This window comes from Lissotriton vulgaris, chromosome 8 (genome assembly GCF_964263255.1).
Source record: "Lissotriton vulgaris chromosome 8, aLisVul1.2, whole genome shotgun sequence".
In the NCBI taxonomy this organism is placed as follows: domain Eukaryota; kingdom Metazoa; phylum Chordata; class Amphibia; order Caudata; family Salamandridae; genus Lissotriton; species Lissotriton vulgaris.
Window position 1 is genome coordinate 1,435,033,929 of NC_141696.1, and position 72,089 is coordinate 1,435,106,017.

Here is a 72,089-nt window from a genome sequence, read left to right on the forward strand (position 1 = left end):
AAAGATTTTACACAGGTCGTAAAAAGGTATCTGCCTGCAGGGCCGGAGGGACATATACAGACAGAAACGCGATAGCTCTCCCCTCCCACAACCCCGAAATTCCAAAATACCTGCCCCTATTATCAGCCCAAGTGTCCTGTATATTGAGTGGGAACAAATTCTTCACCAGGATCCCCACCCCCTCTAGAGGCAGTAGTGAAACCCGCGTGCACCACCAGTTTGTATCCCCCTCTGTGTAGTGCCATACATCTCTTACCCATAAGGTGGGTCTCCTGCAACACTACCACATCCGGGGAGTGCCTCCTAATGAGCTGTCCCACCATAGCTCGTTTGATCTTATCCCCTAAGCCATCCACATTCCAACTGAGTGCAGAAAAACCCAATCCCGGTCTACTGGAAGTCATAATAATAGATCAGCAATTCTGAAGCAGTCAGTGACACCCAATGCAGATAAAAAAAAAACAATAAAAACTAAACACAACTCAAAACAATGCGATTCACCCACCCCACACACCCCCACCCTGCTCCCCTGCATGCAGCTTGTGCTCATCCCCAACTAGCAGTGTGCCTGTCTCCCCCAAACTAGACTACTAGTAACTAAAAGTAGAAAGTAGGAGGAGGACCTTCTAACAGGTCCGCCACCCCTCCCCCCTCCCGACTCGAAACAGCCCCCCCTTTCAATTTCCAACACAGATCAATCCAACAATACTCTGTACTCTGGGGAGTCCATTATCTGCCCTAACAAGCCAACAGCTGCACCAGGAGTATGAAGTCCATTCTTCCTCAGAGAAACAGAGTCACTGTTCATCGTCCCCCGCCTGGGCGCGAGCCTCGGAAACAGGCCCGCCAACTCTATCCAGCCAGTCCGCCGCCACCTCAGGATGTCAAAGAACCAGGCCTTGCCATCGAGTTCCACCCGGAGGCGGGCCAGCAACATCATTGAGTACTTGACACCCTTGTCTCTCATCATCCGTTTGACCGCCATGAAACTCTGCCTCTGCTTTTGTACGGGTTGGGTAAAGTCAGGAAAAAACAAAAGTGAGGCGTTCTCGAAGGCCAACGGGCCCGAAGCCCGAGCCGTCTGCAGGGTAACAACCCTGTCTCTGAAGTTCAAGACCCGCACAATCATTGGACATGGATTTGCCCCCGGTTTCGGTCTTCCCCCAGGGACCCTGTGCGCCCGTTTGACCGTAAAGAAGTTACTAAGGCCCTTGGGCTTGAGGTGATTGAGGATGAGATTCTCCACAAAGAGGTCCGGAGTAGGACCTTCCAATTTTTCCGGTACTCCAAGGATGCGAACGTTGTTCCGCCCTGCACGCCCTTCATAGTCATCAAGTTTCCGGTCCACAAGTGTCCTGGCCGCCTTGAGCTCTCTCACCTCCTGTTGCAAACTCAGTAACATCCTCGACCAGACTAGACGTCTTGACTTCCAGAGACTTAACCTTCTCACTCGTCTTCGTGAGGTCCGCCCTTATAAGTCCCACCTCAATGGAGACCGTGTCCAATTTATTGTCCATCCTACTCAGGGCTGACTGGACCCCGGTGATGGCAACCATGAGATCCTTTAACGTGGGCTGTTCCCCGGTGGGATCACCCTCCTGGCCCCCCACTGGGCCTCTCTTCAACTCGATCGGGGACCCCTTAGGCATAGTGTAACAATCCAGTTTATTAGATTGGACCTGTCTGGCACCTCTTACATCCTTGGTCTGGGGCTTTTTGGGGTCCGCTCTCGCCGCCATCTCGCCCCCTGAAGCCAATTCCCCGCCCAAAATCGCGGTGACTCCGGGCTGTAGCACTCAAGCAAATTGGGGCCCCACAAAACAGTTAGGCAGTCTGTATGTAATTCGGGGTCCACCAAGAGCCCAAAGCACCACCCCGGTCTCACGGCCAAAAGGTCCGACTACAGCACCACCGCCAATCAAGCCGGGACCGGGCGGCTGTAGGTCGCCCCCTTCGTTGCGGTATCCTCCAGGCAATGCCAGTGGGTAGTAGAGCCCGCCAGCAACTGCCGAATTGACACAGGTCGCACGGCCAGGTACCCGATCGGCCACTTCCTGTCACGATCGCCGATGTTGTTGAACTCAAAAGCGGGTCAGGTCATGCTCGAGGTCCCGGCTTCTCCGCCCAGTAGGCCGCAAATTTCTAGATGACGTTTCCTGGTCACCGGACCATGCAAAAAGTCCCAAATTTCGCCACCTGGCACAGCTGCGGTTCCCCCACCGAATGGTAGGGACGGGGCCCAGGATAGTGTACAGGATGGCGAGTCAGGATGGGAAGGTTGGCGGAGCCGGTCCCTAAGCAGCCATCTTGGTCGCTGGCGTGGCTCCTCCCCCCAGACAGCACTCTTTAACTACTTCTTCAACATGGCTATCCATCCTGGGCCACCAATACCTCTCAAGGAGACGAGACTTCGTGAAATTTCTCCCTAAGTGCCCCTTATGAGCGAAATTCACTAGTTTAGGTCTCAACGCATCAGGGGGAGTTATTCTCTCATCATGCATGAGTTGCCCTTGACTAGAGTAAGTTAATTTCTAATGGCCCAGAAGGGAAATAGGTCAGAATCAAGTTTCTTGCTGCTAGGGTAAGTTAATTTCTAATGGCCCAGAAGGGAATTAGGTCAGAATCAAGTTTCTTGCTGTCGGGCCACCCTTTTTCAACAAAATCCATAACAACAGGAAGCTACACATCTTTCAATAAAGCTTGTTCCCACTTTAGCTCTTGAATGGCAGACTCCTTGACCCAGCAAACACCTACAGTATCACAGTCCAAAGCATCACTGCAACAGTCAATGGGGAGTCTCGATAAGCAATCTGCTGCCTTATTGGGAGAGCCAGGGAGATATTGTGCTTGAAAATTGTAAACCTCCAACCCCTCACTCCAGCGCTTAAGTCTAGGGGTAAGTCTTTCATTCTCAGCACACGAGAAAACCTGAACTAAGGGGCAATGGTCAGTGTTTTATTTCCCAGACAATAGCCAAAGCCACCCTTTAGATACATGAATATTGTTGCTCCGGTTCCGTCAATGCTCTTGAGGCCAATGCAATTACGTTTTCCACACCTCCATCAATTTGGGGAATTACCGCCCCCAAGGCCACACAAGCTGGCGTCAGTAGTTAGGAAAGTTTTCCTCTTGGAGTCAAAGTGACTAAGTGTAGGCATCTTACCTATTGCCTGTTAGATGGAATTAAAAGCCGAAACACACTCTGGTGACCAAACAAAGTGTGTTCTTTTCCTTAAAAGGGCCTTGATGGGTTCAACAGTGGAGGCAAAACCTGGAACAAACTTAGAGTAAAACCCGGCACGGCCAAGGAAGGACCTGACCTGCTCTTTATCTGTTGGGGCAGGGGCATCCACAATACTCCTAGCCAGATCCAGTTTTGGTTGGATACCCTCCCCAAAAATAACATGTCCCAAATACGTGACGAAAGTCACACCAATCTTACATTTTAGTCTATTCACAGTCAAACATTTGCCACTCAGTCTTTGTAATGCAGTTCTCAAAACTGTCATGCTCCAAATCATCATTTCCGTAGGCCTAGATGTCGTCCTGGAAGAACATGACGTTGGAAATATCGCCTAGGATCATCTTCATGATGCGTTGAAAACAGGCAGCCGCAGAGACTAACCAGAACGGCATTCTGATAAAATGGAAAGTCCCCAGTGGTGTCACAAAATATGTTAAATGTTTGGACCCTGGATGGAGGGGTCCTTGGTGATAGGCTGAGGACAAGTCTAACACGCTGAAAACTTTAGCACCGTCAAGCATGTTAATTGACTCGGAGATATTTGGCAGGGGTTGGTGGTCTACCCATACCCACTTGTTTAGACACCTCAAGTCCACACACATCCTAATACTTTTCCCTCCATCCTTGGGGGCCAAAACCACTGGGGCCAACCCTTCAGAGGACTCAATTTCCTCAATCACGCCCAGAAATACCAGTCTCTTGAGTTCATTTCTGAGAGGTTCTTCCTTCTGCTCCCCTCGCTGCCCCCGTGTCTCTCTGCCCTTTTTGCCTTCTGTTGCTTAGCTGCCCCTGCATTTCTGTGACCTTTCTGCCTTCTGTGCCACTCGTTTCCCCCCATTTTTTGTGACCTTTTCTGCCTTTTCTTGTGACCTTTCTGCCTCTGTGCCACTCGTTTCCCCCCATTTTTTGTGACCTTTTCTGCCCTTTCTTGTGACCTTTGTGCCCCTGTGCTACTCGTTTCCCCCCTTTTTTTGTCACCTTTTCTGCCCTTTCTTGTGACCTTTCTGCCTTCTGTGCCACTCATTTCCCCCCATTTTTGTGACCTTTCTGCCCTTCTTGTAACCTTTGTGCATCTGTGCCACTCGTTTCCCCCCGTTTTTTGTGACCTTTTCTGCCCTTTCTTGTGACTTTTCTACCTTCTGTGCCACTCGTTTCGCCCCGTTTTTTGTGACCTTTTCTGCCTGTTCTTGTGATCTTTGTGCCTCTGTGCCACTCGTTTCCCCCGCTTTTTGTGACCTTTTCTGCCCTTTCTGGTGACCTTTCTGCCTTCTGTGCCACTTGTTTCCCCCCGTTTTTTGTGAGCATTCTGCCCTTTCTTGTGACCTCTGTGCCTCTGTGCCACTCGTTTCCCCCTGTTTTTTGTGACCTTTTCTGCCCTATCTTGGGACCTTTCAGCCTCTGTGCCACTAGTTTCCCCCCATTTTTTGTGACCTTTCTGCCTTTTCCTGTGACCTTTGTGCCTCTGTGCCACTCGTTTCTCCCCGTTTTTTTGTGACCTTTTCTGCCCTGTCTTGTGACCTTTGAGCCTCTGTGCCACTCGTTTCCCCCTGTTTTTTGTGACCTTTCTGCCCTTTCTTGTGACCTTTAAGCCTCTGTGCCACTAGTTTCCCCCTGTTTCTTGTGACCTTTCTGCCCTTTTTTGTGACCTTTGTGCCTTCTGTGCCACTCATTTCCCCCCGTTTTTTGTGACCTTTCTGCCCTTTCTTGTGACCTTTTGCCTTCTGTGCCACTCATTTCCCCCGTTTTTCTGTGACCTTTTTGCCCTTTTTGTGACCTTTTGCCTTCTGTGCCACTCGTTTCCGCTGTATTCTTCTGACCTTTTTGCATTTTTTGTGACCTTTCTGCCCTCTGTGCCACTCGTTTCCCCCTCAATTGTTGCGCCCTTTTGCCTTCTGTTTCCTTTGTCGCCCCTTAACGACCCCCATTGCTGCGTCCCCTGCAGCTCCGCCCCTCCTTAGTGCCCATTCGCTGCCCCCGCCTCCCGCCTCCCAGCTGCGCCTCACTCCCACCTCCCCATACATGCCGGCTGCTGGCGCGCGGCAAGCCCATCTGCGCCCGTCCACACCCAGCGCCAGAACCCCTGGCCCCCGCACCCGCCATGACGACCACCGCCACTATGACGCCAGCACTCTGCACGCTCTCAACCCCGGACGGACTCACAACTGCTTCAAGGCCGCCCTGAAACGTACGCACGGTCCCTTCACCTGCCGGAACTGCAGCTACACCAGCCACAGAGCAGACGAACCACCTTCCAAGAAAGACCTCAACCACCTCCGATGCATTCTACTGAACACCCGCTCCGCACGCAAACACACCGTCGAGCTCTGGGACCTGCTCAACACAACCTCCCCGGACGTCGCCTTCCTGACAGAGACCTGGTGGAACAACTCCTCCGCACCCAACATCGCCATAGCCATCCCAGACCGCTACAGGATCACCCACAGAGACCGCACCAATGGAGTCAGAGGAGGAATCACCATCGTCCACAAGAACAGCATCAGGGTCTCGACTAGCACTCACGACGCGCTCAGCACAGCCGAACACATGCATTTCCAGATCAACACAGACCCCAACTCCACCCTCAGAGGCACCCTTGTCTACCGACCCTCCGGACCCTGCCCTCAGTTCAGCGACTCCATGTAAATGTAAATGTGCTGGATTTGTAAAGCGCACTGCTGCCCGTAAGCGTCCTGGCGCTGAAGACCACAGGGGAACCCGTCCTGGCTTTCCCTGTGAGATGGTCCCTTCTGGGTATCTCCAAGGTGGAGCCGGGCTTTCCCGGCGTCTGTGGGGGGCCGTTGTAGAGATGATTCAAAAAGGGGGGTGGTGATGGGCAGAGTATCTGAGTTAAACAGAACACTCATACCCAGTCAAGAGATCAGGGCTTGATCCATCACCGTTTTTTAGCTCACTGCATCACCCCAGTTCAGAACCTGGCTATATGCAAATACCAGTCTCTTGAGTTCATTTCTGAGAGGTTCTTCCTTCTGCTCCCCTCGCTGCTCCCGTGTCTCTCTGCCCTTTTTGCCTTCTGTTGCTTAGCTGCCCCTGCATTTCTGTGACCTTTCTGCCTTCTGTGCCACTCGTTTCCCCCCATTTTTTGTGACCTTTTCTGCCTTTTCTTGTGACCTTTCTGCCTCTGTGCCACTCGTTTCCCCCCATTTTTTGTGACCTTTTCTGCCCATTCTTGTGACCTTTGTGCCCCTGTGCTACTCGTTTCCCCCCTTTTTTTGTCACCTTTTCTGCCCTTTCTTGTGACCTTTCTGCCTTCTGTGCCACTCATTTCCCCCCATTTTTGTGACCTTTCTGCCCTTCTTGTAACCTTTGTGCATCTGTGCCACTCGTTTCCCCCCGTTTTTTGTGACCTTTTCCGCCCTTTCTTGTGACTTTTCTACCTTCTGTGCCACTCGTTTCGCCCCGTTTTTTGTGACCTTTTCTGCCTGTTCTTGTGACCTTTGTGCCTCTGTGCCACTCGTTTCCCCCGCTTTTTGTGACCTTTTCTGCCCTTTCTGGTGACCTTTCTGCCTTCTGTGCCACTTGTTTCCCCCCGTTTTTTGTGAGCATTCTGCCCTTTCTTGTGACCTCTGTGCCTCTGTGCCACTCGTTTCCCCCCGTTTTTTGTGACCTTTTCTGCCCTATCTTGGGACCTTTCAGCCTCTGTGCCACTAGTTTCCCCCCATTTTTTGTGACCTTTCTGCCTTTTCCTGTGACCTTTGTGCCTCTGTGCCACTCGTTTCTCCCCGTTTTTTTGTGACCTTTTCTGCCCTGTCTTGTGACCTTTGAGCCTCTGTGCCACTCGTTTCCCCCTGTTTTTTGTGACCTTTCTGCCCTTTCTTGTGACCTTTAAGCCTCTGTGCCACTAGTTTCCCCCTGTTTCTTGTGACCTTTCTGCCCTTTTTTGTGACCTTTGTGCCTTCTGTGCCACTCATTTCCCCCCGTTTTTTGTGACCTTTCTGCCCTTTCTTGTGACCTTTTGCCTTCTGTGCCACTCATTTCCCCCGTTTTTCTGTGACCTTTTTGCCCTTTTTGTGACCTTTTGCCTTCTGTGCCACTCGTTTCCGCTGTATTCTTCTGACCTTTTTGCATTTTTTGGGACCTTTCTGCCCTCTGTGCCACTCGTTTCCCCCTCAATTGTTGCGCCCTTTTGCCTTCTGTTTCCTTTGTCGCCCCTTAACGACCCCCATTGCTGCGTCCCCTGCAGCTCCGCCCCTCCTTAGTGCCCATTCGCTGCCCCCGCCTCCCGCCTCCCAGCTGCGCCTCACTCCCACCTCCCCATACATGCCGGCTGCTGGCGCGCGGCAAGCCCATCTGCGCCCGTCCACACCCAGCGCCAGAACCCCTGGCCCCCGCACCCGCCATGACGACCACCGCCACTATGACGCCAGCACTCTGCACGCTCTCAACCCCGGACGGACTCACAACTGCTTCAAGGCCGCCCTGAAACGTACGCACGGTCCCTTCACCTGCCGGAACTGCAGCTACACCAGCCACAGAGCAGACGAACCACCTTCCAAGAAAGACCTCAACCACCTCCGATGCATTCTACTGAACACCCGCTCCGCACGCAAACACACCGTCGAGCTCTGGGACCTGCTCAACACAACCTCCCCGGACGTCGCCTTCCTGACAGAGACCTGGTGGAACAACTCCTCCGCACCCAACATCGCCATAGCCATCCCAGACCGCTACAGGATCACCCACAGAGACCGCACCAATGGAGTCAGAGGAGGAATCACCATCGTCCACAAGAACAGCATCAGGGTCTCGACTAGCACTCACGACGCGCTCAGCACAGCCGAACACATGCATTTCCAGATCAACACAGACCCCAACTCCACCCTCAGAGGCACCCTTGTCTACCGACCCTCCGGACCCTGCCCTCAGTTCAGCGACTCCATGTAAATGTAAATGTGCTGGATTTGTAAAGCGCACTGCTGCCCGTAAGCGTCCTGGCGCTGAAGACCACAGGGGAACCCGTCCTGGCTTTCCCTGTGAGATGGTCCCTTCTGGGTATCTCCAAGGTGGAGCCGGGCTTTCCCGGCGTCTGTGGGGGGCCGTTGTAGAGATGATTCAAAAAGGGGGGTGGTGATGGGCAGAGTATCTGAGTTAAACAGAACACTCATACCCAGTCAAGAGATCAGGGCTTGATCCATCACCGTTTTTTAGCTCACTGCATCACCCCAGTTCAGAACCTGGCTATATGCAAATTAGTCTGTCCCTGGCCCAGTGCATCATGGGAACAGGGCAGACCAAACTACCAAGCCAATTCTTTACCGGAAAGGAAACAAGCTTCCGGGAACCAGTTTCTGGCATTTCAGCCGTCGTCGGCCCGGCTTGCTTGAATCCTCGTGGTGCAGTGAGCAAGGGACTCATGTCTGAGCATACCCTGCCACTCCTATAGTGGCTAAAACGATTCAAAAAGGGGGGTGGTGATCAGTGCCGGTCCTAGGCCTTCTGAGGCCCCGGGCGAAAGGGAAGATGTGAGGCCCCTCTAATTGCATATTGTGTCGCAAGAAGTGACATCACAGAAAGTGACTCTGCAGGACTTCTGATCTTAGTTATTTGGCATCACTGAAGCAAACTAGTGTGGATATCAGTAACATGATGGACAAAAAGTAGAGGAAATGGAAAACAGGTGAGCAAATATCCATGAGTGTAACACTTGACGGCTCCTTGAATGATTAGTTGGACATTCCCTCCAAATTTCAAAGGAACCAGAGTGCAAGAAAACAGCAACAGTCATGTGTTTGTGCCAGCAGCTGCCCCACCCGCACTTTAAGCGTCAGTGCTTGCAAACCATGATTTGCAAGAACCCAGGATGAAAATAGAACAGTCTCTGACAGTATGCATACACCACACTGACGAATACTCACTCATAAACCCCCTCCCACACTCCACGCAAAACCCTTAGCACCAACATCTGGGCTGTGACAGGGCGAGCTGTGCGTGCCTGAGCAAGGGCGCATGGTGTGTGCCTGTGACAGGGCAAGATGTGACAGGGCGAGCTGTGTGTGCCTGTGACAGAGCGAGCTGTGTATGCCTGTGGCAGGGTGCACTGTGTGTGCCTGCTTAAGGGCGAGCTGTTAGTGCCTGTAACAGGGCGAGCTGTGTGTGCAAAGGTGTTAGTGCCCTTATATGAACCGTGCAAGTTGTTCGCGCAAGTGTTAGTGCCAGAATGTGTGCCATGCCTATGACAGTGAAAGCTGTTGGCACCAAGCTGTTAGTGCCAGAATGTCAGCCTTGCCTGTGACAGCGCAAGCTCTTGGTAGGTGTTATTGTCAGAATATGATCAGTGCAAGACCTTAATGCGAGTGTGTTAGTGCTGAAATGTGAGCAGTGTATCTGTACACATGCATGCACATAAACATGTGTACATACAGCAATGTGATGTGTAGTACCGTAGCGGAGTCCCCACAGAGAATAAAGACTTTTATACAGACACGTCAGCACCCTTTTATTTACATATATAGTGAATAAAGTGGGAAGCCAGAAATCCTGAGCTGAATTATCCCAGATAATCTTGTTTCCTGTGTGTGTCTGTGTGTGTGTGGGTGTGTGAGAGAGGGGGGAGGGGGGGGAGTATAAATCCTCTTCCCACTCTAAAGAAGTGCAGTCATTCAGCCTAAATATTAGGGGCCAGATTTACAAGCCTCTTGTGCTAGGTGGTGGGGTGCGTGCATCAGTGACAGACACGGACTAGTTCCCTTCCCTTCCCTGCCTCTTATTGCCTGCGGCCCTGCGCTTTTCCATTCCATTCAATCTGCGGGCCGCGGCGGGGCCCCCTGAGCGCGAGGCCCTGGGCAGCTGCCCATACCGCCCATGGCTAGGACCGGCCCTGGTGGTGATGGACAGAGTATCTGAGTTATACAGAACACTCATACCCAGTCAAGAGATCAGGGCTTGATCCATCACCGTTTTTTAGCTCACTGCATCACCCCAGTTCAGAACCTGGCTATATGCAAATTAGTCTGTCCCTGGCCCAGTGCATCATGGGAACAGGGCAGACCAAACTACCAAGCCAATTCTTTACCGGAAAGGAAACAAGGTTCCGGGGACCGGTTTATGGCATTTCAGCCGTCGTCGGCCCGGCTTGCTTGAATCCTAGTGGTGCAGTGAGCAAGGGACTCATGTCTGAGCATACCCTGCCACTCCTATAGTGGCTAAAACGGTTCAAAAAGGGGGGTGGTGATGGACAGAGTATCTGAGGTAAACAGAACACTCATACCCAGTCAAGAGATCAGGGCTTGATCCATCACCGTTTTTTAGCTCACTGCATCACCCCAGTTCAGAACCTGGCTATATGCAAATTAGTCTGTCCCTGGCCCAGTGCATCATGGGAACAGGGCAGACCAAACTACCAAGCCAATTCTTTAATGGAAAGGAAACAAGCTTCCGGGGACCGGTTTCTGGCGTTTCAGCCGTCGTCGGCCCGGCTTGCTTGAATCCTAGTGGTGCAGTGAGCAAGGGACTCATGTCTGAGCATACCCTGCCACTCCTATAGTGGCTAAAACGATTCAAAAATGGGGGTGGTGATGGACAGAGTATCTGAGTTAAACAGAACACTCATACCCCGCTAAAAAAACGGTGATGGATCAAGCCCTGATCTGTTGACTGGGTAGGAGTGTTCTGCTTAATTCAGATACTCTGTCCATCACACCCCCTTTTCTGAATCGTTGTAGAGATGAGGCAAGCTTAATGCCCAGAGTTGCCGAGTGTGGTCCCTGGTTAGAGTAGGCACAGAGGCGAGAATTATCGAGTCCATTGACCCTGGTCCACGACCCTGCCGCGTCGGGAATCGAACCCTGGTCCCGGGCCGTTCTCTGCTTCCGGGTCTACCGCCTCTAACCAGTGAGCCACACCACTCCATCGCTGACTTCATCAGCACGCACGCCGTGACCTACACCAACTACATCCTCCTCGGAGACCTGAACTTTCACCTTGAGAACGACAACGACAGCAACTCAACAACCCTGATCGATAACCTCGCCAACTTCGTACTGAGACAACTCGTCACAAAGCCCACCCACTCCGCCGGCCACACGCTCGACCCCGTCTTCACCTCAAGCCCGCACGTCTCCGTCAGCCGCACCACCGAACTCCTCTGGACCGACCACCGCTGCATCCACTTCACCTTCCAGAAACCCTCCACACACCACCGCACCCAACAGATCCCCCACCGCCACTGGAGCAAAATCACCGAAGACCAACTACATGCAAACCTCGCTCTCAGCCCACCCACTGAACTGTCCAACACCGACATCGCTGCCCACAACCTCAGACGCTGGATCGAGGACTGCACCAACACCCTCGCCCGCTGAAGAAACCCCCCCCCCCACAGAGACACCAGCAAGAGGGCCAGCTGGTTCTCCTCAGAACTACCAGATTCCAAGCAAGCCTGCCGGAAACTAGAGAAGAAATGGCACATTGAACAAACTCCGGACAGCCACGCAGCACACAAGGACGCCGTCCGCAACCATCACCACCACAACCTCATCAGGGCTGCCAAGAAGACCTTTTTCAAAGTCCGCCACAACAACAACGCACATGACAGCAAGGGAACTCTTCAACATCGTGAAGGAACTGTCCAACCCCAGCTCCGACACCAACGACATCCCACCGTCACAAGCCCTGTGCGACTCCCTCGCCATCTTCTTCCACCTCAAGCTAGCAGACATCCACGACAGCTTCAACACCCAGACAGCCCCAACAGACAGCAACACAACAGACCCTCCGCACACCATCGACCACGTCCCCTTGCTAGCCTGGACCAGCGTGAGCGTTGATGACACCATTAAGACCAGGGGCTCAATTCACTCTGGCTCTCCGTCAGACCCATTCCCGCACCATGTCTTCAACAAAGCAAGCAGCTCCATCGCACCCCACCTACGCAATGTCATCAATCTCTCCCTTGAGACCACGACCTTCCCAGAGAGCTGGAAACGAAACACGCCGAGATCAACACCCTACTCAAAGAACCCAAGGCAGACCCAAGAGACCTCAAGAACTTCCGAACCATCTCTCTGCTCCCCTTCCCGGCCAAGTTCATCGAGAAAATTGTTAACAGACAGCTAACCCGATACCTCGAAGAGAACAGAATCCTGGACCCTTCCCAGTCAGGGTTCCGCAGCAATCACAGCACCGAGACCGCCCTCATTGCCGCCACCGATGACATCAGGACCCTGCTAGACAACGGGGAGACTGCAGCACTCATCCTCCTAGACCTCTCCGCCTCCTTCGACACCGTCTGCCACTGCACACCACGCGCACGCCTCCACGCCGCAGGGATCCGTGACAAGGCTCTGGAATGGACCTCCTCCTTCCTCTCCGGCAGAACCCAGAGCGTCCGCCTGCCCTGCTTTGTTCCGAAGCCTCCAAGCTCATCTTGGGGCGTACCCCAAGGATCCTCCCTCAGCCCGACACTGTTCAACATTTACATGGCCCCGATTGCACATGTCACCCGACAGCACAACCTCAACATAATCTCCTACGCCGATGACACTCAACTGATCCTCTCCCTCACCAAGGACCCCATCACAGCCAAAGCCAACCTCCATGAAGGAATGAAGGCCGTCGCCAACTGGATGAAGATCAGCTGCCTGAAGCTGAACTAGGACAAGAGGGAGGTCCTCATCCTCGGCTCCAACCCTTCAGCCTGGGACAACTCCTGGTGGCCAACGGCACTGGGGGCAGCCACGACCCCCACCGACCACGCACGCAACCTGGGAATCATCCTCGACTTAACGCTCTCAATGACCAAGCAAGTCAATGCCATCTCCTCCTCCTGCTTCAACAACCTCCGCATGCTCCGCAAGATCTACAGATGGATCCCGACAGATACAAGAAAGACAGTCACCCAGGCCCTTGTCAGCATCAGACTTGACTACGGAATCACCCTCTACGCCGGAGCCCTAACCAAGCTCATCAATTGACTACAATGCATCCAAAACGCCTCGGCCCGACTGATCCTCGATGTACCACGACAGGCCACATCACCCCCTACCTGAGAAACCTGCACTGGCTCCCCGTCAACAAGAGGATAACCTTCAAGCTCTTCATCCACGCACACAAGGCACTCCACAAGACCGGCCCAGCCTACCTCAACTGACGGCTCTCCTTCTACACCCCCAACTGCCAGCTACGCTCCGCTGACCTCTCACTCGCCACCGTCCCGCGCATCCGAAGAACAACCCCCCTCGCCGCCAAGACATGGAACACCCTCCCACTGAGCCTACGACAGACCCACGACCTGCTGCCCTTCAGGAGGACACTAAAGTCCTGGCTGTTCGATCAGTAGCGACCCCCACCTCCCCCCCAGCGCCTTGAGACCCTTGCGGGTATGTAGTGCACCTACCAAATGACTGATTAATTGATTGATGTGTGGGTCATTTTTTTCTTTGTTCGTTTAACTGGGCCCCACCCCCAAGATTCCTGGAAGTGAGGGACGGTAAAATAAAAAAAAACGCCATCTGACCACCAACTTTAAATACGGCAGACTAGTGGATGGCTTATCTCTGAGGGGCCATACTCCCTCAGGCCATCAGAGAAAGGTGTAAACTGATGGAGTAAATGTTACTCCGCCTGCTTAAATCTTGAGGCCTGCAAGCTCAAAATCAAGAATGTGGACCAAGAGTTTTTTGTGCAGGGTACTCCATTGCTGCTACCATGAAGTACGATATTTGCCAAATTCAACATTAGGGCCTATGTCCACCTTGTGAAATCACTGCTTACCTGCTTTTTGTTTATGGCCCCAGTATTCATTACCGTGCAAGGAATTTTTTTTGTCAATAATTCTTTTTTTTTTCCAACTTGCTATAATTATACCTCAGTGCTAATTTCCTCTATTTCTTTGAAGCCCTTTGGGCTCTCAAAGTCTGACTTGCCTTGATGATGACCATCTAAGGTAACAATTGTTTTGCTAGCTACACATTACATGTAATGTAATGTAATAAGTTCTTATATAGCGCAAACTGCCACCCTGCCGGTATCATGGCGCTTAGACTAAAAAAAACAACCAGCATGCAGGCAGACCAAGGTATCCGGAAGAAGAGGGATCAGTCCTTGAGAAAGAGCCAAGTTTTCAGACTCTTTCTGAACTCAATCAGAGAATGGATTTGTCTGATACTCTGAGGTAGCTCATTCCAAAGATGGGCAGCAGCCACACTAAAGGCCCTCCCCCCATCCTAGAATGCTTGAATCTAGGATTCGCATCAAACTTGCACTAGAGGAGCGGAGCTGCCTCTTGGGATGGTATCAGGTGAATTTTTCCTGCAATGGGACTGGGCCCAAGTCGTGTACCGCTCTGTAAACCATACAGAGCGCTTTAAAGTGGATCATTTCCTTGATAGGTAACCAATGGCGATCTCTCAGAGGCAGGGTAGTGGACGATCTGCGTTGCCTATTTAGCACCAATTTTGCTGCTGCAGACTGGACTCTCTGCAACCCCTGAAAGATGTACTGTGGTGCTCCCAGATACAGGGAGTTGCAATATTCCAGCCTGCTTAGCACTATGCTTCTCACTACGAGGTAGCGCGAGTCCTATGGTAGTAGTGGGAGTATCTGGCGCAGCATGCGCAACAAGGAGAAGCACACATTGGCGGTCTTATTTGCCTGAGACTCCATTTGGAGATTAGTATCCATCAGGAACCCCAAATTGTGCACCGTGCTGACAGGGACCAGAGGTATGTGCTTAGACATCTTAACAGAAGAGCAATACACCACCTCGGTTTTCCCTCCATTAAACTGTAAAGAGTTTGTCCCGAACGAGCTAGCAGTCTGACGCATACACTCCTGGAACGTGTCCATGGATACTGCGTGTTTCCCTTCCAGGGAAAACGCTAGTTGAGTATCGTCAGCTTAGTTGACCAGGTCGACTCTGAAAGATTTAATAATGGGGAAAAAGGGCTGCAGGTAGATATTGAAAAGATAGTTCCTATCTGTGGCATTCAGAAATGCAAGCTTGGGGGCGTGGCTAAGCAGCCTTGAGAAATGGCCGCAGCTTAAACGGGCTCTTCCCGACCCGCGGCGTAAGATTGTTTCGCAGCCTGCAGACCCGGAACAAAAACCTCCCCACGGTGCCTGGCGAGGCAGCTGCCACCTCCGTGAAGGCTCCGGTGTTGTGTCCGGGGACGGCGATCCCCACTACGTTGATGTTTTGGTGGCCGGCTACAGGGACGCACGGACCACGTAAAATGGCGGCCCTGAAGCGCTAGTCGAAGCGCTGCACTGCTCGGCCTCTGGCGGCCTCCGGGCGGTCCCCCCTTCCACCGGGTACCACGCGGATAGGGGCTCGGCCCCCGACAGTGCAAAAGAGGCGACGTGGAAGGAACGGAGGGGCGGCGTTCTGGTCGCCATCGCCGGTTGCAGCGGTGGTGCCGGCCCCATAACGGGGCAAAAATTTAAGCGCCGACTTTGCGGCCTACCTGCGGCCGACGCGAGACTGGCAGCGCGGCACCACTACGGTGTCGGCAGAAGTGAGGAGCGACACAGGGTGCATTAGCCCGCAGCAGCCTGCATTGAATGCGGTGGAGCCCCTGCCGATTGGGGCCCTGGGTAAGCCTCTGGGGGTGTCCTGTCCTGGCCCAGATAGCGCTTGAGGCGGGGACACCTCTGCGGTGCCCAAGACATACTGCGATGCCGGGGGGCCTCCGAGGACCTGCTGTGCGCCGGTTTGGATCTTTGCGCCACCCGTCCGTCCCCCCAACCCCCCCCCCCCCGCACGGCTGCCGGGGCCCGCCTTGCCGGAGCGCGCCCGGCTGGGTCGCTTGGACATTGAGTACTTCATCCCCCCTAAGCAGATGGTGCATTACTGTTGGCCTTGTCCCGTCTTTAAAGGATCTGGTGGGACAGAGCATACACCGGATATTCCTGATTTGGACACTGATAACAGAGCGTTGACGCAATTGTTTCACCACGTATCGACGGCTGGCCTTCAGCTGAGGGGGTGCCAATGGCGTCGGGAGGCAGAAGCTCCAAGACTAACGCTCAGGCGAGACTGTCCAAATTTGCATGGCAGCAGGGCGGTGAAAAAGTCGACTCGGTAAGAACGGACAAAGATGGCACAAAAGGATCGTCTCCCCAGCCTAAGGAACCCACGCTCCATGATGTCCTGGCAGCCATCGGGGAGATGCGCACGTCCATGGATTCTGTGACGACGGAAGTTTCATTACTTCGTGCCTGTTAGACCTGTCAGCCCTTTGGGTGGTCCCTCCTATTTATTTATTTATTTTCGTCCCCTTTTTGCCCCTCAATTGTCTTCATTTTTATGTCCACTGGAACTTTTTGGTGTTGTCTTGAGGGTTAGGTGCTCCTTGACCCTATAGTTCCTCATAGGCCTAGAAATCCCTCCTTTTCTGAGGGCAAGTTTAGTCACACAAAATGGTGGCCAGTAACTGCCATAACTGACACTTCAGGAAAAGGGGTCCATAGGATAACATAGGGGGACTCTAGAACCTTCCAGCTGGTTCTAGTGACCTAAGGCAAGCCTATATAAGGCCAGGGACAGGGCAGCCATGTTGTAGTGTCCAGCGAGCTGTTGTGATATCTGGTCATGAAAAGAGTGAGGCGATCTTGTGGGGAGGAAGGCGCCCTGAGAAAGGGGAGATTGACTTCTGAGCCGGCGGCCTCTTCAAGTGACGTGCCCCCTACTCTTCGACCAAGCCCTGTCGTGTGTGGGGACTGATTCTTACACCTGACGCTGTGAAAGCGTTCCTCGTCTAACCCCTAAATGCGGTGGAAAGTTATCCTAAGTGGCATCACTAAGTAGGAGAGTTAGCGATTGAGGAGCCACTCACCAGTGAAGTCCCTGTGAAGCTGTGGATAAGTTCCACGCGGTGGCGTGGCCAGCGGCTGTGGGAGCGTGTGCCTGCCGCCTGTGAAGCCCATCGCATTTGTGAGGGGACGTCTAGCGGGCATAGCGCAGCTGACGCGAGATATCTCCTCCAGCTGTCTCTTCTGTGTCGGAAGGAGAGAAGGAGAGCAGACGGAGGCCAGCTGGGGGCGGAGTCCTGGAATCCGGCCGAGTCGACGAGGGATGTTCCCCGGAGGAAGTAGACGGAAGCCGGCTGTGGGCGGAGACCTGCCACTCTCGAGTCGACGAGGGAAGAACCCCGGAGGAGCTGGCTGTTGCGCTGACGCACAGTGAGGACAACGCGGTATCAGCGCGGCGAGCCTGCGCCTCAGGAACCAAGCGGGGGCAGACCTCTGTCATCGGAGCCTTCCCCGGTTCGGGGAACAGCACGGGCCCAGTTGCGGGGCAATCGAACAGGACCTCTCATTTAAAGTAAGGAGGGTCATCGGTGGGGCGGGACAAGGAAGCCATATCCACAACTCGGCCCTCACCGATTGACTCGCATCATCCTCAGTGCCAAGCGGCTGTATGTTTAACTCCTCCTGAGTGCCGCTAAGCTGAGGGAGATTCTCCCGAGAGAGTGAGGGAACCTGTATCTTTCACCGAAACTGTCCCACGCAGGGAATTAGGGCTACTTAAGGAACCTGTAAGGTGGTGAGCAGAGTGGGGAAAAAGGAATTCAGGTACCTGCCCTTAACCACGGTGGGAAGGGGAGTTCAGAGTGTCCCCGAGCTGTTCATTCCCAAAAAGAGTACCCCATAGGCTTTACTTGATTGTGGGACAAGACAGAGTATCCTTTACTGTACAATCCAAGGAAGAATCTGTCAGGGTTTCATTGAAGGGAATGAGACTGTTGCTATTATGAGCCTCATGCATTAGATGATTTCTCTGCTTGTGGTAATGCAGATATTCCTGTTGTTCTAAGTTAAGTTGCTGAAGAGAAAGCGGGGTTTAATTGACAAAGGTGGTATCCTGCTCAGAATAACAACCCTGAGATTCTAAAAGTAAGGAAATTATGTATATGTACTGTTGAGCTGATTCCCTTTTATCCATTCTACAAAGTGTAATTATTTGACTGTCTATGTATTGGAACACTACATGCTAAAGATCAGAGAACTTATTTTTATAAAGCAGCTCATATTTTTCCTAAGACTGGTGTAGTGTCTTTCTTTTCTAGTGGATGGGCGCTGTGTTACTGAAGGGTGTGACGCAAACTTTACACATGTACCTTTGGGATAGGCCTTCCTACTCTGTGCCAAGCTACCCTATGTAGACGGGTAACCCCGAGGTCCAACATAATTGGTGTCCAGCGGTGGGATGAGAACTGTGCTTGTGTCCACTCTATAGTAACCTAGTGTACTCCACAAGCCTACACCTGGAGTTTTCTCCTTGCGGACTCCCTAATTATATTTTTGTTTTTCCAAATTTACTTCTGGTGGTGGGTGGAGGAAGCTTCTAGTTACCCTCTGAATTAATTCCTTCCAGGTGGTTGTTCCAAACTCTCTTGGCAAAAATGGAATTCGCACTGGAGGAGTTAGAAACTTATACTGTGGCTCAACTCCGAGAGTTTTGTCAAAATATGGGAGTGTTCTTCAAGCGTGGTGCTAAGAAGGGGGAATTTCAAACCAGCTTGAGGGCGTGGGTGGCAGCGCACCCCAATGGGAAGGAGGAGGAGGAGGCCGACGGGGACACTGTCATCGGGGTAGATGTGTTGTACCAATCTGAGATGGAGAACTTATTGACAGGTCCCAGAACACTCTCAAGAGAGGGCAGCAGTGTCTCCGCGAGTAGCTTGACTGAAGCCGAACTAGCAGATAGGAGGGAGGACAGACAGTTGAGATGGGAGTTGGCGAAATTGGAGAAGGCAAGAGAGGAGAGTCTCAGAGAATTAGACTTTAAGGCCCTGCAAGTAGGGACTTCCAATTCTCAGAATGGTAGCAGCGAACCAAAGGATGTGACCAGGGAACCCAGACCCTATTTACCAAAGGAGGTAGTTGCCAGCTACAGTGCCGGGGATGACATCGCCAAGTGGCTGGCTGCCTATGAGGTCTCCTTAAGAGCCCATGGGATACTGGAGAAACACTGGGGGGGGTGGCTTGTATAAATACATGCCTCCTACAGGTAGGGATACACTCTTGGCCCTGGAGCAGGGAGAGCAGACCCACTACCCCACCATGAAAGTGGCGCTGATCAAAAAGTTTGGACTGACCCCAGAGAAGTATCGGCAGAAGTTCAGGGGTAGTCACAAACTAGGCACACAGAAGTGGGTGGATTTCTTGGACTACGCAAAGAAGGCATTGGAGGGTTGGGTGCAAGGCAGCGAGATGGGGGACTATGAGGGGTTGTATGACCTATACTCCAGGAGCACCTACTCGAGAAATGTTTTCCCGAGCTGCGTCAACACCTGGTGGACAGCAAGCTGACCAACCCCCGGAAGCTTGCAGAGGAGGCGGACATCTGGGCAAGTACCCGGGTGTCCTCAAAGGGGACTGGAGGGGATTCCCAAAGGGCCGGACAGGGCGCCCCCCAGAAGAAAGAGGGGGGAGATAAAAAGCGGGAGTTCTCCAAAGGCCCCCAAAACAGTTTCCAGGAAAAGGGAACAGGATTCATCCCTAAGGCTAACCCGCCCAGAAACCCTCGTCCTGGCCAAAGTCAGCAGCCAAGGGTTGTCCACTGCTTTGAGTGTGGTGGTATTGGACATTATAAGGGAGATGTCAAGTGCCCAAAGAGACCACCTCCTCCCACTGGAGGAAAAGCCCCGGGAGTAGCTAGTGTAGTGCTCGGGGAGGAGTTGCCCTTAGATAAGGGGGGTGAGTGGGCGGGTGTCACCTTAGTGTCCCTGGGAGACCGAGAGATGGTTCCTAAGATCCAGGTGCCCTCAAATACCACAAAGTATGGGCAATGGGTCACCATCAATGGCCAAAGAGGGGAGGCTCTAAGAGACACAGGAGCCAGTATGACTATGGTAAGGCGTCAACTGGTGTCTCCAGAGCAGGTGATTCCACATGTACTCCACCCCGCCGCGATGGCTGACGGCAGATTGGGCCACTACCCTGTGGCCGAGGTTCCCTTTGAGTGGGAAGGGATTGCAGGTTCACTTCGAGTTGCCGTAAGCCCTGCCGTGCCAGTCGATTGTCTGTTGGGAAATGACATGGAGCACAATGCTTGGAAGGAGGTGGAATACCGGACTCATTCGGAGATGCTGGGTACACCTGACTGGGCCTGTGCTAGCACAAGGTTCGCGACTACCCGGAGGGGGAGTTCGCCTGGGCTGGAGCCTGGAACAATGGCCCAGCCCGCTGCCAAAAAGGGAAAGAACCGAGGACAGGAGAAGCCTGCTTCGGCTTCCACGCCCCATGAGACAGAACGGCCACCCGCGGTGGTGGACCAGGAGTCCGTGGAGGGGGAAGTAGTCTCCCTGGAGGACTTACCTATCCCTGCTGAGTGGCATGTGGAAGGTCTACTAGGGAGGAGTTTTGTAAGGGCCAGAAGGAGTGCCCTACCCTTGAGGGACTGAGGCGACAGGCCGAAGCCCAGGCAGCTGGGAACGTTGCTGGGAACTACCATATTTACTGGGAGGACGGACTCCTCTACAGTGAACCTAAGGCACCTTTGCCCGGTTCATCACGGGCCTTGGTAGTCCCTCAACGTCATCGAGCCTTTCTTTTGGAACTGGCTCATGAAATTCCCTTGGCAGGACACTTAGGACAGGACAAGACCTTTTACTGTCCTCGGATGAAAGTGGCATCCGACACATACTGTCGGACGTGCGTATCCTGCCAAGCCAGTGGGAAGACAGGGGTGAAGCTAAAAGCTCCCCTGGAACCACTTCCTGTCGTTAGCACCCCCTTTGAAAGGGTGGGCATCGACATTGTGGGGCCATTGGATCCACCAACTACAGCTGGTCACAGGTTTATCCTGGTTCTGGTGGATCACGCCATGCGGTACCCAGAGGCAATTCCTCTGAGGACTGTCACTGCACCTGTAGTGGCTAGGGCCCTGATGGGGATCTTCACCTGAGTGGGTTTCCCCAAGGAGGTTGTGTCCGACAGGGGGACCAACTTCATGTCAGCATATATGCGGGCTATGTAGAAGGAGTGTGGAGTTACCTACCGGTTCACTACTCCTTATCACCCACAGACCAATGGTCTAGTGGAAAGGTTCAACAAGACCTTGAAAGGCATGATAAGAAGTCTGCGTGAGAGCCTGGGGAGGAAATGGGACTTCCTCCTCCCCTGTTTGTTGTTTTCCTACAGCGAAGTGCCACAGAAGGGAGTGGGCTTCAGCCCCTTGGAGCTTCTGTATGGGCACTCTGTGCATGGACCTCTCAGCCTGGTGAAGGACGGATGGGAAAAGTCTCCCAGAAAGCTTCCCCAGGACGTGGTGAGCTACATGCTGGCCTTCTGGAGCCAAATGGCTAAGTTATGGAAGCAAGCTTCAGACAACTTGGAAGCCAGTCAAGCAGTGATGAAGGAGTGGTATGACCACAACGCTCACCCTGTGGAGTTGGAGCCTGGCCAGAATTTGTGTGGGTGATGGAACCTGGGGAGCTAAGTGCCCTCCAGGATCGCTAGACAGGCCCCTTTGAGGTGTTCGAAAAGAAGGGTAAGGCCACCTACCTGGTGGATCTTAAGACCCCTCGGCAGCCCCTACGGGTGCTGCATGCCAATCGCCTCAAACCCCACCATAAGAAGCCCGAGGTCATCTTGATGATGGTGACTGATGGAGCAGAGGAAGCGGAAAGCGAGCCTCTCCCTGATCTTTTTTCGTCTCAGGGAAAGGATGGGTCGGTGGAGGGAGGAATTCTCTCCCCATCCCTAACTCCTGAGCAGCGAGAGGACTGCCGCCAGGTCTTGGAGCAGTACTCCTCGTTGTTCTCCCTTGTCCCGGGAAGGACCTAAGCATGGGCGAATTTTGCGAATCTCGCGTTCGCGAATTTTGCGGATTTGCGAACTCGCAATCCGCAAAATCCGCGAATTCTCGCGAATTTGCGGATTTTTTTTTTTGTGTTTGCGCGGGTTTCTGCCAGTTCGCGAGGGTTTTGTACAATGTCGCAAATTGCGAACTTACCTGTCGGGTCGCAAGTTTCGCGAACTTGTTGTTTCTACGTGTCCAGCCTGTTTGGGACACTCTTCTTCATCACTGCCACTCTCTGTCACCACTGCCACTCTCTGACTACTCATGCCACCCTCTGGCCCACCCATGCCACCCTCTGTTTCATCACAGCACCCTCTGGTTGTCCAGTCAGTGTACATTATTGTGGCAACGCAAGCACACCTTCCCTGCCTCAAGTGACCTGAATTAATTTGGGGCTGATTAATGTGTCACAGAATATTTTTTTAGCTGGCACCTGCTTCCTTAGTGCTTCCTGATTAGTGAACTTTTGCACTTGCTAAGTGCTTTCATTGTTGCAAAATTAGTTACAACACCTGCCCTGCCCCAACTGACAATAATGAATTAGGGGCTGATTAATGGATTTGAACTGCCAGCCTGGCTCCTGCTTGTCTCCCTTAGCTGTAATTCAGGACCTTTGTGGCATATGTGTAACTATTCTGAGGTTCAGAGCAGGGTCACATAATAGTTGCAACTGGCAACTGAACTCTGGAGGGGCCCCTCAGCAAGCACTACAGGAAATGGCTACTAATGATGAGCCTGAACTTTTGAACCTGGTAAGTAGTTTCAGTTTTGATTAGATCGTATTTCTGCAATTTTGCACTTATTCGCGGGGCGCGAAGTTGTACTGGGAAGCCGCGAACTCACGCGAACAGTGCGAGCAAAATCCGCTGCTCGCGGATTTGCGGATTTTGCGGGAGATTCGCGAATCTCGCGGATTGCGAATTTCCCGAAAATCCGCAAAATCCGCGAGCGAAACGGATTTTCCGCCCACACCTAAGGACCCACCTGTGTACCCATGATGTGGACACAGGAGACAGCCCACCAGTGAAGTCTAAGACCTACCGGCTGTCAGACAAGGTGAAGGCCAGCATCCACAGTGAAGTTACCAAGATGCTGGAGCTAGGAGTCATCGAACCTTCTAGCAGCCCCTGCTCCAGTCCGGTGGTTCGGGTACCAAAAGCTGCCGCACCGGACACCACTCCAGAACTGAGGTTCTGTGTGGATTACCGGGGACTGAACTCAGTGACTAAGACTGATGCACATCCGATCCCTAGGGCGGATGAACTTATTGACCGGCTGGGAGCTGCCCATATCTGAGTACCTTTGACCTTACTTCAGGGTACCGGCAGATCTCCCTTACAGATGGAGCAAAGGAAATGTCAGCCTTCTCCACGCCTGAGGTCCACTACCAGTTCTGTGTGATGCCCTTTGGGCTCAAGAATGCCCCTGCCACTTTTCAGCGGCTGGTGAACCAGGTCCTCTCTGGAATGGAGGCTTTCTCCGCTGCTTATCTGGATGACATTGCTGTCTTCAGTAGCAGTTGGGAGGACCATTTGTGTCACTTACAAGCTGTTCTCCAGGCCCTGAAACAGGCTGTCTTGACAATCAAAGCCAGTAAATGTCAGATTGGGCAGGGGTCGGTTGTGTACCTAGGCCACTTGGTGGGCAGGGGAACAGTGCAGCCCCTCCAGGCAAAGATTGAGGCAATCATGGCCTGGGAGCCCCCCAAGACCCAAACTGAGGTCCGAGCTTTCCTGGGCCTCACAGGTTACTACCGTCGCTTTGTGAAGGGGTATGGCACTATTGTAGCGGCCCCCACGGAGCTCACATCCAAGAAACAACCTCGACGGGTAGTCTGGACGGAGGCTTGTCAGCAAGCCTTTGAGAAGCTGAAACAAGCAATGTGTGCAGCACCGGTCCTGAGGGCCCCGGATTTCTCCAAGGAGTTCATTGTCCAGACAGACGCATCAGAGCATGGCATTGGGGCAGTGTTATCGCAACTCAATGAAGAGGGTCTGGATCAGCCTGTTGTCTTCCTGTCTAGGAGACTACTTCCCCGGGAACAGAAGTGGAGTGCAATAGAACGGGAAGCCTTTGCGGTGGTATGGGCTCTGAAGAAGTTGCGGCCATACCTGTTTGGCTCGCACTTCCTGGTTCAGACTGACCACCGACCCCTTCATTGGCTAATGCAAATGAAGGGAGAAAATCCCAAGCTGTTGAGATGGTCCATCTCCCTACAGGGAATGGACTTCCGGGTGGAACATCGGCCTGGAGTGGACCACGCCAATGCAGATGGTCTCTCTAGGTATTTCCGCCTTAGTGCTGAGGACTCCCAAGGGGTTGGGTAGCTCTCCCCACTTTCAGCTGGGGGGGACGCGTGTTAGACCTGTCAGCCCTTTGGGTGGTCCCTCCTATTTATTTATTTATTTTCGTCCCCTTTTTGCCCCTCAATTGTCTTCATTTTTATGTCCACTGGAACTTTTTGGTGTTGTCTTGGGGGTTAGGTGCTCCTTGACCCTATAGTTCCTCATAGGCCTAGAAATCCCTCCTTTTCTGAGGGCAAGTTTAGTCACACAAAATGGTGGCCAATAACTGCCATAACTGACACTTCAGGAAAAGGGGCCCATAGGATAACATAGGGGGACTCTAGAACCTTCCAGCTGGTTCTAGTGACCTAAGGCAAGCCTATATAAGGCCAGGGACAGGGCAGCCATTTTGTAGTGTCCAGCGAGCTGTTGTGATATCTGGTCAGGAAAGGAGTGAGGCGATCTTGTGGGGAGGAAGGCGCACTGAGAAAGGGGAGATCGACTTCTGAGCCGGCGGCCTCTTCAAGTGACGTGCCCCCTACTCATCGACCAAGCCCTGTCGTGTGCGGGGACTGATTCTTACCCCTGACGCTGTGAAAGCGTTCCTCGTCTAACCCCTAAATGCGGTGGAAAGTTGTCCTAAGTGGCATCACTAAGTAGGAGAGTTAGCGATTGAGGAGCCACTCACCAGTGAAGTCCCTGTGAAGCTGTGGAGAAGTTCCACGCAGTGGCGTGGCCAGCGGCTGTGGGAGCGCGTGCCTGCCGCCTGTGAAGCCCATCGCATTTGTGAGGGGACGTCTAGCGGGCATAGCGCTGCTGACGCGAGAGATCTCCTCCAGCTGTCTCCTCTGTGTCGGAAGGAGAGAAGGAGAGCAGACGGAGGCCGGCTGGGGGCGGAGTCCTGGAATCCGGCCGAGTCGACGAGGGACGTCCTCCGGAGGAAGTAGACGGAAGCCGGCTGTGGGCGGAGACCTACAACTCTCGAGTCGACGAGGGAAGAACCCCGGAGGAGCTGGCTGTTGCCCTGACGCACAGTGAGGACAACGCTGTATCAGCGCGGCGAGCCCGCACCTCAGGAACCAAGCGGGGGCAGACCTCTGTCATCGGAGCCTTCCCCGGTTCGGGGAACAGCACGGGCCCAGTTGCGGGGCAATCGAACAGGACCTCTCATTTAACGTAAGGAGGGTCATCGGTGGGGCGGGACAAGGAAGCCATATCCAGAACTCGGCCCTCACCGATTGACTCGCATCATCCTCAGTGCCAAGCGGCTGTAGGTTTAACTCCTCCTGAGTGCCGCTAAGCTGAGGGAGATTCTCCCGAGAGAGTGAGGGAACCTGTATCTTTCACCGAAACTGTCCCACGCAGGGAATTAGGGCTACTTAAGGAACCTATAAGGTGGTGAGCAGAGTGGGGAAAAAGGAATTCAGGTACCTGCCCTTAACCACGGTGGGAAGGGGGGTTCAGAGTGTCCGGGAGCTGTTCATTCCAAAAAGAGTATCCTTTACTGTACAATCCAAGGAGGAATCTCTGTCAGGGTTTCATTGAAGGGAATGAGACTGTTGCTATTATGAGCCTCATGCTTTAGATGATTTCTCTGCTTGTGGTAATGCAGATATTCCTGTTCTTCTAAGCTAAGTTGCTGAAGAGAAAGCGGGGTTTAATTGACAAAGGTGGTATCCTGCTGAGAATAACAACCCTGAGATTCTAAAAGTAAGGAAATGATGTATATGTACTGTTGAGCTGATTCCCTTTTATCCATTCTACAAAGTGTAATTATTTGACTGTCTATGTATTGGAACACTACATGCTAAAGATCAGAGAACTTATTTTTATAAAGCAGCTCGTATTTTTCCTAAGACTGGTGTAGTGTCTTTCTTTTCTAGTGGAAGGGCGCTGTGTTACTGAAGGGTGTGACGCAAACTTTACACATGTACCTTTGGGATAGGCCTTCCTACTCTGTGCCAAGCTACCCTATGTAGACTGGTAACCCCCAGGTCCAACAGTGCTGATTTTAAGCAGACGAATGAAAAAGTGCGTGAACTCAAGGTGGTGACGGCGGCACTCCAAGAAGACACTTCTGAGCTCCAGCGCCAAATGTCAGACATGGAAAAAGACAGGCTAGTATGGCACAGCAGCTCGATGAATACGAAGGGAGGGCCCGTCGCAATAATGTCAGGATTCTTGGGGTCCCGGAGAAAACAGAGGGGCCAGCGGCAGATCTCTATGTGGAGGAGCTAATCATGAAACACCTGAAGCCTAAGGCGCTGTCTGCCTATTTTTTTTTTTAAACACTTTATTAAAGCTGTTGAGGCAATCCACATTTGTAAAGACCAAGCACTTAACCAGTATAAATTGACATCAGGTATCACAGTGAACATTGCAAATAAAACATTGGCGTTTCCAGTAGGATTGCGTATTCGAACATAGAGAATGATACAAGGTAAACATTTTCTAATAAGGCAACAGAGATTCAAAAGGAAAGAAATGAATAGTACGAAAATCGAAGGCAAGATAAAAGAAACAGAAATCATAGTTACTAGATTGCAAGACCAACACAGTAATTCAGCTCGAGTGGTGGTAACCACCATCCCTGACAACATCCCCAGTCCAGACAAAACAGACGACATCAGGCACCACCCAACCAATACACGGATGGCGTTCAGTAGTCCACACATTTGTGTGTTAGCAAGAAAGGCAGAAGGACAGATCGAGCACAATACAGCCTCATTGTGTGTCAGGCAATACACCCCCGAAGCCAGGAGGGGCAACGCCTCACCAACTACCCGGACCAAGTCGCGTGCATCCCAGGGCAGAAGTGAGCCGCATTAGGGTTAGTACGATGGTAGGTGCAACGAAGGGGTCACTCATGCCCTAGCCCACCCTAGTCGGTGTGATGGGATGAAGTGACTGAGAGGGTGTTTCACGTGTCATCTTTGCAATATATTGGCGATATGGACCCCAGAAGTCAATAGGGCGAGAAGAGGTTGGGAGCTGCTCCGAATATTCCACACTATTCACATTACAGTATGTCACACTCCCAAGCCACGAGGTGACCGTGGGGGCGCGTCGTGCACACCAGAGCAGTGCAACCTCCTTTTTGGCCAGAAGGAAGCAAATGGACGCCAGTTTACGGGTGTTGCGGGGAAATTTGCCACATAACCCAGCAGCGCAATTTCCGGTGTGACAGTCAGTGCCAGACCTAATATGTCCCCCAGAATTTTGTGTACCTCAACCCAATAGGTGTGGAGTCTCTGGCAAGTCCAGGATAGGTGTGCGAAATCCGCCTGAGGGGCTCTGCATTTGGGGCAGGCATGAGGTCTGTTGGCGTCAATTCTGTGAGCAAGTGGCGGTGTGCGATACATCCTTCGCAGGAATTTAAAGTGTATGAGTTTGTGCCTACTATTCATGGAAACCTCCCTGGTCATAGCACAACATGCCTCCCATTGGTCGTCCGAAATCTGCGTGCCCAGGTCATGTCCCCATGCGGCACGGACCGCCCCATCCGACGATGGAAGTAAGGACAAGCACAACTTGTAGAGTTTAGACACCACATGAGCCCCTGAGTTATTTTTTATGATGAATGTGAGTGCGGGATTATCATCAGGCGGAAGGGGGAATGTGGGAAAGGTAGCTCTCAACAACGCTCGCAATCTCGTGAGTATGAAAGTATCCATGAAGGTTCGATCAGTGAAACAGGGGTCCTCCGTAACAGAGAAGGCATGTCCATTGGGGAACAGGTCACCAACCGTGAGTAGTTGGAATTTGGATAGTGACCGGCGCACCACAGATTCATCCGTTATAGGGAGCCAGTGTGAGTTGGGTAACGGAAGGGCAGATGAGTGCAGTGTGTCTATGTGCAGTAAGCGCCTGATCTTGTCCCAAGCCCAAGTCGTCGTAGTGAGCGGGAGTATGTCGTGAGGTTCTCGAGGTAGGCCCCTGGGGAGGACTGCGTTAAGTGGCACCGGGAGCGTCGCATCGGCCTCAGGTTTCAAATGTGGGATTCTGGCGTCTGGATGGTACCAATGGTGGGCATACGAGCATTGGGCGACCAAGTAGTAGAGATAGAAATCCGGGACCCCAAAGCCACCTCTCTCGTAAGGTAGTGTCAGTGTGCGCCAGGCTATGCGTGGGTTTCCCCCCCCCACACCAATCTCAACAGGGCAGTGCGTAATTGCGTGAAAAAAAACCTTGGTTAGAGGAATTGGTATGTTATTGAAGAGGTACAAAAACCGGGGAAGAACCACCATCTTAACAATAGCGATACGTCTGGCCAACGACAGAGGGAGACGGGGCCATCTGTCAGTGTTGTCTTCCAGAAAATCTAGAGCTTGCCCGTAATTTAGACGAATGATGGACACAGTGTCAAGATGGGCATGTATCCCAAGGTACTTGACAGATTCTTCACACCACTCCAATGGAAGAGAGCAAGGCCACCGTGTGGTGGCGGGGGTGAGCGGAAATAATTGTGATTTGTGCCAATTGACCCTGAGGCCCGAGTATTCGCCAAATCGAGCAATCTCAGATAACAAGGGTTGGAGATTGGTCTCCGGAGTACGGACATATAAAACCATATTGTCCGCATAAAGCGAGACCAAAAGAGGGCCAGTGCGAAATTGGAGCCCTCTGTGGAGATGTTTCTCTTGGAAGTGACGAACCAGGGGGTCCATTGCCAAAATGAAAAGGAGGGGAGATAAGGGGCACCCTTGTCGGGTGCCTCTAGAGAGTGTAAACCCATCAGTGATGGTGCCGTTTAAGCGCATGCGAGCCGTAGGCGCAGTATACAGCAGCTCCACCGTCACAACAAACATTGCGGGCATGCCCATCCTGCGCATCACCTCCCAAAAAAAGGGCCATTCTAGAGTGTCGAAAGCCTTATCGGCGTCCAAGAAGACAGCAGCCGCTGGCGTGGATGGGTCAATTCTATGTAGGACCGAGAAAAGCGTGCGAAGGTTCAGGGAGGTTGATCTCTGAGGGATAAAGCCAGACTGCGCTGGCGAAACAATGGTGTTCACCAGCAGTGCAAGCCGCATCGCCAGCACTTTGGACAAGATCTTGTAGTCTAGATTTAGAAGCGACAGTGGGCGGTAGGAACTACAGACCGTGGGGTCGCGTCCAGGTTTAGGCAACAAAACGATGACCGCTTCTCGGAGTGTTGGGGGAAGAATACCAGACTCCAGGGCTTCTGCATATACTTCAACAAGTATGAGCACCAGCTCCTCTTTGTATGTCTGGTAAAAATCGGCCGTGAAGCCATCAAGGCCGGGCGCCGAGGAGCCCTTCAGGGAGTCAATGGCTTCAGCGATCAGTTCCGGAGTTATGGGATGAGCTAGAAAGTCTTGCATATATTTCTCTAAGTACACCATAGCAATTTCGTTAATATACGACCCCGGGTCACGGCAATCATCCGGAAGTGCGGACGTGTAAACATGTCGATAGTAGGTCAAAAAGGTGTCACAAATAGCAGGGGTTGAGAAGTAATGCTCGCCCTGTGCGTCAGCTATGTCGGTGATGTATGCGGCCTGCCGCGGCGGGCGTAGCAGCTGGGCCAATAGCCTGCCCGGCCTATCTCCCTCACCATACCGGTGCGCCGTGTGGTATTTGCCCTGCAACCGCAACTCTCTGTCCGCGGTGTCCCTGAACTCCATCAGAAGCTCGAGGCGCCGCGCCTCGCGACCCGGCGAAGGGTCAGCAAGGATCTCACTTTCAACCGCTAACAGTTCGGTCTCTAGGCGGTTCAGAGTGGCACGGATTTCACGCAATGCTCCAACACGTTTGGTGATGCATACACCCTTATAGTGGCCTTAAACCCTTCCCACAAAGTAGCCCAAGTGGTCACAGAGCCAGTGTTGATTTCGAAATAGTCCTCAATGGCGGAACGGATCTCCTCAGTAAAGACCGGGTCCGTTAAGGCTCTCCCCGGGAATCTCCATTGCCGTTCATATCCGCCCAGCCTAGGGATCGCCAGTGTCAGGACCACTGGGGAGTGATCAGAAAGAGTGCGGGGGAGTGTGTGAAGATCAGTGACCCATCCCGCCAAGCTCGGAGAGAGTAGCCAGTAGTCAATTCTGGTGCTCGTCTTGTGGTAACTGGAGTGGTGAGTAAATGCAGGGGTATTAGTGTGTCGTTTGGTCTCTATGTCAGTGAGAGCAGATAGCCGCCACGGCAGCACGGGCAAGTGGGCACGGGCAAGTGGTTTGCGATCCGGGGAGGGAGACGTACTATCCCTACAAGGGTCCATCAACAGATTGAAATCGCCCCTCAGCGCCAGTAGCTCTATGTTTGAGTGGAGCAGTGATAGGTATAGGTCGTGAAGACAGGCCGGTGAGTCAGTATTGGGACCATAGAACCCCACAAAGGCAATCCTGTAACCATACAACACCCCAGAGAGTATCGCATATCTGCCTTCGCCATCAACTTTACTGTCTGCGAACACAAAGGGGATCCGCTTATGTATCAGAATCACCACCCCACGTGCGTATCTACTGTAGCTAGAAAACACTCTGCGGGCACCCCAACTCCTAGCCAATGAAGCCGTGTCCGCCTGCACCATGTGTGTTTCTTATAAGAAAAGAACATCTACTTTATGCCGGTCAGCATATTGCATCACCTGTTTACGTTTACGGGTGGAGTTTAAGCCACGAACATTCCATGTCATCAATGTAAGTCTAGATGGACCAGGCTGCAGACCTAACCGGGCCATATCGTCAAATCAAGAACTGTAAGCAATGGGTGGTCGCCCAACAAGCCGACATCATAAGTCTCGCAATCCATCAAAAAGAAAAAAAAGAAAATGAGCCACAAAAAAACATACAACCCATCCCCCACCCACCACCCAGCCTCCCAGTATCCCTTGAGAGGCAGAACCCAGCCAATCTCTAGACAGCAGTGCAGAACACCAATAGCCAATTATACAGGACAGCAAAACATTTCTGCAAACTGAAACGTAACAAACCCCAAGAAGAAAAAAAGAAGCAGGCATACGCCATGGGGGGAGGCAACGCTACCCCCAAGCGGGCAACCCAGCTGCGCGAAATATGAGAGATTGGCAAATAACAAAATCCAGCAAATTCGGACCGTCCCCCCACATAGATAAAGAGCCATGACTGGAGTATCCTCGGATGATCAGCCCAGGCCAGTGTCTACAAACAGGTCCGCGCTAGCCTGTGTGTCAGGTTGAGGTGGAGCGTTAGGCCTGGAGCCGGAAGACGAGCCTGGACCCCTTTTGTAAGTGTGACAAAAGTCCTGGGCCTCAGCCGGAGAGTCAAAGAAGCGGAATCTGCCGTTAACATCCACCTTCAGACGCGCCGGGTAAAGTATACTGTATTTCAAGCCTAGATTGCGAAGAGCCGCCTTGACACTAGTGAATTTCCACCGCGCCTCTTGCACCATTAACGTGTAGTCCGGAAAGAAGGACAACTTGCTCCCCTACCACTGCACCTCCCCAATCTCTCGTGCAGCTCGGAGTGCGGCGTCACAGTCCCGAAAGTTCATAATCCTGGCAATAATGGGTCGGGGCAGTTGCCCCGGGCGCGGTTTAGGCCCCAGCGACCTATGTGCTCGTTCCACCACAAAGCCAGCCGTGAAGGTGTCTTTTTCGAACAGTTCGATAAGGAGACTTTCAACAAAGGTGTCAAATCGGCCAGTGGCAGTTGTCTCCGCCACGCCAAGGATCCGAATGTTATTCCTCCAACTACGCGCTTCCAAGTCCTCATTCTTAATGGCCACATCTTTAAGAATTTTCTCGACTCGTTCCAGCCGTTTCAGCGTCTTAGAAGACCCGTCCTCCACATCCGATATTCTGGACTCGGCTAAGTCGAGGCGTCGGTCGTGGGCCTGAACTGTGGAGCCAATGTCAGATAACTTTTTCTCCAGACTATCGAAGCGTGTGTCCAGTGCCTTGAAACCAGCGCGCATTTCCCCCATCATGGCGGCCATCATGGATGTTGCATCACCCCCGTCCTGTGTCCCATGAGCGCCAGATGCCGCACCAGGCGGGGGGTCGGTGGCGGGGGAAAGATGGTTTGTCGAAAGTGAGCGTCCTCTGGGAAGGATCTTTTTTCCCCATCGTCAAGGATGCACTGCGAGGCCGCAGGCGCAGCGACAGTGGCGGAGAACAGGGATCAATGATCAAAGGTGAGTGATCAAATTCAGGAGCCACCAGAGCCTGTGAAGAACCAGCGGTGCGTGTACCCAGTTAGTAGGTCTCAATCCAAGGGAGCAAGGTCAGGGGAAATATCGGCCAGACACAGCCATCACAGTGATCTGACTCCAAGTCTCTCCTGGTCAGGGGCCCTCGCTACGCCAAGCGTGACTGATTAGGGAGAGACCGCGTTGGAAGAAAGCGGAGAGGCACCGGTTCCGCTGCAGCAGTCGCACGGCAGGGCCACTGTGTTACACCGGAGATCGCCGCCAGGTCCCCCAGCAGCCACGAGCCCCTCTCCCTCCGCCCTCCACCAGGCCCCACGGTCGCCACCTGCTCTCCCGCACGGGCCCGTAATCTAGGCCCCGGCTCCGGCGTTCACTCGCGCCGGAGGCCCCCGCCTCACGCCGGGAACCAGGCAGCCCAGAGCAACGGGAACCGCGCAGCAAGGGCGGCGCCTACGCGAGCTCAGCAGGGGAGACAGCGGGGATCGGGATCGCGACCACTAGCGGCCAAGCGGCACTCACCCGGCGCTCCAGCGCAGAAAGGGAAGATGGCGTCGAGGTCCGGAGGCCTCAGGTCCCCTCCGCTGTGTACTCTGTGCTCGGCCGCTCCCGCGGCTCGGAAATTTCACCCAGGTAGTCCCGCGGACATCGGGCGGTAGGTCCTGGCGTCTGGGAAATAGATGGGGCGCAGATTACATCCCTTTTCGCTGTTGCCGGGCACCCGCTCGGAGGAGCTTCACAGCAAAGCGGCCATTACGTTCGCCGCCGTGGCCACGCCCCCTCCTGTCTGCCTATTTCTCCATAGAGCGAGCCCATAGGGTGCCGGGCGGGAGGCCTAAAGTCGGGGTCCCCCCTATGTGGAAAAAGGTAGGGCTAGGACCTTTCCCAAGATTTGCCCGGCGCTAACCGCCCTTGTACCATTCAAATTTACCAAGCAATGAGGCAGGCGCCGGAGACCAGAAGGCAGGAAACAGAAGTTTTATTCCGACGGAGCAGAACACATCAGATCAGACAACAAGGTATCGTCTCGAGGTGCTCTAACAGCCTCTCGGAGGCCTGGCCTCTTATACACTGGTTTATGGCATGTGACCTTTCTTTACTACAATCAGAACATTGACATAAAGGAAAAGACATCCCCGTAATCCTCGTGTCCATCCCACCCCCATGTATCCCCACAATAGAGGTCCTCAACCTGCTGATAAGAGGAGGGGGTCATCACGCAGCTGAGTGTTCCGTCGAGTCTTAGGATGTGTGCGCCTGATCAAATCACAGGGGGTGGGGAGGCCTGGATCAATAGAGGGTCCTTTGAAGGAGAGCGACCTCGTGCAATAAGGGGCAGTAAATGATATCTCCCGGCTTAGGCAGTGGCCTCGGACCTGTGTGGACAGTCGGACACGGGGTGAGGGGCCATCAATGGAGTGGTATTCATGCCGCATGAACAATCCAGCGCAGAGGGGAGGTTTATCAACAGAGGGGCATTCATGGGAGGAGAGGAGGTGTTGGTCAGGCGCTGGCGTGACTCCCAAGGACAGGGTCATGCAGAAGGGTCATGCTCATAAGGAGGAGGGAGGGGGAGCCAGGGTGCGCGGAGGATGCTTGCTGGGTCACAGGGGCGCGCTGGCGATCGATCGTGGACAGGGAGACCATGATATCTAAAAATGGCTGCCGTGCACGTAGTACATAGGTGACCTAGAATGGCTGCCGTGCACGTAGTGCATAGGTGACAAGCTGACTGCCGTGCACGTAGTGCATAGGTGACAAGCTGACGCAGATGATGTTCAGATCGTAAACTAAAATTCCACAGTCCTCCCTTTTAACATGTCTCGCCAACTTGTCAGTTCGGATTTATCCCCATAAGGCCACGTATTTCTACTTCATAGAGGGGGCTCATGTGCTCATTTCGGAAGTCCAAAGTCTTTGGGCACATACAGTTAGAAACAAGGCCGAACAAAGGTGGCAGACATTGGATACCTAGGCAACACCCACATAATATCACAACAGGTACCAGCACGAAGGAAAACAACTTCCAACCCCAATTTTTCAAAGTGTCCCAAAACCAGCTCCCAAGCGACCATCCTTCCTGTTCTTGGTGAACCTCTGAGGACAGTCTGTGGAGGTGTTCAATGGCTTTGTAGACTGAAGGCGAGTTGTCAGGCACGTAGGTGCAGCAGCTGGATCCGATGATGCGGCATGCTCCTCCTCGGTCGGCCAGGACCACGTCTAAGACAAGACGATTTTGGAGGGTCACGAGGCGGACCGCCTGAAGCTCCGCAGTGTTGTTGGCGAGGATGCCAGCCGTGATGTTGATCGTTGTTTCTACTGCCTGGGTCAGGTGTCGGATAGCACGGCTGTTTGCCATTGGGCCCCACAGAGGAACAAGTCCCTTTGCTGCATCCAGGAACTGTGCTCCGGTGGAGTCGGTTTGTCCAAGGTCGTCTGCACGCCTCTGCCGGTGGTGGTTGGCAGGGGCTACATATGTGGGTGGAAGAACGAAGGCGATATAGCAGGTGCCCTTCCAACCTCTCGGGAGCCAGGTGTAAGCCTTGGTGCCACACACAAAGTACATATTCGGAGAAGCAACAAAAGAAGGGGGTTCAGCTGAGTCCAATGTTCTGGTGATTCGGCAGGCGCTGTAACCCACCAGCTGCGTTCCCTGGCCTTCGAGACACACGAGACCTGTGACATTGATAACAGACAGGGCCACAGTTAGAGTGGCGGTAGTTTGTTTTTGCAGATGAGTGAAGGTGGTTCTGGCCGGATTGTGGAGCACCTGTACTTCGACTCGTTCTTTGGCTGGAATGTCTTTGATGAAGGTGGCGCCTGCGAGCGCAGGGCACAGGGCAGCTGGGGTCTTTCCTGTTTTGTTCAGCCAGAACCCAGAGTAGAAGTGTGACACTGTCCGGCTGGAGGTGGCGTTGTCCCTGTGGCTCTCTTGCATGAGGATCAACCAGGCGAGGCAAGAGCCGTGAACTGAGAAGGGTGAAGGGATGAAGGGGATGGAGTGTCCAGTGGCATGTGGGAGCAACCCGCAGATCCAACAGTTCGTAGCATTCGCAGCAAGGTTGTGTTGGTGCAACAGTTGCACGAAGGAATTGTTCCAGAATTCCCTGCGCCTTTCTCGGAGCTGAGGCGACAGAGAGATCAGGTGATGCTCTTTCAGGGGTGTTGGCTGTGCAGTAGGTAGCAATGTCTCATGAGCCGGAGTGCTTTCCTCCAGAATCCAGAAGGAGGTCATGAGGAGGAGGCAGAAGAGGAAGACGACGAAGAGTGCAATTGTCTTTGATTTGTGCAGGTTGTCAGTCTTAGGATTTCTATGCTGGGTATTTCCTGTTGCTTCCATCATCTTCTTATCTGGCGCTTCCATCATCTTCTTATTTGGCGCTTCCATCACCTTCAAGGGGCTCGGTAGTGGGCAGAACCACAGACTTCGTTTAGCTTCTCTCCCGGCAACCCTTGATTGTGCGTAGGTCACCGTTCTGAGATTTTAACTTAGTCCGTGGCCTACTTAGCCGAGACTCCCTCCTTTCGACGCAGGAAATACCCTTCTATGGATGGCACAGTAGGATCAGAGAATTTTGCAAGTTCGAGTGCCTCAGTATCTGGATAACAGTCCAATATCGGTCGGTCTTTGCTCAGGAGCTCTTCTTGGGTGCTGACGTTTTCTGTCGTGGCCAGGTTTGCAGGGACCTTCCGACAATGATGCGCGTGCAGCCAGTGCTTCTTCCCCTCCACTCGGAGTGCCGTTCGGGTGGTGATCAGCACTTGCCAGGGGCCCGTCCACCGAGGTTCCAGACTCTTGGTTCGCTGGAAATTTCGTATCAATACGAAATCTCCCGGTTGGATGTCGTGACCGGGGCCCCTGGAAGCATCGGGGATGGCCTGCTGCACCTGTTGATGAATGACAGACAACGTTTTAGTTAACTTGCACAATAATCAGATAGTAGGACGTCTGGGACGTCATGAATGGAGGTCGGTTTGGGAGCAGTCCAGAGATTCATTGGCCGCCCGAACACGACCTCGTAGGGGGTCAAATGGTGCTTGGTGGGAGTGGAGCGCATTGATAACAAAGCCAGTGGGAGGGCATCCGGCCAGTTAAGTCCAGTGGTGGCCACTATTTTTGACAATTTCAGCTTCAGTGTGGCATTATGGCGTTCCACTAGACCGGCGGATTGGGGGTGGAAGACCGCATGGAATCGTTGCTTCACCCCCAACCCCTTCAGGATTAGTTGGATAACCTCAGCTATGAAGTGGGGGCCATTGTCGCTCCATAAAATTCGGCAAAGGCCATAGCGAGGGAAGAATTCCTTCAGTAGTACTTTGGCAGTAGTCATGGCAGTGTTGTCACGGGTTGGATAGGCTTCTACCCATTTGCTGAAGGCACATACGATGACTAGTACATACTTCAGGTTTTGGCATCTCTCTAGTTGGATGTAATCCATCTGAAGGACCTCAAAGGGGTGATTGGGGGTCCCAAACCCTCCCCGGGGTACTACCGTTCCTTTCCCGGGGTTGTGTTGCAGGCAGATAAGGCACTGCTGAACTAGACGTCTGGCTGGGTCAGGGATTTTGTCGTTATGCCAGACTTTGGAAATGAGTTCGATCATGGGTGCAGATCCTATGTGTGCGGGGGAGTGAGCCATTGTCAGTATGGGAATCAGATATGAGTCGGGCAGCAACCATTTGCTTGCATCCTTCGTTCGCCAACAGCCTTCCTCATCCTTCAAACCCACCCTTGCCCACTTAGTCAGCTCGTGAGGGGTGCTGGCCGATTGTATGTCTCTGATCATTATCCTTGTGTCACTCCATGTTTCTGCTTGTGACCTAGTCACGTACATGCGTGTCACCGTCCTATTCTCAGCTGTGGTTCGTGCAGTGATGTCGGCCAATGCATTCCCTTGTCCAACTAAGTCTGTCACCCTTTTGTGTGCCTGACATTTTATCACCGCTAATCGTTTGGGGAGGAGAACTGCTTCAATCAGAGCGGAGACTAGATCTCCGTGGAGGATCGGGGTGCCGTGGGATGTCAGGAATCCCCTCTCCCTCCACAGGAGCCCAAAATGGTGGACCACTCCGAAGGCATACTGGCTGTCCGTATATACGTTCGTGGTGGTTCCTGCGGCTATGATGCATGCTCGGGTGAGGGCTATCAGCTCTGCTGCTTGGGCAGATCGTTGTGTGATGCAAGCTGTCTCAACTACTGTTCGGGCTGTCGTTACTGCATAGGCAGCTGAGGTGGTGCCATCTAGGAGTTTGATGCATGAGCCGTCTACCCATAGCTCTCCATCGGGGTCAGGGAAAGCAGTGTCTCGGAGGTCAATCCTACTCCTAGTTTGTTCGTCCGTGAGGGTCACACAGTCGTGGATGGGAGGAATGTCGGGGTTATTTTCAGGCAGGGGTAACAATGTGGCAGGATTCAAAGTCGTGCATCTCTTTAGTGTGATGTGGGGTGCAAGCAGAGTCAACTCATACCCTGTCAGTCGTGCGCTAGTCAGGTGTTGGGTCTTGGTCTGGTTCAAGAGGGTGTCGACTGCATGGGGTACTAGCACTGTGAGGGAGTTGGAAAGTACGATTCCCTCGCTCTGACGGATAGAGACAGCAGCGGCAGCTACTGCTCGAAGGCAGGCAGGCAAAGCTCTGGCTACAGGATCAAGAGTGGCGGAGAAGTAGGCACAAGGGCGCTGCTTAGGACCAATTGATTGAGTTAGGACAGACAATGCGCATCCCTCCCTTTCGTGGGTGAAGAGGGAGAAGGGTTTGGAGTAATCCGGCGTTCCGAGGACGGGCGCTGAGCAGAGTGCATCCCGTAATTCCTTAAAGGAGGCTTGACACTCAGCGGTCCAAGGAAGCGGGGAGGGGACATCTTTGGTCAGTAGGGCAAGCAATGGTTTCACAATGAGGCTGTAATTAGGCAACCACTGTCTGCAGAAAGAGGTTAGGCCAACCAAAGAGCGGACCTGCTTTTGTGTTTTTGGGATGGGGGTGTCTAGGATGGTTTGGATTCGGTCGGGTGTAAGTTTCCTCCCTTCTTTGGACAGAAGATGGCCTAGGTAAGTCACCTGTGGCTGACAGAACTGTAACTTCTTTTTGGAGACTTTATGGCCATTCTCTGCAAGAAAGTGTAGGAGTTGGACGGTGGCTGTCGTTGCAAGCGGGGTGGTGTCAGCCGCCAAAAGGATATCATCAACATATTGGATCAACACCACTCCCTCTGGTAGCTGGAAGGCATCCAGCTGTCTCTTAAGGGCCTGGCTGTAAATGCTGGGACTTTCAGTGTACCCCTGGGGAGCTCTACAAAATCGGTACGAACGGGATTTTAAGGTGAAGCCGAAAAGATAACGGCTGTCTGGATGAATGGGGATAGAGAAAAACGCGTTTTTAAGGCCAATAACAGTGAAGGTGGTGGCAGTGGATGGGATGAGGGTCAGAATGGTGGTGATATCAGAGACCACAGGATATTGGGGTACAACCACTTTGTTAATCTCTCGCAGGTCGATGATGAAGCGGTACGCTTTCTCATCTCCTTCACCTTGCTTCTTAACAATAGGTAGGATTGGGCTGTTGCAGACGTTGCTAACCACCTCTTCAACCACTCCTGCATCTACCAGAGACTGAATGATCGCTACTAGTGCCTTCTCACCCTCTGGCGATATCCGATATTGCGGGAGTTTCGGGAGCATAGCGTCCTGTCGTACAGTTATGTGAATAGGATCAATCATCATTCGCCCCACATCAGAGTCATTTTTGGCCCACAGGTACGGAGGTAGGGTGTCAAGCAGGGACAGGTCAGCGTCAGTTATGGAGCACATGTGCCGTGGGGGACGGGATCTGGGCATGTCTGGGTTGTCGTACAGGATGACTCGTATTCCATCTGGGGAACACCTAATGGTAGCTCGAAAATGTTTCAGTAAGTCAATGCCCATAATGGCGTCAGGGGAGTTGGAGGAGAGTAGAAATGTTGCGTCAGTGGTGTTGTTTTCTAGGTCAAAGGTAATAGGTACGGACAGGGGGTTAGTGGAGGGCGTTCCATCGAAACCTATCGACGTTATGTGTGAGCCAGACAAGGGTGCCCTTGGAATCAGTCGTTTTGATAACACACTACGTGTCGCCCCAGTGTCTACCAAGAATGGAGACTCTGTACCCAGGACCTTAGCAGTGACATAAGGACCTTGCTGGTCAACACAGAGCTCGACTGGATCCCTCCCTTGCCCCTGGCAGTCCTATGCAAAGTCGGGGGCATTGTCACCTTCAGATAGCTGATATTGGTTCTGTCGGGGACGGTCAAATGTGTTCAGTCTCCCTGATCCGTCATTGCTGGTGTCGTTGGTGCTCCCTCGTCCTTGTACTCTATTTCTCGGACCACCTGCCACATCCCTGGAATCCCTATTTCTATTCATCTCTAGCAGAACCGGACACTGGGATTTCCAATGGCCGAACCCTTTGCAGAAGGCGCATTGGTCATTGCTAATGTCACTACGTCCAGTGTGGGGTGCTGGGGTGTGATCTTTAGGAGGTAGATCTCTGGGGGTGGTTGATTGGTAGTTCCCCCTTTTGTGTTCCCGTCCTATCGCTATACCTTGTATCTGGGCTATCATTACCCTTTCCTTTAAATCTTTCTTCTTTTTCTCGGACGCCCTATCATTCTCATTCTTTTGGTGCTCGTAATACTGAGCCATCTGAAGGATAGCTGCGGGTTTGGAGGCCCCCCAACTACTCTCACTCGTCTGCAGTTTTTGGGAGACCTCCTGTGTTAGTCCCTTTACGTAATTTTGCACAAACAGGTGCTGTCCGGTTGCGGTGGTCATGTCTTGGCCACTGTAGTCGGAGAACACTGTCTCGAATCGGGAGAAGTATTCTGACACATCCTCCTGGGGTTTCTGTCGACAGGCCGTGACTATCGACCAGTCTACTTTTCTTTCCGGGACCAGTGTTTTTAACTTCTGGACCAGTTTGTCTGGGAGTTCCAGTATGTCCTTCACTGGTTTACTCCCCGGCTCTCGCTGTCTATCTAGTTTACCGAGTTGGTCCCAGGTATGTCCAAACAGATCCGTGTGGTCAACCTTCCGGATTTGCTTCCACACATCAGCTGGCAGGCACAACCCAAAGAACAAGTCAATATCTGCTAAAGTCATTATTGTCGAACCCAAGGCTGTGCCTAATTCGGTATAAAATGCCGTTGGGTTCTTTCTTAAGTCGGGCAGGGTTTGCTTAAAGGTTAGGATGTCTTGTCGATCCCATGGTTGGTAAACCCAATTGTACACAACCCTCCCCTTTGCATTTACATCATTAATATCATCGCTCGTTCCCTGGCCCCGTGGCGGGATCCAGTAAGGAGCCGCTTCTCTGATAGGCATCATAGTATTGGCTACCTCTGCCGAGGTTGTTTCAGGGACCGTAACCTTGGCTTCTGGTTTTTGTTCCGTGAGGTGGCGGAAGACCTCAAGCATCTGCATGAAGAGCTCCGTCGCCTCACGTTCAGTCCCATCTCCAACATCAATCTTCCTGTACAGTGTTGTTAGTTTAGCGGGACCCTTACTCTGATACCTATCTTCATACGCGTTCAGGGTGTGGTAGCTGAACCGCAAAATGAAATGCCGTCTATGGCTGTCGGCATGTGAATTATATACGCTCATTGTGTATTCTTCGCTCTCCCTTCGTTCTACCAATGTCTTTGCTATTTCGTTGATCCCATCCCGCTCATCTCTGCTTAACCTACTTAACCTGGCTGATGATTGTTTGCTAGCCTCGGGGTCGTCTGATGAAGTTGTTAATGCGGCTGGTGCGGAGGCCGTGAGGGCCGGTGCACTAGCACTAGAGTCACTTTCACTCACACTCGGGGCTTGCAGGTTTTGTCGGCTGGGAGCATATGGAGGGGGCATGTAGATAATTGGGGGACCTAACAGTAACTCATCGTTTGCCCGTTGTTTGGAGGGTAGTTCAGGGTAGAGCGCAGAGGGGGTCCTAACAGGACATTGGCCTGTCGACCCTAGTTCTTGGTTTTGTGTAGCTTCTTTTCTTTCTTTTATTTCCTCTTCTAGTTGCTTTGCGGCTAGGTGGGCTGCCTTTCGTAATTCTTTCCCTATTTTTGCTTCTTCTCTTTTCTTTCGTTGTTCCGTTTCTTTGCGCCACATGCCGATACTGTCGAGCATGGTGGGCGTGGTCTTATTCTTCTGGAGCGCTATTTCTAATGTTTTTATTTTATTTTCACTAAAGGAACCTATCAGTGGCCACTGACTTTCAGGGTTCTTTTTCGTGTATTTATGCCATAGTCTAGTGTAAGCTATAGCGACTAGTCCATACTTAGTGAACATGTCCTTATTAGGGGTGCCCTCCAGTGGAGCTGGATGGTTCATCTCTAATAAGCGGTCCGGGCTAAACAGGCTACCAACCAGTGGGGAGAAGATAGGCATGACGGTTTACACCGGGGACAAAAATCTGCACTACCGATCTTATCACGGCGGGCAAAGACTAGACAGAATATTTCTATTCTCCGTTGTTTGCCGGCGGTGAATACCTCAAACGAACCAATACCGAACAATCGGCCAATCAAACAATTCAGTGGGGAGAATAAGTGGGCACGAAAAGTTATCGCTACCCACTCTTTCTCTACCTGCAAAGAGAGACCTTGTTCTTCCCTGTTTGCAGACAAAGAATCTCCAGACAATAATCCACGAACGATAGTTCGGGAAACAGTGGGGGAGGAAGATAGGCACGACGGATTACAATGGGGACAAAAGTCTGCGTTACCTATCCTTCACTGTTTGCAAAGAGAGAGCCTGTTTGTTTTTCCCCGTTTGCAGACAGCGAATCTCCAGAGGTTTCAACAAAGCGTAATACTAGTATTATCCAAACAAACAATTTTCCTCAATTCGTCGTGTTTACACGACCTTACCCGGACCGCATGGACGGTTTCCTGTCCTCTGGATCCAGCGCCCGATCGTCCTCTCTCCTTCGTGATGTTCGCGGCACTCCTGATGGTTCCCAGTCAGGACCGTAGATCACTCGAGAGAGGTCTGTTCAGAACTAGTGAAGGTCGGATGATCGGCTGTCAGACGAGGGTCTATCGGACATGAGCTCTTCCCGATCGTTGCAGTCGTTCACTCTGTCATCGGGACCTCTCCCACTGGATCCACGTGTCGCTGATGGGCCCCACGCTTTGGGACGCCAAATTGTGGAAAAAGGTAGGGCTAGGACCTTTCTCAAGATTTGCCCGGCGCTAACCGCCCTTGTACCATTCAAATTTACCAAGCAATGAGGCAGGCGCCGGAGACCAGAAGGCAGGAAACAGAAGTTTTATTCCGACGGAGCAGAACACATCAGATCAGACAACAAGGTATCGTCTCGAGGTGCTCTAACAGCCTCTCGGAGGCCTGGCCTCTTATACACTGGTTTATGGCATGTGACCTTTCTTTACTACAATCAGAACATTGACATAAAGGAAAAGACATCCCCGTAATCCTCGTGTCCATCCCACCCCCATGTATCCCCACAATAGAGGTCCTCAACCTGCTGATAAGAGGAGGGGGTCATCACGCAGCTGAGTGTTCCGTCGAGTCTTAGGATGTGTGCGCCTGATCAAATCACAGGGGGTGGGGAGGCCTGGATCAATAGAGGGTCCTTTGAAGGAGAGCGACCTCGTGCAATAAGGGGCAGTAAATGATATCTCCCGGCTTAGGCAGTGGCCTCGGACCTGTGTGGACAGTCGGACACGGGGTGAGGGGCCATCAATGGAGTGGTATTCATGCCGCATGAACAATCCAGCGCAGAGGGGAGGTTTATCAACAGAGGGGCATTCATGGGAGGAGAGGAGGTGTTGGTCAGGCGCTGGCGTGACTCCCAAGGACAGGGTCATGCAGAAGGGTCATGCTCATAAGGAGGAGGGAGGGGGAGCCAGGGTGCGCGGAGGATGCTTGCTGGGTCACAGGGGCGCGCTGGCGATCGATCGTGGACAGGGAGACCATGATATCTAAAAATGGCTGCCGTGCACGTAGTACATAGGTGACCTAGAATGGCTGCCGTGCACGTAGTGCATAGGTGACAAGCTGACTGCCGTGCACGTAGTGCATAGGTGACAAGCTGGCGCAGATGATGTTCAGATCGTAAACTAAAATTCCACACCTAGACCAATTATAGCAAGAGTCTTCAATTTTCGGGACTGCAACAAAATTTTGCAGACTGCCAGAGCGGGTCACCCATTAAAGATCGACAATTACGAGGTCTCCTTCTTTCCGGACTTCACGGCTCGGGTCCAAGCGCAAAGACGCAGCTTCCAGGCGGTGAAACAAGAACTACGAGGCAGAGACATCAAGTACGCGATGCTGTTTCCAGCGAAACTAAGTCGAAAGGGGCGGTAAATCATGGTTTTTCGATTCGCCTGAGCCAACTTGGGACTGGCTGGAAGGTTGGACTAAGGTCGGCGACAAAACTAATAGTCGCCGGGGTGCGCCGGAGCGGAGGCCTGAAGGTAGACCGGAGTCCACAACGATGGGGGATGACCTGGGGGCAAGCGGCCTATCGGAACAGGAGTGAGAGACACCGGAGACCTATAGAAGGACTAAACACTTGCAAGTATTAGGGGGGTGGGCTGTTTACAAAAGGTGCCGTTGGGAGTGGGTATCTGACTCTCTGGATTCCGGGTATGTAATGTGGTTAATTGTATTTACCTAGACATGTCATGGAGATTTTCATTAGGCTGTTATTCTTGATTGCAGGCTGTATTGTACTGAACTGTTAGCTTCATAACCTGCAGCGGGGGAGGGGAACGATTCACCTCTACGCAGTTAGTATGGGTGGGGAAAACACAGGCACTCTGCCGGGTTGGGGGGTGGGCAATCCGCAGTTCACAGGCAGGGGAGCAGGGAGGGGAGTCATTGGGATGTTTCAGGGGTAGGATGGGAAAGTGATATTGGTGGTACCGACTGTAGTGAATATGTACGAATTCAGATTGAAATGTTTGTGGGAGGGAAGGGCTGGTTGCACTCTGTTCTGTGCTTTAGTTTTGGGCTGTACTTCAAGGATACAAGTGAACACATGGGTGGAATGATACTGAGCTTTCGAGGATGTTTTGCCTATGATGGCGGACGGGGTCTTGGATGATGTGATAACATGTGGCACTGCCCCTATTGTGGCCTCGGTGCCCCCCCTGACCATGATTACCTGGAATGTGCGCAGTTTGGGGGACAAAATTAAGAGGGGCTTAGTGTTGCAATATGTACGTAGGGCAGCCCCAGCACTGGTACTATTACAAGAAACGCATCTGATAGGTTCGACATGTAAGGCTTTGGATCGATGGGGATACAAAATGGTGATACACTCTGAGTTTTTCTCTGGTTCCAGGGGGGTGGGAATCCTGATGCGTAAGAACTTTCCCATGATATTACAACAGGTGTGGAAAGATGCACAAGGGCAGTTTGCAGCTATCTCCTGCTTATGGGAAGGGAGAAGTTTCAACGTGGTATCAGTATACATTCCCCCTGCCTTACACTCAGTTGCTCTCCCTGCCCTCAGTGCATTTTTACTGACTCTACCTGAGGGTGAACTCATACTGGGCGGAGACTTTAATCTGGTTCTCGACGAAGGTCCTGACTGCCACCCCAGCAGGATGACGGGGTTGAACAAGGTGCGGCTGAAAGGCTATGTAAAAGCTATGGGTCTTACAGATGGATGGAGGTTCAAGCACCCCGGGGATTGAGGCTACACCTTTTATTCAGGGGTACACAATAGTTTATCTCGTATTGATCATTTTCTGTCTCTGCGGATAGTTTGCCCCATATACTGGATGTAAAGATAGGCCCGAGGGGCATTTCGGATCATTCCCCGCTCTCCATGGTATACACCTCTCATGTAAAGACTCGGAGGCGTATTTTTCCGATCTCACCCCATTATTTACAGATCCCTAAAATTAGACGGGACCTAGTCGCGGCTACGAAGTGTTACTTCCAAGAGAATGTCACCTCTGTGGACTCACCCGGGGTCCTATGGGAAGCATATAAAACGGTGCTACAAGGCCAGGCGATAGCCTCCATAACAGGTCACAAGCGGACTGTGCAGGAAAACCTGGCAACTTTAGAGCACGACCTAGACATTTTACAGACCAAACACGATCACGATCCCACTGAGGGGGCTAAACATCTATTACGCCTCAACAGGCGGAATTCACGGAGTATCAGCGGGTGCAGGTCAGACAACGGCTTATGCGCACTCAACATACCATATACGAGGTTGGTGATAAGGCAGGGAGACTTCTGGCGTGGCTAGAAAAGAAAGACAAGGCCAGGAGGACAATAGCGCAACTTCGCTCCAACGATGGTGTGGTGCACACTTCTCCCACGGGTATCGTAGACACTTTGGCCGATTACTATGAAGCGGTTTACACCTCCTCCTCGGGTATGTCCTCGGCGGAGGCACAGACCTATATTAAAGATATCCAAATGCCCTCCATTTCGGACGCAGACGCTGAACTTCTGGAGTCAGACTTCACTGTGGATGAGGTTGTGAGTGCCATTCACTCTTTGCAGTCAGGCAAGGCTGTGGGGCCGAATGGGGTCCCAATAGAACTATATAAGCGTGTTTCCGATCATGTGGCCCCACATCTGTTGTGAATGTTTGAGGATAGCTTGGCCACGGGGGACTTGCCTAGAGATCAGCGGACGGCAACGATCATAGCCATACCTAAACCTGATAAACCCCTGAACGAATGTACATCATACTGCCCTATTTCACTACTGAATGCGGAAGCAAAAATACTGGCCAAAATGATCGCTGTGCGCCTAACCCCACATTTGGAGACCCTGGTGCATCCGGATCAATCCGGATTCATGCCAAACAGGAGCACTGCTCTAAATCTAAGACAGGTTCCTATGGTGATGGCGCAGATCCAGCTTTGTCGGAACCGGCGATGATCTTGTCTTTAGACGCGCGAATGACCTTCGACATGGTCGAGTGGCCGTATCTATTCGTGGTGTTGCGACATCTGGGCTTTGGGCCGAGGTTTTGTGCCTGGGTCAAACTCCTCTAAACGAATCCACTTGCGCATGTTGTGGCGAATGGCCATATTTCCAGGGATTTCCGGCTAGGCCGCAGCACGTGTCAGGGATGCCCCCTGTCGCCTCTCCTTTTTGCATTGATTCTGGAGCCGTTGGCGCCTTGGATACGCTGGGACCCCATGATAAAAGGTCTCACCTGGACTGAATCCTGGGAGGACCGCATATCGTTATATGCTGATGATATTCTTCTTCACTTAACTCTTCCCAGGCGTTCACTCATGGTTCTCCTTGACATCTGTGAGATTTTTGGGCGGGCCTCGGGTTACACCATCAATTGGGCCAAGTCGGTATTATTTATCCTTAAAGGGCCCCCGCCAATCCTTCCGAACGACTGCCCCTGATGGTTACTGACGGACCCTTCAAGTATCTGGGGGTATGGGTGACGCCGAATCAGGAGATTTTCTTTCACCGTAATTTGCTGCCACCACTTGAGCGATTTCGCACGGATGTGCAGCACTGGCACACCCTACCGCTGACCCTGCTAGGAAAAAACGCTTTATTTAAAATGATGACATTACCGCAACTACTTTATATCCTGGAAAATACTCAATTTCCTGTGCCTCCAAAATACTTTCAGTCCATAAACGCATTAGTTTCTGGCCTACTCTGGGGGGACAAACCGGCACGCATTTCCCGATTAAAGTTGATACGAGGATGGTTCGATGGCGGCATCGCGCTCCCGGATGTTCAGTTGTACTATTGGGCATCACAACTAAAGATCACTAAATCACTGGCTCCACGCCCCGCAGACGGAGCCCGTGTTCAAGGCGGACAGATATGACCTAGGGGCCGGAGGGGTGATGACCGCGCTTTATGATCCCCGAGGTGTTGCGGCCCTGATAGGCCCCACGGCTCACACGGTGAAGCTCTGGAACATGGCATCGGCTCGTCTCAAGTGTCAGAACACGATCACGCAGATGCCTGACTCCATGGACAGACTTAAAACCGCTTGGACTGCAGAACTAGATGACTTTGACGAATCGGACTGGCAAACCGCGCTCTCCTCGCCTCGGGAGGTCGCTATATCATCACGGCTCAGACTGATACAATTAAAAGTCCTACACCGAGTATATTACACTTATTGTATTTCTATCTAGGATCCTAATTCGATATTAATATTTTATGCCCATCCATATTAGTCGTAGCCCATGCCGTCGACATTAAGCAAGGCTACTTCCCCAGACCCTAGAAAGTACAACGAGTTCTCTAAACAAACCAAACCTCCAGCAACCTGGGAAATCCCCATGGCTTTTGTTTTGATTTGTCATCGAACTCCTGTGAGCACTGTAAGTTCTTAGTGACATCTTTATTGACGTCTTATGTCCCACCTTACGTCAAACCCTGAACCTTTCAGGTATAAATATACCAACGTTGCCTTAAGCAAACACACGGTGCTGGTTTTGGAGCAGAGCGGCTATCTACTTGCCCAAGAGCCCAGCTGATGCGAGAGCCCAAGGACGCCGCCCTCCTGTTTGACGCACTGAGAGAGACGCTGTCTTTTCTCCTGCCGAGAAATCCAGTGTTCCGGTGTTCTCTGCCGCCTTCGTGGGCTGCTGGGATATCGAGTCCTGAAAGAGAGATACCAGACCTCCTGCTTTCTAATACCAAGGTACGGAGCTGACTAAACCCTTAAAGAGAATTCTTGATTCAGATTCTTGGCAAAACCAACTTAACTTAAACTGCTACTTACTTACTCCTTCCCACGTATTAGGCTTAGGTCAGGTACACCGGGGTAGGCGTATTTAGAAGCACCAGTTGAGTACGTTAGTCAATGTATATATGTATGTATATATTTTATCCATTTTAAAGTATCTTATGGCTAAGAAACCATAACCATGCTTTTACAGTAATATTTCATAATACTCCTTTTACTGTACGCACTTTACTTTACATTAAGTATTGCAATTATGGCAATTCATTTCTCTTGCATGAGAAAGAAGACTGATCAATAAAATAACACCTTTTATTGAAAACGCCTGTCTCTCTATTTCTCTGCACTCTGGTGAAACTAAGTATGCACAATTGACTGAGTGAAATAGCTGTCTATTGTTTTCCCACGACTCTAGAGATACACTCTTATTCTGAGGGAGCCAAGTTGTCATGTTTTATGGTTGTTTGAAGCTAATCCCTTCTTGTCTATCCAGGGAGGTTAAACTCCTCCTCGTTTATTCGAGAAAGTTTCTAGTGACCTCTGAGCTGGCTGGCAAACCTTAAGTCTAATATAGTCAGTACCTAGATGACCTCAGTCCTACGTCTACACTGCTGTTTATATTACTCCAATGCGCAGAGCCTATTGGGAATATAGGAACTACACTACATGGCGCCCAACGTTTGGTAAGGCGTTAAATCTAACGCAAGACGTTAGAGTAACTCAGTCGTGCTTTTTCACACAGACCCTTTTTCCCGTAAAAACTCCAATAGACGTCTGGAGTGGGTAAAAGGTTAAAATCCGCCGGAACTTAGTAGGAAGAGATTCCTATGTATAGTTTTTGGTATAGTCAGCGTTGAAGGATACAGTGTTCCAAAATATTGTGCACCTAATCTTTGTTTCCTTGAAACTTGATCTGCAACAAAACTTTCTGTCAGTAAAATGGTGGAAAGTGACGATGAAGCGGAGAGAGCTAGAATAGCAGCTCAACTCGTAGCAGATGACACTACTCTCCAACAGAATGACCTGGATGCTATACTCATTCCGGTCAACGTAAGAAGAACTATAACTGTTAAACTTATAGAAAATGGACTGACATCACGAGGTGGTATAGTCATATTCGTGGTAGAGGCCCATGAATATCGGCAGACAGAGGTATTCTATTCATGGATAAACTTTCCAGCAGCAAACGCTGTAGCACACGAATTTCACTATTACACATAGAGGAACCTCCGGATGTATACACTCCTTTCGAGGATGTTGAAATTCCCTTAAATTACCAAGAGCACCTGCTCTGGTTTAAAGGCGCCCTAAAACATCAAAATCACATCACCAGGCTCCACTAGGTAGACCAGGAGCAACGTGGCCGGTTCTAGCCTGCTACACACCACACCCCGACATTGAAACAATGACAGACCGGGAACTTTTAGCTCAGCTAAAAACACTAATTAAAATACATAGACAATTGGTCCAATATGTAATGTGGACTTCAATAGTCCAACCAGCTATTACAATTCCACACCTGACCCCTCATCAGGGGAACACTAACAAAATCACACCACAGAACATACAATCATGTCTTGGTAAAGTGCCCACAAAACGGGAACAAATTCCATTCTGGTTAGCACAAAAAATAACTCAAATAGAGGCAGTATTTCCTGATACTACACCTACTGAGAAACACAGAATTCTGACTATCTGTCTTCCAATGGGGATCGCACCACATGTGGAAGACTGTGACACTTGGGGAACAGTCTTTGCTTCCATCTATACAAAAACACATGGTGTACCGTCAATAGCGATAATACCAGATGTACTAAAACAGATTCAAAATGAATACGGTCCAGAACCTGCTTTAACTCTGGGTATGAAATTACTGAAAGACTTCAAGCAGGTCTCGGGTATATTATTAGCCAACATAAAAGGAGAAGCAGCATCTGTGGCGATCCGCCAGAAATTGAAAGAAACAGATATAGCAGAACAACCATTTGAACTTGCCAGAATCAAAGAAAAATCCTATGAAGAACTAGGAAGAGATAGTTTGGGTGGGAAACCAGTAAAACCCCAACTAACTGAAAATCCTGAAAAAAGCTTTATTAAAAATAATCTAAACACTCCAAAAAAGAGTTGGGATGGTAATAAACAATCCACTCCCAAAGAAAAAAGATTCCAGTCCAGAGGAAGGTCTCCTCAACGAAGAGAAAGATCTCCTGACCGAGGAAACAAGTCTCCCCAGAGGGAGCCCTCTGAGAAAAGATACAACCTTAGAAATAGGGATAATCTGAAAAAACCTGATAGATATCAAGATATTGATACACGTCCCTCTTGATCTTTTCAGACTTCTTCACAGAAATCGGAAAGAAGAGGACGTTCCTAACACAGGGAAGAGCACGTCAAGTCCAAAGACAAGGAACCTCCACATCAAAGTAAAAAATTACAATTTCCAAGAAAAAAGGTAGCAAGTATTAAAATAATTATACATGCCGAGGATACTGAGGACACAACTGAAAAACGGAGAGTGGGCCCAGACAATGCTAGACAGCGCAGCAGAAGTGACCATAGCTCGCAAGATCCTGATGAATCTTCTGGAGACAGTGGACACAAATGAATACATTCAGGTGGAAACTGCAGATACCAGAGTTAGCAAACCTCATAAAATATACAAAATAACATTACGTATAGAGGGAGATAAGACTAGGAAAGTAAGGGGTCTCCTTTGGGATAACCTTTCAAAAGGCTATGACATCCTTTTAGCTGAGAAAGACTGGCCACCAGAGTTTGTCAGGGAGTGCCCTCATGGCGAAGAAATGATTATGCCTGCCTTCTCAAATCATATTCCAATTCATAGAAAATATATATATGCAAGGAAATGGGCAGTAGCCCAAGCTGCTGCGTCATATAAAAATCATGTAGGATGGGATGAGGACTCTCCTCCTCACAAAATCCAGTTAAAATGTCAACCAACTGCACAAAGGCAGTACCCATTTAGGCAAGTAGCTAAAAAACAAGTCAGGGAGATCTTAGATCAACTTGAATACCAGGGGGTGATTGAAACATGCACCTCACAAATAAACAATCCTTTGTTTCCTGTCTCCAAACCAGACGATTCATATCGTCTAGTATTGGACTACAGACACCTTAACTCATGTTGCAAAACATTTGCAGTAAAAAATTCACACAGTGCAGCACTAATGAATAACATTGTGCGCAAAAAATACAAAACGACATTAGACATCTCGAATGGATTCTTTTGCCAAACCATTGCACCTGAAAGCAGGTATTTGACCGCTTTCTCAATAATGGGGTCACAAAACAATTTCTGTCGACTCCCACAGGGATTCAAGAATAGCCCAGGATTATTCTCAGCAAGGGTAACAGAGTTACTACAAATATATGATGATGAGGCATTATCTTATGTCGATGACATCTATCTCACAGATGATGACCTGGATACTCACTTGAAAAGAGTGAACACCATAATACTTGGGTTCGCAGATGAGGGTTACAAATTCAACTTTAAAAAGTCACGAATTGCCCATCTAACTGTTCTATTTTTAGGATATGAATTATCAAGTGAAGGCAAAAGCCTAGCAAACAACTTCTTAGAGAAGTGCGCTGTACTCCAAGCACCAAAAACGCTGAAAAACTTACAATCAATACTAGGTTTCCTGAATTTCGGAAGAACTTACATTCTAAATTATGCGGAGAGGGTTAAACCTCTCTATGAATTAATAAAACCTGATTTCAAACCAATCAATTGGACTCAAAAACACACAGAAATCTTAAGATCATTGCAAACAGACATGTTAACAAAAACAAAATTGCAAACACGGGATAACGTACACAACCTTGTAATCCAAGTCATCCCAGGAAGATGCGGATTCACGTACCTGACCTCTAATGAGGGAGAAACGGTACCTATGGCTTACAAATCACATCTGTACACACAAGCTGAAATGAAATTCAGTCTTACTGAAAATATTGTAAATGCGGTTCAAACTGCTGTAGCAAAAGAAAGAGCCCTAGCCCAAGGTAAAAGAATAACTGTTTATACAGCAGAATCGGCCTTTGAGGCGTTAACAAGCCCATTCAATCTAAAAACAGTGGCATTAAATCCAAAATGGATACAATGGGAAAATTCTCTTGCTGCAGAAGACGTGAAATACTATTTTGACCCGAAAATGAAAAAACGGAAAGATCTAGAATACGAAGAAGAATATCCTCTGCCAATCGAAATTCTGCCTCTCGAACGGTACACATGTGTAATCTACATGAACAGATTTGCACAACATTACGATGTAGAGAAAAAATCCTACAACGCAGCATGCGCGATTGTTAAAGGTCGCTGGCGCTGTGGTAAATTCAGACCAATGATTACCAAAACTGAATCACTTAGAAACTGCTCAACTCAGCGAGCTAAAACAAGATCTTTAAAGATGGGGCTCGAAAATGTCGATCGCGAATTCCCCACACTAATAGTGTGCGATTCGCATTACTCCGTCAAGTCTTATAATAATGACATGCAGACCTGGATTCAAAATGATTACAAAGATGACACAGGTGCCACAATAAAGCATAAGAAGCTTTGGGAACAGGTAGTTCTTTTGCAGAAAGAACTACAAAAGACTCGCGTGATACACGCGCTGAGTCATCAACGTGATGGCGTTCACGTTGCAGGGAATTCATTGGCTTACGAGCCAAAGCGGAAGCAGCTCAACCGGCTTCCGTAGCTAGAAAAATGATTCAGAAAAATACATAGATGGGGAAACCATGCTAGCAGTAAAAACGTCTTCAAAAAGCGACTGTGCAGCACTACCTGTGAACTATCCACTCAATTATACATACATAATAGATGCAAAGTCCGTTCCTTTTGCTCGAATCCCTGGAGTGGGGGATAGAGTAATTCCAAACACGAACAGGAGAGTCTTATTAATAGCAGACGCACACATGGGTGAAGGTCTAAGGCACAAACAGATCATGACATCTTTAAAAGAATTACAATCAGAATACTGGTGGCCGGGGATGAGCCTGCAACATTACAAATTTGCAATGGGTTTTCCAGACTGCAACAGAGATCGCAGTGGCGAACCGACCGGAGTATTGCCAGGACCATTCTTTTAGAAAGCATAAGGCTATCTATACGCAAAAATCCAACTGGATAAATGCGTCCCATTAGTGTTTAAGACTAGATTCACTTAAAAATACAGACACCAGTGCTCGGCTGACGCCAGAACTGTTATAAAAGATTGGCGAGTCCTTATCGGCATATAAGCAATTGGCATGCTACATTCTGACCAGGGTCCTGCGTTTAGCTCTAGGGCTTACAAAGAGGCCATGACCAGCATGGGCATTGCATTGCGGTACTCTTGTCCCTTCCATCCTGAGGGAAATGCGGTAGTGGAAAGAAAAAAACGGGACATAAAGCGATCTATAACGGCGAGGGTATTAGGTTCGGGTGATGGGTGGGTCCAACATTTAACAAGTGTCCAACGTAGTCTTAATAATCTGCCAAGAAATTCTCTAAATGGTTTCAGTCCGTACGAACTAATGTTCGGTACTAGTATGCATATTCAGGACCTTGATAGTCAGACTTCAGTGGTCAAAGAAAAAAGCTTTGATATCAAAGACCGTTTGGCTGTTTTACAGGACTTGAATGAAACAAGAAAAAGCCTGAGCAACATAAAGTTAAAGCAACAACCAACAGCCACTGAAGATAAACCACCTGTCCCAGCAAGACCTGTCTGGATTCCAAAAATCGGGGATCTGGTCAGAGAGAAGATTGCGGTGAAGAAGGAATTTGGGCCTTCTTACAGAAAAACAGTACCTGTCTTAGCTGTCAGCGGAACAAGATCAGTTGTACTACCGCCCCTTGCTGGTAAAAAGGAGAACCGAGTTGTATCCATCGACCTGGTAAAACCACAATCAAGTGCCCGATAATAAGTAGTAGGCCCAGTGGACTCCCAAGAAATAGCAGAGTACCAAAATTTGCTACAATACAAGAGGTTCAAACTGAGAGACTAATCACATTTGATAAACCTGCAGTGAATAAAAAAGGACTATGCAACAATGCCATGGAACTTGTGCCTCTTGAAACCCAAATTGCAACAATTCATCAAGAAACACCAGTCTACAACGATGTAGCCTCTGACTGTTCTAAAGAAACAAAGAAAAATCCAAAAGCAAATGAAAATGGAAGTAATTCCAACAATTGACAGAACTGCATCTGGTTACTTCATCAACTTCGACGACTTCTCTGAAGATCCAAGCGAACCTGAAGAAATGCCAGCAACTAAAACTTTCAAAAACAAAGTAATTGAACTCCTTCATCAACTCAAAGAAACCTATCTGATTTTTCCGTGGATTGAATTATGGATTGTGTTAGGTGTACTTTTCCTCTTGCTTTGGCTCATCATGGTTCTTTGTTTGGGAAAATTCATTGAAGGAAAATACAGTAAAATGGACACAGCAAGCCAGAACATCAACTTGGTCTTAAAACCTCACAAGTCATCTCACATCGAGAAAAGAGAACTATCATCAGTGAATGTCACAGACAATCAAATACCCGGTGGGGTAGCATGGGACAAAACAGATTATGAAATCTATGGCCTGGTTGAGATCCTGAAATATCCACATCAGTTCAAGGTTTCATTAAGTGACTTTGTAAAACCAAGTACTTTCGCTGATGATTGGGACAAGTATTGATGATATGATGTCAGAGTTAGTCATGTCAGCAAAATTCACAGAACATGATTATTTACAGGGTTCATCAAATTATGAACAATTGTATTGTTACAACCACTTTGGCAATCACTATTTGCATAAATCTGCTCAACCTAGAAATGTTTTTAATTATAATCAATGGGAACATTGTGCAACTCCACCTAAAAGCAGCTCAAACATTTTATGAGAAATTCCCATACTTCTCAGGGTTTAGCACAAGTGATGCAGAAACGTTTAATTTCAAAATGTTAAATAAAACAGGCATAAAAACAATGTTGACAAATACTAAATTGATCTATTCTGAAACATTTTATTAAAAAATTATTACATTTGGTTTTGAATTTTGGAAAAACAACATTGAAACAAAAACAATCTGGGGTACAAAAGATTGGCAGGTACAAGGTTTAGAAGCACTGTTTAGAGCCTGCATGATCCCAGAACAAATAATATTCTTGAATGACACCGTTCAACAGACTACTTGTCTTGGCCTAGCTAAGATTAAAGACTTAAACAAACCGTCTATTCCAAAGCCCATACCTGATAGTAATAGCACTAATGATATGGAGATAGACGTATCCCATATTTTACACCAAAACAGAACACATCCTGATTGGAAAAAATGGTTGATCTGGCCAACAGACACAAACAACTGTCAAGATAGATTCCTGAACAAAATACAGGGGTTAAAAATGACCAGGCCAGACCCAAGATACTCCCAGAGACAACATCCAGGGATAGTTACAACATACAGTGTAGGGAAACTATGCCTTGAGTGGCTAGAAAAATCCACACTGGCTGAAATTAAGCAACACTTGACTTTACTTAAAGACGGTGCTGACTTGCATGATTTCATAATGGGACCACGCAAACAGCGTCAAAAACGTTTCATAGCGGCCGGTATATACGCTGCGTACAACGAAGCTGGGAAAGTAATGCAAATTGAAACAGCAGAAAAAATACGAGAAATTGATCGTATTAATTTGGAAAAATCACTTTCTGTTGTGGACAATGGGTTAATGACGCTGTCCTCCAGAATATATTCACTGGACAGTATTGTATCATCTGCTATTGATATAATAGAGCAGGACTTACTAATGTTACAACACGGTCAGTCCCAATTACGTTCTATTGTACAGCTTGGCTGGATGTTGCAAAATCTACGTTCAGGCTACGTGCCATGGCGTTTAATCAACACAACGCCATTATTTTCTATCTTTAACCTTACTGATAAACAAATGAGTTTGGCACAAAAAGGAGCAGACTATACGATTCTGAGCATTGACAAACTTGAGAGATTACCATTGACAATGTCAGAAAGACCTGTCATTGAATGGATAATACACTGAATAATTACAATCCCGATAAAGACTTTCCAATTTAAATACTGCCAAGAGTATATACCAGCGGGCCAGTATGAAAGGTTGGGTAAAGGGTACATCAAGTCATCATGGAAATTACCTTATACACACACATGTTACAGTGAAAAGAAAAGAAATGTATTTCTTAGTGGAAACAATTGTAAAAGATCACTGGGCGGTACACTTCTTTGTCAATGTATTAACTTGCAAGGGGCCTGCGAAGGGTCTTCAAATACTCTTTCATGTCACCTGCACGGCACTCCTGCAACACAGATAGAGCCATTCTTTAGACACATTTCTAACGGGAGTTACATTCTAATAAATGACCACAGCTGTTGTGGAATGGTGCCAGGGAAAGCCTATCTCGTAAGCGTTAGTTCCATGGTCACTTGCTGTATGCAAGTATTGTATCCAAAAAGCACTCCAGATACGGAGACGACAATTTGGCCTTCCTTGAATATCTCTTCTATTCGAATTGATACTTTAAGCAGAATGAAGTCTGTTCTTTTACAGACAACTGTGCCTCTAACGTCATCAAAAGAAACGTATGATCTGCAAGTTGCAAGGACAACGGCAGAGGTACATTCCCTTTTATCAACAAATTGCCCCGTGCATTTCGTAGAAATGCTAAGCCAAATCCTAAATATGTCAGATACCAGTGGCATCGGACATGTATTTAAGACAATTCTTTCTGGACTGTTAACACCCTTCGAAACAGTTCTGGGCATCTTTCCCAATTTTGTCCATTCTGTCTTTGGCGGCCTACCACTACTGTTGGGACTCGTAGCAGGAATTTTATTTTTGATCCTTCTGCTCGGATATGGCAAGCAAAGTCGCAGACAAGACTCCAGCAACGATGGAAGAAACAATCCTAGCTATACGCTATCGGGACCGCATAACTAAAGTCCTCGGATTAGCCCGGCTAAGAGATCTGAATATGACCTGTTTTCTTTCATTCAGACCTATCTGGCAAAATTGCATCTTACCAGTGCTTCGATGTATGATATGCGGAGAAGAATGTGTGTTGGACGTCTGTCTTACACTACCATCAGCAGTACCAATGGATACAGATACTTTGCTAAGTCCTGTAACAGCTCATGCATCGTGTTGTCCCCAGCGGCTACCCATTCTGATGACGGCATTCGTTGAGACTTCATCACTACGAGTATGTGGCAGTGAAGTACGAGATGAGAGCAGCATCACCCAGGTACAACCTTCAGTGAGCATTGCTGATCCTGACATCGATGATAGCAATCATTCTCACGACTGCACTGTTGCAGCATTTCCGAACTTAGTCGAACTTTCACCTGCAGCTGTAGACCACTTTTTTGCGAGTCTGTCTGAAATGATGTTCTCCGCTGAACAGAAATAATAATTTTTAAGCAACAAGCACACAGCGTTCCCTGAACTCTGAATTCGGCCTTCAGCTTTGATAAACAAAAGCTACTGTATATATTTGGCACTATTTTTTCCCCTGAAAGCGAAATTATATATTTTTTCCACTTACAAAATATTGACCTTTTTCTGGCACATGTACTTTGCTTAAAGTAGAACTATTCTTAGAGAACAGAACTTCTATTTATGGAACTCTAGAGAGAATATATTACCTCAGCCTCTAGTACAGTACAGAATCTGTATAAATATGTGATGGAATGGTTTCGACCTTCTTTTCTGTATTCAGAGCCATTTCATGTGTAATTTTCGCAATTCATTCAGCTGATACATATATATATGCATTTTTAACTGAATGAAACCACTGCTTGAAAAGCGTACAGTACCAATAATCATTTTCGTGTATTTACCATATACCATTTCAAATGCAAGTTATGTATTTTGGGGTGATTTGGAAAACACATGCACCATTATATGTTTACTATTGCTTAGTTTTAGTAATGAGGGACATTAGATCGTGGAGTGGGTATTGTATTTCTATCTAGGATCCTAATTCGATATTCATATTTTATGCCCTTGTGTGGTTATAATAAAAAATATCCTCATAATGGCATAGGAATCACATCCATATTAGTCGTAGCCCATGCCGTCGACATTAAGCAAGGCTACTTCCCCGGACCCTAGAAAGTACAACGAGTTCTCTAAACAAACCAAACCTCCAGCAACCTGGGATATCCCCATGGCTTTTGTTTTGATTTTCATCGAACACCTGTGAGCACTGTAAGAACGGCCAGTTCTTAGTGACATCTTTATTGACGTCTTATGTCCCACCTTACGTCAAACCCGGCACCTTTCAGGTATACATATACCAACGTTGCCTAAGCAGAGCGGCTATCTACTTGCCTGAGAGCCCAGCTGATGCGAGAGCCCACGGGCGCCGCCCTCCAGTTTGACGCACTGAGAGAGACGCTGTCTTTTCTCCTGCCGAGAAATCCGGCTCCGGTGTTCTCAGCCGCCTTCGCGGGCTGCTGGGATATCGAGTCCTGAAAGAGAGATACCAGACCTCCTGCTTTCTAATACCAAGGTACGGACCTGACTAAACCCTTAAAGAGAATTCTTGATTCAGATTCTTGGCAAAACCAACTTAACTTAAACTGCTACTTACTTACTCCTTCCCACGTATTAGGCTTAGGTCAGGTACATCGGGGTAGGCGTATTTAGAAGCACCAGTTGAGTACGTTAGTCAATGTATATATGAATGTATATATTTTATCCATTTTAAAGTATCTTATGGCTAAGAAACCATATCCATGCTTTTACAGTGTTATTTCATAATACTCCTTTTACTGTACGCACTTTACTTTACATTAAGTATTGCAATTATGGCAATTCATTTCTCTTGCATGAGAAAGAAGACTGATCAATAAAATAACACCTTTTATTGAAAACGCCCGTCTCTCTATTTCTCTGCACTCTGGTGAAACTAAGTATGCACAATTGACTGAGTGAAAAAGCTGTCTATTGTTTTCACACGACTCTAGAGATACACTCTTATTCTGAGGGAGCAAAGTCGTCATGTTTTATGGTTGTCAGAAGCTAATCCCTTCTTGTCTATCCAGGGAGGTTAAACTCCTCTTCGTTTATTCGAGAGTTTCTAGTGACCTCTGAGCTCGCTGGCAAACCTTAAGGCTGATATAGTCAGTAGAGACCTAGATGACCTCATCCTACGTCTACACTGCTGTTTATATTATTCCAATGCGCAGAGCCTATTGGGAATATAGGAACTACACTACACACTAGGGTCACACTACATAAGATAGGAAGAACCACACACCAGTATTGCTTGAGAAGCTGCGGGGACGTTCTACCATACTATCTTGGAGTGCCCTTTGATTGCTAGTTATTGGTCCAAGGTTATGCGAACTATATCTCAAGTGGTTCATGTTTCGCTGCTCCCTGAGCCGCGTCGTTGCCTGCTGAACATTTGGGAGCCAATGAACTGAGCATCCCCCTGCAGGAATGGGCAACACTGGGTATTATGTACGCAAAACGAAATGTGGCCAAGGCCTGGGGGTCCCCTGTGTCACCGGCGCTCAGAGACTGGAGTACGGATATGGACTCTGCGATGGTTGCTGAAAAGGCAGTATATTTAAATCGGAAATGTCCGCGTAAGTGGCGGAAAATTTGGGAAGCCTGGAATGAATATAGAGGATATATTTGTGAACCACCTCAGTCTGAAAGTGATACTGATTCAGAATGTTAGGGAGGGAGGATGGGACTATCCAGGATTGGAGGGCTTATGGTTCTTAGATGTACTGGTTATAATATTGTTGACCCCTTGTGATCACATGATGTGTCCACCACATGTCTTCATATTAACTGTGCACGATTGATACATACAATGTAAACCTTGAAAATGCCCATTGTTCATTTTTATTATCAATAAAAATTGTTTCCAGAAAAAAAAGAAATGCCAGCTTGTTATTGGTGCTTTTGTGTAAATGCCCCTCCTTTGCCTGCTTAGTTTAGTCCCTGGCGATTTCACACAGCATGTGATGGCCGCTCCTCCTTGTTTTGCTTTTCATTCCTTAAAGTTTCATTTTGCTCGGCTATGAATAGGTCACGTGATAGATGAAGCCCCCGGTGATCTCTGTGCACAAGGAGACTGTCTGAGTACTGCTGCCTCCGTCCCTGAGGTCTCAATCCCCCTGGGCCCGTGCACGACAGTCACTGGTAATCTCCTGTAAAGCGGTTTACAACCTTTCTGAAAAACGCATGTGTGCACCGTAAACCTTGAAGAAGGAATGCTGTACGTGTGGGATGAGTCAGTGGTTCTGGTTGGCAGGCGGTGATGTATATAAGATAAGGAGCGGTCTGTCTGATGGAGATGAATGCGGGGGTGCTGCCAGGGCAGCTAGTGGGGTGTGTCCTATGGAACCTTCTGTTCTCTATTGTAAACATGGGTGTGTGGCATGTGACATCTCATTTGTGTCTACACTTTCACGGGGCAGCCTCGCCCAGTGAATGGCTCAATGCGGCTTTTGTCAGAGTGAAACAGCAATAGTTCCAAACTCAAATAATTATATCTTGTGTGACAATTAAAATGAAGAAACAACGTATTGTCTTGATGCCAAGAGATCCAATGGGTGTTTCCTCACACAACAAATCAGAATCTATTAATACACGCAATGATGCACTCAACATACAAAAACATTAAAGCACAACCTAGACTTCTAGAAGCCGTTATGTTTTTCGCTGTGCACTAGGTTATCAAAAACATGACACACATCCACGTGGAATCAACGAAGAGCGAAGAACACAGGGACACATGTATATACAATACATCCAACACACATACACAAATGCAGTCCACACTGTGGTGTCGCGCACTAGTGTTCGAGCGATGTCACCCGGGGCATGCCGCGAACATTGCGTCGGCCATTTTACATGCCGAACGCCAGTGCCGGTGAAAGGTTGTTCTCCCGGCGCTCAGGGCAAATAAAGTATAATTTAAACTCTACAACAGCTCCCCATGCTCCAATGCTCATCCCACAAAGGGGATAACATCCCTTCACCCATGCAGGCGTCAGTCTGGAGAGAGGCAAGCCCCAGGGAGCCTGCCACGAGTGGCAAACCAATCAACCCCACAGTTACGCAACACCTCCAGAATGTGTGCGCAAGCTTCCTCCCTCACCAACTTGGTTCCTTTCTTACCCAAAATGGGCGATCCCGCAATGTCATGGGAAGATTGGAAGCGCTATTTCCTAAATTACTTATCAGCGCTTGAAGAAGAAGGGGAAGTGGCCTTCTCCAGTTCAAGAAGGAAGAAAATCCTCCTACACAACCTTGGGCCTGAAGGAATCAGAGTGTACCACAACCTGGTAAAGAAGACCAGACCCCCAGACGCCACTGATGAATTCCAACATGCATTGGAGGACCAGGACTCCCACTATCGCCCAGTAGTGTGCACCGCGATTGACAGGTGCAACTTTTACCAACGAAAACAGTGGAGAATCAATAGATGAGTACGTAGAGGCACTACAGAAGCTAGCTGTGACGTGCAAGTTTGGCGCGCTACACGACAAACTCATCAGAGACCAGATCCTAATGCACACAGTAAACACGGTGATCCAAGAAAAATGATGGGTCAACAGAGATGCCTCCCTCAAGGAAGTTGTAGCGCTCGTGAAGAAAGCGGAACTATCAAAAAGGTGCGCAGAAAGCAGCTAAAAGAGAAAGCATCAACAGGACCCCGGTATGCAGAATTTCAGACAGAAACAAACAAGAAGTGACGCAGCAACAAACGCCGCAGGGAGCGAGGTACCACAAGAAATAACCGTCCAAGTTCTCAAAACCCCAAAGACCGCAAGGAGACAGCAAAAATACCTGCTACAGATGTGGCAGCCAGACACACGCAAGCAACGATAAAGGATGCCCAGACTTCAGAGCCAAGTGCTCATACTGCGGAATAATGGCACACTATGAAAAGGTGTGCCGCGCAAGCCCAGGAAAGCGGAAGTGAAGTACGTCACACAGGAATCGGGCAGGGACGAAGAGGTCGCTGAAGAGGAAGGGGAAGATGAAGTTTTATGTATAGATGATCAAGTACTAGGAGTAGACTGTACAAGATCCTGGAAGCCTGCACTACAAATGTTGATTGGAGGTGTACAAGTGACCATGGTAGCTGATTCAGGCTCCCCGTACACAATAATCCAACGCAACGTATGGGAGACAGACTTTGAACCCAAAGTAGGCGCTCACCTGGATCCCACAGACATACACCCAGTCATGTTCACAGGTGAACCTATAACCATGGTAGGTTATCGCCCACTATTGTTTGAGTTCAAGGGGCGAATAGCTGTAGGAAAATTGTATGTCACAGAGAAAGGACCTTCAGTACTAGGGTGGATGGACCAGGGAGACCTCGGAATCCAACTGAACCTGGGAGCCACAACCCTTGTGCTCGTGACAGACACAGTCCAAGCTCATGGGACAAATGCATAGGAGGAGAAATTTCCTGAAGTCTTCAAAGGCACAATAGGCCACTGACAAAATTCATCCATAAAATCTGCCTCAAGGTTGGAGCAAAACCGGTAAGTCACAAAGTTCGCAATATCCCTTTCAGTAGCAGAGAGGCTGTACAAGAAGAATTACATCATCTGGAAAGAAAACGAAACATCGAGGCCATTGAAAGTGCAGAGTGGCTGGCACCATTGGTAGTCGCGCAGAAACCAAATGGCAAGGTATACCTCTGTGTGGACTTGAGGGAACTCAACAAGAACATAGTGGTGGACAAATTCCTACTACCCCAGATAAACAAAATGTTAGCAATGACAAAGGGAGCCAAATGGTTCTTAACAGTGGATCTTACTTCTGCATACCACCAAATTGCCCTGCACCCCTCTTGCAATCATCTCACATCATTCATCACACTGCTTGGATGCTACAAGTTCCTGAGAATTGACAGGGCGACAGGTAGAGGAGGAGGGATAGCTATTATATTCAAACACCCCTACAATGATTTCTTGAACCGATTACTATTGCTGTATTGCTGATAGTGAAGTGAGCTCTTCCACGATTAAAGTTAGTCCTAACCTTACGGTGAAGGGAGTCTTGGTCTATAGACCACCTGGCCCACAAACACGGTTTTCGCCCAGCCTACTGGATGGTATTACTCAAGTTCAAGTTCAAAAGACCTTTATTCGAATTTCATAAAATTCTTTAAAAAAGTACCACATTAAGAACAATTCAATTACATTGCAAATTTACAGAATTCATAATTATTAAAAATCAGGTACAGTTCTCATAAGACTATTTTCAGGGGTTTTCCATTGTTTTGCGAACACGTGTTATAAGTCTCAAAAAAGTGCTAGTGCGAAAAATTAGTTCATCAGAGTCCAGGGAAAGTAACATTAAGTAAGACTCCCCTAACGAAAGGGGTCTTTGTTTCCTAAAATAAGGAGTTAAAAACCAATTAATATATTTTAAGTAGAATTTACAGAAGAATAAAAAGTGCAAATCATTCTGTTTACTAATGCTATCACACGGACATGGGTTGTAATCAGTTGTATGCTGATAGCCCAAGGGAAAGCCCAGCACAAATTTTACTGAACCCGCCCTAAGCCGAAACAACAATGTTATGTTATGTTATGTTATGTTATTGCGCTTTTGTATAGCGTGCAGCTACTCACAGGGAGTGTCCCGACGCTTTCCACCCTCAACTCATATTGAAATAACACAACACAGCTAAAAACAGGCAACAGAACAGAACAAAAAAGACAATGGGCAATAAAAACAGACTAGGAGTTAAAAAGCCAGGTCTTCAGGCCCCTCCTAAACTGGAGCAAATTAACAGTACTCCGCAGAGAAAATGGAAGCAGATTCCAAAGCTGGGGGGCTCTGTAGCCAAAAGACCGCCCTCCCGCACGGGCCTTCCTCACCCGTGGAACCACCGCTCTGCAAAGAGCTTCCGACCGGAGGGAACGAGCCGGACGATAAAAAGTCAATCTCCTCTGCAGATATCCCGCTCCTGAACCATGCAGAGCTTTGTGCATCAGGGTCAAGGATTTAAACTGGATCCTCTTCCTAATGGGGAGCCAATGGAGCGACTGGAGCAACCCAGACGCTCGAGCTCGTCTCCCTAGGCCAAAGATCGCCCGGGCGGCAGAGTTCTGCACCACCTGAAGGCGCTGGACCAGGTAATCAGGAAGGCCAAGAAAAAGAGCATTGGCATAATCTAGCCTCGAACCGACTAGAGCCTGCACTGTAATCCTCCTATGCTCCTCAGATAACAGAGGCAAAAATTTGCGGAGCATTTTCAATAATCCGTAGCAGGTGCCGGCCAGGCCAAGGATGTGAGTACGGAGCGACAGCTGATTGTCTAGCTTGACGCCCAGGTTTTTGGCCACCACTGAGGACTGTACAGGAGGACTCATGTCGGACGGCCACCAATGCTGCCAATCAGGATCGGCAACGCAACCAAAAAATAAAATCTCAGACTTTCCTGAGTTGGCCCTCAGACCGTTCCGCTGGAACCAGTCGAAGACCAGCGCAAGACAGTCCCGGATTCTCTCTCCCACAAACTCTTGATCTTTCCCGCATGTGAAGAGGAGTTGCGTGTCGTCGGCATAGGAGACGATCTGGGCCCCGTACGCCTCTACCAAGGCCGCCAGAGGGGACATAAAGATGTTAAATAATGTGGGGCTCAACACAGAGCCCTGTGGAACCCCAACTCCCAGTGGCGGCATCTCGGCGGAGCTCTGGGAAACCCAGACCGTCTGGCGGCGGCCTTCCAGGAAAGAGGTAAACCACCTCAGCACCGTCCCCCTCAGGCCGATGTCATAAAGCCTGGTTAAAAGCGTCTTGTGGGGGACGGTGTCGAAAGCCGCCGAGAGATCTAACATGACCAGCATGGCCCTACCGCCGGCATCAAGAGTCTCCCTGATAATCTCAGTCACCTCAATCAGAGCTGTTTCCATACTAAAATTAGGTCGGAAGCCCGATTGAGATGGATGGAGCAGATTATTGGCTTCCAAAAAACTAGAAAGAGCGCCATGCGCATGTTTTTCCGTAAGCTTCGCTAGTGCTGGTAACAGCGAGATAGGCCTGTAGTTCGCCAGGACTTCGGTGTCCAGGCCCGGTTTTTTTAGGAGGGGGATCACCATCGCTCTTTTCCAAGAGCTAGGGACCCGCCGCTCCCTCAGGGAGGCATTTAGGATAGGGTTGACTAAAGGGTTCACCACTGCCGCCATCCCGGCCAAAAATTTGGCGGGGCAGGGGTCAAGTGGCGAGCCAGATTTAAGGTTGGCCAACAGCATAAGAGAGGCCTCGCTGGTAACAGTGGGGAAGTCGGACAGCACTGCCACCGAAGTCTGCGGCAGTCCAAAGTCCAGCTTCTCACCACTCCCTCCATCCGGTTCCTCCACGAAGGTGGCCTGAATGGCCTTGATCTTATTTGTGAAGAAGCCAGCGAGATCGCAGGCCCAAGCATCCGCCGAAGCTGGAGGGGGCGGATGGGAGCTGGGGATCGTGAACTCCTTCACAATATTAAAGATCTCCTTACAGCAGTTCGTAGATGCCTCTATCCTCCTAGCCAGATAAACCCTCTTGGCACCGAGAATGTCCCGATGGTAAGCTTTCAACACCGCCTTGTAGGCAAGTTTAGCCTCCCCATCGTACGCAAGGCGCCAGGCCCTCTCGGCCACCTTGCACTGCCTACGAGCCACACGGAGCGCCTCCGTGAACCACGGGGCAGAATGCCGAACCACCGTGGACCGAGGGACAACCTTGGGAGCGAGCTCTTCCAACCGATCGATAAGCCAACACTGCAGGGTCTCTGTGTCACTATCCAGGTCACCCGAGAGAGGACAGGGGTGTTTCAGCAGTGCCTGCTCGAGCAAGTCAGGAGTAACTCTATGAAGCGCTCTCGAGGCCGGTTTAAGCAAGGTGGGCGCTCTGTAATCCGGACGCGCACATTCCAGCACCACAAAGCTGATCAACCAGTGATCGGTCCAGAGCATCTGCAGGGTAGCAACCTCCACGAGCGGAACAGATGAAAACACCTGATCCAGGGTGTGCCCCTTCTCATGTGTTGGCCCTGATACGTAGGGAGTGAGACCAAGCGGAGAAGTAACATCCATCAATTTAGCCGCATCAGGGTCATCCGCCACGTCCAGATGGAAATTGAAGTCGCCAGCCACAATGCAGTGCTGAGTGGATAGCGCCAACTCGGAAACAACTGTCTGTAGATCCTCAAAGAAAGAACCCACAGGACCTGGAGGTCTATAGATCAACAGCCCCTTCAGGGCCTGACCCGGGGACAATCTGATCATGAAGGCAAGCGACTCGGCATTCCCAATAGGGATCAAGGGAAGTACTGAGCAGGAAACGCACTTTTTCACCACCACGGCTACTCCCCCTCCCCTCCCCTTCGCTCTGTCCTGCCGGAAGATGTTATATTCCGGTGGAATGGCGGCGAAGACATCCGGGTGGGAAGCCTCTCCGAGCCAGGTTTCCGTCAGAAGCAGGCACAGAGGATTTTCCCTGACCAAAAGGTCATGAATATGCAAGGCATGACGACCTACCGACCTTGTGTTCAACAGCATGCAAAGATGCCTCGCATCAGCAGTTACCAGACGTGACACAGTAGCACAAGACAAGGCAGGCCTCCAGCCGCAGGACGGAGGCCTGCCTTGGCCCGCAATGATCTCTCCCAGCTAGTCATGGGTAGGGTGAGGTACGGTGCAAGTGTTCTCCTAGTTAAATCATTCCTCATATAACTCACAACAGTTGATTTAAGGGTTTCCCTTTCCATTCGTTCAGAGTTATAAAGTGCATACAGTGCTTGTTTGACCTCAATTTTATCTTTGGGTTCAATCCTGCTTGGGTCAGAGAAGAGATCTTCCCTGTTCACGGTACTCAGTGTTTTTAAGACTCCCGCGAGCCAGGGGATCGACATGCCATGGTCACAATTAAGACAGTCTTTTATAATGCTTTGCATTAAAATAGCTGAATTATTCCTCCAGATCCTAATCCAGAAAAGAGCTGGTCTAGATCTAATAAAATCACATGCATAGGGGGCATTTAATTGCTCGTGACAGATACATTCAGAAATTGAAATTGGAGCACCCAGTATTTTCCTGCAAAATCGACCTTCTTCACTCTGGATACTGGGATTTTTCCCCAATCCCCAGACCTCAGCCCCGTATGTGGCTACTGGTAAGCACTGTAACCTAAAAATGTTTAAAATAGCTCTAGTAGCACCTATTTTCTTTGGGCGGGACAAACTCAAGATAGAGTTAGTGGCTTTCGAGAACTTGCCCATGGCGTGGGCCATATGCCCACTCCATGAGCCGTTCGCAGCGAAAACCAAACCTAGGTACAGGAATGTAGTTACAGATTCTAATTTATCTGTCCCTATATGTATAGTGTTTAGCTTTCGTTTCCCGGGACCACATGGCATAATAAAAGATTTTTTTAAATTGACGCGCAGGTCTAAGCCCTCCATATATTGGACAAAACCTTTAACAAGTAAGCGGAGGGCATTTGGTGGACGTCCCATAAGCACCGCATCGTCAGCGTATAGTAAAACTGGCAATGGTTGCCCCTGGATTATTGGTATGTCACTAATCACTTGTTTTAAAGTTTTGGCTAAACCATTAATGTAAATAATAAACAACAGGGGTGCTAAAACGCACCCCTGTCTTACCCCTCTACCAATGTTGATAGGTCTAGAAACTTCTCCTCCCATGCCGATCCTAACTTGTTCTTTTAGATCGGTATGGATGTACGCCAGGAAATTAACAAGAACCTCGTCCAGTCCATAGTTCAAAAGAATTGCCCATAGTTTAGATCTATTCACTAGATCAAAGGCGGATGAAAGATCCATGAACGCAAGGTAAATAGGGGACGATCGAGCAATGCTATACTTATCAATAATCAGTTTCAAGTTCAAGCATTGCTCAACCGTCCCCACCTTGCTCCTAAATCCCATCTGACACGGGTCCAATAGACCCGTGTCTTCAGTCCATTCTACCACCCTATTATAAATTACTCGCCCCAAAATTTTTAGGGTGTTATCCAAAAGGGAAATCGGGCGGTAATTCACTGGATCAGACCTCTCGCCCTTTTTAAAAATTGGAACTATAGTGCTAGTAGTCCAAGTAGCGGGCATGGACGCTGTTGGCAGACTATTGAAAACATTAAGGAGGATTGGTGCCCATAGGTCCGGGCTATATTTAATTATGTCTATGGGCAGTCCATCAGGACCTGCAGCCTTGTTTCCAAGGCTCTCTTTGATGGCTATCTCAACCTCATGGAGATCTATCTCTAAGCCGCGGAGCTGACAAGGGGTAAGGCTAGTTAATTCCTCAATTGGAGCAGCGTAGATTTTGGAAAAATGGGCCTCCCAAGAGCTGCTGGATATATTGCAGCTGATTGGGGTTAATTGTTTGCCCATTTCTCGCATTTTTCGTACAGCTGACCAAAAGGGGCCGCTGCTTTTCAAATTTGCGCTCCCAACTAGCGACTCCCATTGTTCTGTTAATAGTGCAGCCTTCCTCTCAGCTATTTTGAGTTTATAAGATTTCCTGGCTGCCTGTACCTCCATTAAACACCTTGGTTTAGTGGCTAATGCCCTGCGCAATTCCCTGTTTGCTAATGAGCAGGCAGAATCAAACCACCTTGGTTCTTTCCCTTCTTTCGGTAGTGGGACTGACAAGGAAGTTTTTATGGCTAGGCATAGTTTGCCAAAATAGTCGATTATTCTGTGACAGTTCCCATCTATTATTAAGCAAGAATTAAATAACTGGGGATATTCCCTATTTACATTTTCCAATATTGCCCCACTGTCAACTCCCCTCCATTTTAGGGGCAAACCGTCACCTGTGGGTGTGATATCTCTTGCGCCGTTTAAATTGGCGTATACCTGGCTAGGGCCTAGTTTTAAGGTCACAGTGAGGGGGTTATGATCACCAAACGATGTTTCTACCACTATAGATTTTGTCACACGGTCTAGTAAGTGGGGAGACATAAAGATAAGATCGATAGTGGAGGAACAATCCCTGCCTCTAAAAGTGGGGGCATGAGGTATACTAGGAAGTTGAATTATGTTCATAGCGTTGCTGAGAGTATACTCAGTTAGTATATTAGCTAATTAAATGCCCCTTCGTTCGGCTTGATCTGAGTGATTTCTATCCTCAGTCCTGCAATTCTTCGAGATTTTTGCATTAAAGTCCCCCCCGATTAAAATCCCTGTTTCCTCCCCAGTTTCAAAACTGGTTTCAAGATTCCGTAAAGTCTTAGAGAGCGCTTCGAAGTTTTTGTTAGGTAGAGAATAAAAATCATTGTTATAAAAATGTATTAAATAAATCCGGGTCTTTCGCTTGAACTCCAAAATCTGTATGTTTGGGTTTCCTCTTGAAAAGTCTCTAATGGTACCGCCGGCCAGTATCTTAATGCCAATAAACAGGCCCCCCCACTGCACGTCCTGAGTCAGACTTGGATGCTGTCACGCTAAAGCAATGATAACCCTCTATGTATAAATTCTCAACAGCCCATCTCTCCTGAAACACGATAATGTCTTTACCATCCAATAGCTGGACCCATTGCGGATTTGACAATCTTGATTCTAACCCTGCTACATTCCAGCTAAGAATGGACAAGTCGCAGTGGTTGGTATGACTGATTGACTTGCTTCTAGCGCTCATAACTGTACTCCGCTTAAGATTAATAGGTGTGGGAGATACAACCTCTTGTGTAGTTATAAGTGAAGTAGTATGATGTTGTATAGCTATTTCCTGAGTTGTATTGGTTAATGTTGGAGATAAGTGTTCCTCATTATCATTACTTCCATTTTGACATCCGGTGTTACTTCCCCTTTTCCCCAGTCAGTCCTGATCTTCTAAATTTGAGAAGGCGTGTTCAAACCGGTTATAGGTTGGGATGTTATATAGGGGCCTCAACTCATTCTGACGCAAGTTCAGATTTAAATTCGAACTTAAGTACGGCCTCTCACTATGATTGTGTGGAGGCATAATGGGGAAGTATGGGTGTGGCATCGGATGTACTGGAAATGGGGCCTGGTACTGCTGGGCTGGGCCATTCATTAGGCCAAAATCTTGATTCAGTTGATGAGATGGAAATAAGTCCCTGATACCAAGATTTGGGTCCTGGTGATGAGCAGCCGGGTTGTTCATGGTGTTAGAGTTTCGAGCTAGGTATCTGTAAAAATAACCCAGGGGAAGTAAGGTCGTATTGAATTCCCATGGTGAGGGTAATGGAGCATTAGCAAGGGTTTTTTGAGCCCATTGAGGGGACCTAAAGTTTATAACTATGCAGTCCCCGTCAAACTTTTTTCTCAGCGGGCCCACCCACCCGACTCTTTGTGTTTGGATGATCTCCCTTGCTCCTTCCATTGGAAAATTACAATTTATGGGTAACCAGTGGAGAATCCTGTTTTTAAGAGTGATATGATTTTCCTCTTGGTCGTTCTTTAATTTGGGCACATTGACTAAAACCAGCACAAACGTCCCACATTCAGGCGGCAGGCTGATGCGGGTGGGGATCTTCCTCATATTGGTTGCCAAGTTCGGGTTGAACTATAGGGCGATTTTGGACGTCAATCTTAGTTTGTCGGGTTGGGGCCCTTTTGCTTTTATCAGCGTTATGGTCCGTCCCTTCCAAACTAGCTGCCCTAGTCGTGTTTGGATTGGGGGCATGTTTGACTGGAGGTTGATTTTTGCTTGTGCTGGGTGCGGGCGTCATTGGAGTTGTTTTATTATGACCAGCTATATTTGTATTAGCACCTTTGTTTTTGGCCTTAGTTCCACCTAATGTTCCCGCGTTAGGTTTGTTTATTATAGTCTGCCCTATGCCTAGTTTTGTTACATGGTCATCCAACATTCTCAACCTCTTGTCCATGTTTAGGATTTGTTGATTAATTGGACCTAAAAGGGTAGACAATAGTGTCTCCATCCTCCCCCAAAATCCTTCATTCCCCGTTGCTACACTAGCTTCTATGACATGGGTATCAGTTCCGATGAATTGGTCTTCCCCCTTGTCCCTTTTCCGCTCTATGGGAGCAGGAGTCCTCCGACGTTGCTTGCGCCCACCCTTGTTTTTCTGTTTTTTTGGCGATAACTCGGTATCTAGGTGCTTCTGTTTTCTTTTAGCTTTTTGGCCCCTGGTTCACACAGGGATGCTGTCACTTTTAACCCCCTCAGTGTTTGATATGTCAAGATCCGCGTATGGGTCATTACCATCTAACTGTACCTGATCTTTTACCATTGGTGCACAGGAATCTTGACTAATGTTCATAACAGACCTGAGCATAGTGGGAGTTGATGATAGCCTGCTACCTGGGGTGAATTGTACCGGGGGGGCCGTGTCCACAATTATGCAGCTCTCATTAGAGTCTGTGCCTGGAAGCCCTGCATAAGATGCGGCAAGTAAAGAGTCCATAGAGTTATCTTGATTCAAAAGAAGGGGGGGCAGACTTGATGGAAGCGAAAAGCGCCTTTCGGTGTTCTGAATGGCAGTTGCAACAACATCAATGGTCTTCTGGAGCATTTTGTCAATTGCGGTCAAACTTGGCCGTGGGGTGGTGGATGTTAGTGAGGCCAGTTTGTGCACGTCTTTTGGTCTGGGTACGGCTGGTGTCCTTTATCCCATGTTTGCATTTAATTTGAATCGGTTAGGTGACAAAAGAAATAAGCAGTGGGGTATACTTTTATCACTGACCTGCTAATAGTCCCCGCAGAAGAAGAAAAAGGCCTTGCAAGCGGGGTGGCCCAGCCCAGCCTCTTCTGGCCTCTGAGGGCCTAAGAGGGCCCGCCCTTTGCCCGGGCTTAGCCCGGCGATCGCCCACGCGCGTCCCGCGACGCGTGGGGAGCATCTGCGCTTTAATAGCGCCTCCGGGCAGGAAGCAGGAAGTGCCCGCAAAGCTCCCTGGGAGCTGTAGTCTCCAGCCGCGAGATGGCGCGGAACAGCAGCGG